Source organism: Bacillus rossius, chromosome 7 (assembly GCF_032445375.1).
Source record: "Bacillus rossius redtenbacheri isolate Brsri chromosome 7, Brsri_v3, whole genome shotgun sequence".
In the NCBI taxonomy this organism is placed as follows: Eukaryota; Metazoa; Arthropoda; class Insecta; order Phasmatodea; family Bacillidae; genus Bacillus; species Bacillus rossius.
The window spans coordinates 56535560-56600705 of record NC_086335.1 but is presented as its reverse complement, the minus strand read 5'-3'; the positions used below and the strand labels follow the sequence as shown (position 1 = coordinate 56600705).

Here is a 65146-nt window from a genome sequence, read left to right as displayed (position 1 = left end):
GACCCCCGGACCCCCCGTCTTAGTAAGAGGGGAATGGGTTTACATGACATCAAAATCATTATTTGTCCCCCCCAACTTTATGAGCACAGCTACGCCAATGCCTCGCTGACGAGCAAATTCACGCGTGCTCTCGTGCTGCAAACACACCTATAACACGAAACTTAACGTTAGTTTAAAGTAGTGCCGAGCGCGATAAGTATACGCAAACTGTGTTTTCAAATACATTTATTGACGTGAATCACACGTAGTTCCCGCACCCGCCGCTAGAATTCGTTACCGGAGGAGCTACGTCGGCTACCGAATCATTCGATTTGCAGAGCGAAATGTATAAACTATAGGTATAATGAAACTGCTCCGATTAAAAGCGAAAAAGAACTTGAAAAAATACTAAACCACGGCTTTGGAGCTTATCTTTCGACAAGGAGTTTTATTGAAATACTGTCCGCCCATCTTTTATGAACTCACTAAACAGTTGATACTGTCCCTTTTGCTAACTGGACTTTGGCTCGCGCCATCCGCCACAGAAGGCAGCGCCGTGGTTACACATTTCCGTCCCATGTGACTTCCGTCCCATTCACGAAATTACTTCTACCAAATGCCGTATACCGAGAGCTAAGATGTTACACATCAGAAACAGAATTCGTGTGTTCGGATATATATATATATATATATATATATATATATATAGTTATTGGTATTATTTTTTTTATCAAATCTGTCTTTTTTTTTTAAAAAAAGAGAGTAACTAATAACAGTTAAAAGATCAAAAAAAGTAAACTTTTTCCGATTTTTTTTTTTTGCATAAAATGTGGTACAAACTTTACGTTAAATAAATTTTCATTGAATTTGATATTTAAAAGATCATACGTATTTGTCGTTAGAGTTAAGTTCTGATAGAAAATGCTGGATTAGTTTCATGATTTTAATTGTGTTTCTGTGCATTGTGGTGTGCTGACATGTTTGTTGTCGCCTGCGGACGACGGGCTGCGCAGTTCCCCTCCGTCACGTACACCTGCCCCCTCCCCGCGAGCGCGCGCACCACGCCACTGCATGCCGCGATCAATTCGTGCTTGACCCCGCGCGCTGTTCCCATGGGGCGCCGCTAGCCTGCGCTGCCGGCCCTGCGGCGCAGTTGCCCGGGGTAACCTTGTTGCCTCTCGCGCGCTCTCGACACACGGTACCCGCCCTTGTAGACGAGTACAAATTTTGGTTGTCTGTAAAGTCGGTTTACGGACGATAGTTTAACGTGACGACGTCATAACAAAACATTGATGAAATGATTGCACACTTTCATGAATAAAATTGAATCATGTTTTATTTCAATAATGAAAGAATAAATACTTGAAATTATGCCAGTAATCAGATTTTTAAAATGCAAGAATAATTAACCTTTATTGCCGAAATTGTTGTTTGTAATAAGCAATGAAAACCACATTAACTTTTCACTTCACTTTATAAACAGTCGACGAAACAGTTCACGTGTAGATGACAATATGTAATTAATTTTAAAAAACTGGCGTTTAGCTATAAAGTGTAAATATAATTATGAACAAGTTTTCATATAAATAAACTGTAATCAAATATCTAACATAACCTATTATTACTGCACTCGCCGACAGATGCTACTTTTTTTTAATAATAAAAGAATAAATACTTGAAATTATACTAGTAATCAGATTCATTTTCTTACGTACTTTTGACCTAGAAATTATTTCATATTACACATTTATAAACAAAGTTTTAAGTTTTCATTTCTGTCGGTGAGGCGCAAGCGTACAATGAGCGTAACGGGACACAGCGTATCGGAACAATGAGTGTAACGGGACACAGCGCAACGGAACAATGTGCGTAACGGGACACTTTTTCGTGCGTGCAGCCGGCGTTCATCGATTTATTGGACGTTGTCACGTCAAAAAGCGAAGACAGAATAATACAATTCCAGCAATTTAGCTGTTTATAAGAATTATTGTTAATTCTTATTGGTCGACGTGCCTCGTAAACAGAAGCAACAGGTGACGTGTTTCCTGTTACTGCAAGCACGTCTTTCCGTACATTGACAATATTGTTTCGTGTATTTAAGAAATCATCAAATAATAGACTTAAGAACAAAGCATTAAACTTGATTAAATTAACACCAAGATATGAATTTTCCAGTCTCTTCAAGCAAGACCATTACTTAAATTTCTACTTGTAAATGTTGGACTTCTAAAAGTTTGCTATTTAAGTGTGATAGAAAATTTTCTTTTAAAATTCACTTATAGACCAAGATTATAAAAAATATCTGTATATAATGGTTGTACTGGACCCTCATACAGACATCCGACTTCGTAATACGCCTCGAAATGCACCACCAAATCTATTTTCAGAGTCCCGAAAATTTCGGGGGCAATTAACCCCTCCCCCAAAATCCGAGGACCACCTGAGGCCCCACCGGGGGGTGCAATGGTGCCCGAAGACCTAGGGAGCACTTCAAATCAACTTACTCCAATTCTCCTGACTTTCGAAAAATCGGGGGCAAATGAACATCCCCTTGAGAGAGAAGGAGGGGTGGCAGTCGAACACCGGGCACATTTTACATCATGCCCCGGCCTTTTGGATCGGAAACCCTCCAAATCGAAAGAGAACTGAATTTCGAAACTACATAAATTTTAGGGGTTGACCTCCTAAGGAAGAGGGGGGAGCTGTCAACCTCCGAACAAATTTCCCACCATGCACCAGCCTCATGCACATAGCTCGAAAGGGAGGACTCGGAATACTACCATAATGGAAAACTACCATAATGACAGAATTCCGCCTGGCCTCTTCCAAAAAGGCGGAAAAGTACCGTACCATAACGGAAAAATGCCATATTTATTTATACCCTCCATGGAATGGGTAAAACTGCTTTGCTCTCGAAGTAGCGTATAGAATACGTCGCTAGGTAGCGCTGTTAACCCCCTAGCCGTTTCTTAGGTTAACTTTTTTGGCTACGGATAGCACTTCTGGCGGTGATTTTCTGTAGTTCGTCATAAATCAACTCAACAGATCGCGCATTAGTAGAAACAAATGTTTCCAAAAATAGGTTATAAGAAGCAGCACTGTATAGTACTTATAAAAACGACCTTAAATTAAATATGGTAGTTTTCCTTTATGGCACCATTCCTCCTGTTTTGACGGAGGCTACGAAAAAGTACCATAATGGAAAACTGCCATAACAATGTGGACGAAGGGGAATATTGCCAAAATTTCTTATACATTCCACGGAATGAGAAAAACAGCCTTACTCGTAAAATTGTTGTGTAACTAGCTTCATAGAATTTAAATTTTTTCACACTGGAATAATTGAAGTAATTGTATATCATTATTAAATGAGTGCAAATATTCAAGGGTTTTCTTATGTAATGTAATGTGATAGAACACAGAAAGTTTTTAATGTCCATATTAAATTATTTAAAGGCTACAAAATGTATTTTTAAGATGCTGAAATGCTAGGGAAATATTTTTGTGTAGTGTAGTTTGTTGGTGCAGGGCAAGCAGCACAGGTGCTCTAGGGGAGACATAGGCTCGTACATCGGATGTTGGTGGGCTTTGCACAGACTTGCAGTCTTTCAAATATAAACTCTGCTAAAATTTAAGTATTTTTTATTTTAGGAAAACATATTACTATGCATAGCCTATTATTCTGCTTCATTAAAACTATCAGATCAAATTTAAATTCAGTTTTTTGTCCCTTACAGCACCTATAAACGAATTATGACACATAAAATAACAGCAAAAAACATTAACACAAGACATACAATGATACATATCAATAACTTTGCGACAAAACACGAAACAAAACACACAGATAGATAAAGATTGATAAAGTTCATGTTAACTAATTGGTTCTTAAATAGAAACTAAAATGGTGTATACAAAATAAAAATATAGATTACAAAAGTTTAAAATAACTTTTTGCTTAAGTTTTTTACCATTGAATGTTTCTAGATTATTCAAAAATAGTTAAAAATTTTACACATTTTATAGTTACTAATGGTTTTAAAAGTGTCACTAATTCTGTAATTGCAAGTTTAAATTCTTAATCCAAGCCGAGGTATTATGTCTGAACCAACAAAAATGGTAGTAAAATGTATATAATTAAAAGTGCTGATTGAACGTCTAATAAAGAGTTTATATAGGAATGTAGCATATTAAAATTAATTTAAATGCCTAAAATTTTAAAATAATAATTTCATTTCTTTTCTAATTAAAATGAGTTGACGCAGAGAAAGTTATAAAAAATTTAATAAAACCTAAAGATATTAATGTGTTGATAATAAATAGTATTATCTACATGTTGGTGGGGAAAAAAGCTTGGCATCCAATATACGTAAATTGAATGTCTTAAAAGAGGACACCACGTTTAATATCATTACTTACTATGTGATAATTCTGATTAATTGAATTACTTTTTTTACTAAAGGTTATACAATAAATGCTATCATAATTAAGAGACATTTGTTAACTTGATTTGACATTTGTTAACAGATTCGGACAAACATATTTCACAATTATATTTTTTTTTTCATTTATTAAATATTAAAGAGTAGTTGAGATAAACAATTACTTTGCGGAACATCTAATAACATGAAATTGCATTTGCAAATTTGACTGAAAAGTGTTTATTTGTAATATAATTAAAACGACGGCATTGCTTGACGAGGCCTAAAATTGATAATATTTTAATCATAAATAGAATTTTTTTATTTATATCGGTACACACACACGTATATATATATATATATATATATATATATATATATATATATAATACGCGTGTGTTAAAGACGATCTTCCTGATTGAAAACTATGTGGTTTTTCAGAAATAATATTTTTAGGAATAAAATTCATGTACCTATAAATATTTTTTTCGTCGAAAACTTCTGAAATACAACTGTCTTACTTTAACTGTCAATAATACTTCAAGAAAATATGTACCGATAGATGGTTGAACACACAACCACTCACTGACTGATGCACACTTAATTAAAATATTTTTTTACAAAAGCAAAAATTTTTAAAATGTTTGTTTGAGCTTTATTTATAACATGTTGGAATGATAACGCTACAGTTACTAAAATCTAGAACGCTACAAAAATACAAAAAAAAATATTTTTGCAAAACTCCGTTCTCCCGGAGGAACCCCCGGAATGGCCACCGCATGGGGAGCCCAAGAAAAGGAAGGGGCTCCCCATTTGGAAGCCACCTGGAAGGTTTTTTTCTGTTCCACTCACCGTTTCTTTGGTAGCATGACTTGTTACAAGAGATTGTATTCCTACCAGAGAAAATGCCACCATTTTGTCTGGGCAATCCGCCTTGGAGGAGCCGGGGCGCGAACCCGGGTCCTACAAGTCACAAGGCAGGCGCTCTACCCCAGAACCAGAGTGGTAGAGCGGATACTTGCAGTCTTCTTAACACTGACATGATGTTATTCCACGAGTTTACTGTAGTTTCGTGTGTCATTAACACGTGCAGTACGTGCAGTAACATGTAACCTCGGTAACGAACAAATTTATGTGTTTTTATGTTGTTCTTTCGGCATGAATTATGTAATTTCATAACAGTGAAATATAATTTGTTTAACTAGTCTGGCAATTTTTAGTTGATTTCCTGCAAACAAATTTACAGTCCCGCTGTACAATAATTATATAGAAATACTAGCTGCCCGACCCGGCTTCGCACGGTTGTATTTATGGGGGGGGGGGGGGGGGGGGGAAATGAGACCAAATCTCCTATTTACAGTTATAATAAATGAAATAAAATGAAAATTAATTAATTTTGACAAAAACTTAATACAATGCTTTGTAATGTACCGAAGAAAAAACGAATAGCACCGATGGTTTCCCGACTCTCAAGCACGCAACGTTGTCATGGAAACGAAGTACCCACTGTAAAAAAACTACCCTATCTCTCAAGTTGGAAACAATTACACATAAATGCCAATTTTCATCGAAATCGGTTGACTTGGTAAAGAGTTCACTGGACCTTTTTAGAAATCAGATGTAGTTAGTAATTGTCTTCTTAATTTGAATAATTTATATCACTTTAAAATCCCGACCGACTTTGTTCTACCAGTGTATAGTTATTTACCTGTATATATCTAAAAATTGGTGGTCTGTATTTAATGAGTGATGAGGACTACACTAACAATGAAATAGTCGTTGCCATGGAGACGAATGAAGCATCAACAATGCTACAGCCGTTGCCGTGGTGATTTTCTGCCAACTTATACATACATCACATTAGAAAACTCTAAAATTATCAGATTAAGACCATTAATCGAAATAAAAACTATCCTATCTCTCAAGTTGGAAAAAATTACACATAAATGCCAATTTTCATCGAAATCGGTTAAGTGGTTTAGGAGTCCATTGAGGACAAACATTGTGACACGAGATTTATATATATTAAGATAGACTAGTAAAAAAAAATGTATTGGCTTGCACTGACGATGGTAAAGTTATTATGATTAGATATTAATTTAGTTAAAATATGTACGTGCTAACAAGCATGAAGTTATTGTTTAAACATTTTATTTATTTGGTTTTAAAGCCACAGAAAAGTTAACTTTTTTTATATCACTTTTGGCTTTCTTTTGTTTTACCGTGCTTAACATGCGCAGCTAATAATGGAAATCTATTCGAACAACTGTTTGCAAATAACTTTAAATATTGGAGGTACTGGGGCAACACGAAGCATAAATGGTACCACTATTTTGTAGTGATACAGTTATTTTCATGTAAATGAATAAATTAACAAATATGTAAGTTTACATGAATATTTCTGTTCTATTTACAAAGAAAATTTACGGTGCACAACGGCAAACAATAACTGAACGATGAAACTTAACAGATAAAAAAAAAAAAAAAAAAGCAACGGCTATACAGAGACGCACAGGTGAACCCAGCGATGTGTGTAAACAGTGATGACAGCACAGACGAACACCGGAAGCAACAGTTGAGCGACAAAACAGATATTTTGAAAACCACAACGATGATAGCGCAGACTAACACAGTATATGATTCCTAAGAGAACAGTTGCGTCGTTTCTGGAGAGAGATATATTCCCTTTTTAAGGCACAAACAGACTGAGGTTTCTCATGATATACAGTTTAATGAGTAATAATGTATGTCCGAAACTACATCTTGAATTAATTCACCTATTATTTAAAATGTTGTTTGTCGGTTGAAATTTTATTCAATGAACTACACTGTTTTTTTTTTAATTCACTTAGATACTGACTTTCTTTAAACAGATTTGTATTTTGATTTGTTTTATGTGTATATTTGTTTACACTTCTATTAAAAAGGCACAGGTATAAGTGCAGAGAAGCTTACTCAAAAGAGGAACCCTTTCTGTAATAATAAGTGACAAGAGCGTAGTAAAAAAAAGGGGGGGAGCAGAGTTGCCAGATTAATTTAGACACATAATTTTATTTCACAAAAATTACAATGGCAGGAATTTCAAAAAGCACTTCAGGGATCGTCAACTAGCCTAAAAATGTGTTTTCAAGCATTATCTTTGTAAAAGAGTTTCCGGAGGAGGGACTGACTTCTGCCCTCCCCTTCCACAAATTACTGGCTACACCCATGGTAAATGTGTAAACAAAATCACATGTAGTTACACGCACTAGTAGGCCCTACAGGATATACTCAAAACACGTGAATTAAAATTTTGGTGACTGTAATTATTGAAAAAAAATAGTAGTTCTAGTTATAATATTAGATGTCAATAATTTTTCAAGACATGTAATGATAGCCTACATGAAGTACTATATAGTCTGAAACTATGTGTTTGTACTGTTATGCAATGATCGTACACTCACGCCTGCAGCATGGGGAATCAATACTTACAAGGCAATCTGAAGATGAGAAAATATACACTATCGAAGTTTATGGAGCGAGTCGTAAGACACTTGATTCATATTCCAGAGAACACAGGTTCAAATCCCGGCTGGCCATTGTCATATCGTCTTAAAGTCTTAAAACAAAAAATACATTAATGTTGATGTTATGCCTTCAATATCTCACTTCGCATATCTCAGGTCTATGTTAAACAAAATTTTCGTCGAATATTAATTGAAATGAATAGTAAGCGACCATTTAGTGTCTGTTTTGAATTAACATTTTTAGTACGTAGCCACTGTCTCGTTTTTATTGTTTTTATTTTAAACCATTACACTAAAAGTGGTTTGCTGACAGACTTTTCACGCGAAACCAACGGCCGCAAGTTCCGATACAGCCCCACCTATTTTTTTCTGCTGATTCTTGAAATAATTTTAGATAATTGGTAGGATGCTTCCTTACTGTAGATCATGGCTAATTCCTTTCACATTGTCACACTACTGTGGCGTTGTGTTTGGCCATCTGCATTGACCTCGCTATTAATCTGTTCACGGACAAGCAAGCATTTCAGAATAAGAAGAAATATAATATCGGAAAAAGGCTATTTTTCTAGTAAAAATACATAAAAATGATTTCAAGGCTTCCATAAATTAATATTCTGAAAGGTTTGCACTTAACCAGCTCATTTGTGTGTTTCTAAATGATTTCGTGGTCATTGACGCAGTTAAAATATAGGCCTAATTTCACAACTACTGAATAAATAAAATTTAAACAGTAAACGTGAATCGTTCTCAAGTAAAGTATAACAAATATATCGTATTCACAGTTATCAGGTTGGACGTATTCTATACGCTACTTCGAGAGCAAAGCAGTTGTACTCATTCCATGGAGTGTATAAATAAATACGGCAGAATTCCGTTTCGTTATGGCAGTTTTCCGTTATGGTACTTTTCCACCTTTTTGGAAGAGGCCAGTCGGAATATTTCCATTATGGTAGTTTTCCATTATGGTAGTCTTCCGTCGCCCCCTCGAAAGTAGTGTTTTATTCTTTGCCCCTGTGACCCTTCCCCCTTTTCTCTTCCTTGTCATAGTCATTAAATTATTGTATTGTCATCCGGATTACATATTACAAATCAATACAAGTTATTAGAAATATATTAAAATATACTTCTTAGATTTTATTGGTTACAAGTGAAGCTAATAAAAGCGTGTTATAAAAGACTTTACGGATTGGAACTGTTTTTTCATAATTAACTGCTATATTCGCTGTAGCTTAGACCACAGAGTAATGACGAAAACTGATGTTCGTCTTCTGTGTATACATCCATCATCGGCTTAAAATTTTCCAATAGAAATGTCACAATCATGTAACGTAAACAATGACGCACGCGTTGGTTAACATTTGGTGCTACAATTTTTTTTTTTAATTTAAAGCAGTACAAATGTTAATGTAATAGACACTAAATAAACACTTTCTGTGTTAAATTTCGCTCATAAAAAAATCGTGTATGATTTCATAACCTCAAAAAGTGTGCCAACTGCATACGCTGGGGGCCTTGACAGTTCTATCGATAAACAAGCCGATCTGTGTTGGCATCAGGCATCATTGATTATTGTTACTGCGCAGTCTGTGGGCGCATATTATAATCGCACTACGGTGTGGAGAAGCCTATGATGTACATTATGTATTGCACAGACCCAAACAAGCCCGAATATCTACCTTCGGCCAACTTCGTCAGTTTTTTTGTTTATTACTTTACAAAATTGTGGATGGTTGGTTATGTTAGGTTAGTATAGCTACATTAAAAATACTTTAAAATTGACGAAGTTGGCCGAAGGTAGATATTCGGGCTTGTTCGGGTCTGTGCAATACAGAATGTACATCATAGGCTTCCCTACGGTGTGTACCTGAAAAAAGCTGTTACCTACAAAGGGAGACCTACACATCACGAGGAACGGAGCCACGCCCGAATAGTTGCCGAATTCGTTGCTCGCTCGTGCAACTTCGGGATGCACAATTTGGTGTATAAAACCACGCAGATTTAAATTACTTGCTGCAATTTTTAAATCAATACTTTTCTTATTTTTTTTTTACTGAATAGGATTCTGATTTGAAAATTGCAGTAAAGTATCTTTGTTACGTCACGTGATGCCTGTCGTGAAGCGACAGGTTCTGATTTTAATGTCCCTGTCATTCATTACATATGTAGAAGCAAAGTTGTTTGCAAGCACAGTAGCGACCTGCGCATGACAGCGAACGCGTTACTGCGCAGGCGAGCGTGCTTGTGTTCAGTTACGTATGTATCTGTTTTCCCCTAACAAAATATTCAACCACCATTGAGTGTTTTCCTCGAGAACTTTTCATAGTCTAATAATAAAACAACACATCGTCTGATTTTCTTCTTCTAACAATACCGCCATGTTTGTTTAGCGACAACAGTGAAAAAATAAAAATAAAACAATCGAAGATGCACGAACGCGGAACATTCGGGAGTGTGGCCCCGTTTACCGTGAACTGTATGCTTCCGCCTACACAAAAAAATATATTTTTTGGAGGCTAGTTAAAAAAAAAAAATCTATATTAAGCACGAAATTCCCTTTTAGTGATAGTCTGCGCAAATTTATTTTTCAAATTATACTTCTTTAGGCACGTTATGAAAAAATTATAAGAGTGCATTTTTACGATGCGCGCGCAACATGCAACAAAAACTGACACGATGTAAAAATGCTACATACAAATAAAAATTAAATATGTGCTTTTAAATCAAATACTGTAGTGATTGATATTGATTACTAGTCCATATAATTAAAAAAATGTATATTGTTGTCAATATTAGTGATATAAATCGTGTTTCTAAACTTTTTCGAGCATATATTTATAAGTGAGGTTATGTTCCCGTATGTATAATTTATTTGCATTATACTCGTAAATTATAAATTACAGCATTATTATTTGATAAATAATTAAAATTAACAAATTAGAATAAACATTCAGAATATTTATTGATATTCATTATTAAAATTTATCTCGATTAGTTTACGAAATTGAATAATTAATTTTCTACACGTGTTTATATTAGAACTGAATACTGAATATCTAAAACAATTAATATGATTTAATTTATTCTTTACCGACCGTGTTTATGATATCACTGCAGTCCTTTTATTATTTTATTTCTATTAATTATTTCCATTCAAAATTAAAGTTGGTTTTTAATTACGCCAAGAACGTATAACTTACACGTGCGTAAGTATTCGCACCCTTATTTTTTTTTTCTTTCGTGTTCGGGAGGCAGCTGTCCGGGTTGTTTGTCTGATCGCGACGCTGACGTGGGTTAGGTTTAGTGTGTCAAGTCAGACACGAAGATGTAGCAATAGGGCCTATGTCGACGCGTGGTTGACGTGAATTTCGCAAGAAGAGCTGTGTAGTGTAGTAACGTACACTCGTTTATGTTCATGATGAGGGGGGGGGGAGGGGGGGAACTAGATACGCAGCGGCCATTCACAAAAAAAAAAAAACAAAGCATAAACACGTTTTCGACGAAAAAAAACGGGCGCGTCAGGTAGCCTTGAACAGAGACCAATCCCCGCCGCGACGGAAGCCGATCACGTCACGCGCACGAGTTGCCCAACATTCCGCACGTTCATTGACCGTTTCCGAGAAGAAGACGTCTCTCCGCGCGCGCTCCGACTTGACGCTCCCCTCCCCTCAAGGGGCGCCTAATTACTGCTTCCCCTCCCATCCCTACTCCCGGGCACGCCCCCAGACCCCCCTCCCTCAACCCCCCACGCGGCGCGCGGCTAACCAGCTCCATGAATGACACTGTCGGTCTCTCGGGATCACGGCCAGGTGACGTCACCGCCCCTCCACCGCGGCCTCTGGCGCCGCGCGCAAGACGGGGCCAAGTACCTACTACGACAGCGTTCACGACGACGCAACATCCATTCAATATCGTCTCACTGTCTGAATCACCCGAACCCAAGTAATCACGGGGAAAATAAAATAAAATTATGCTCAGTGACATCCGCAAGGGGGGGGGGGGGGGGGGGAGTGGAATTTTATTTTTTGGTTTAAGAAAGGGCGAAAAATAACGTTAATGCAATTGGTAGTATCACCGGTAAGAAAAATAGGTGGCAAACCCTGTGGTTATTAATTGTTAAAGCGCAACTTAAGTCTGACCAAAAAGATTTCCTTGGTGTAGCACTAGCCAGGGGTGTATCTGAGTTAGTGAAGCGGGATGATAAGTACGACGCTCGCTAGTTTTTCTAGCGCGGAATCGCCTCTAAGGGCAAGGCTCTGAACTTGCGCGCAGTTTTCTCGTCGTCCATAGGGCAACAATGAAATTTTGAGTAGAAACCATAACTTAGATAGCGGGAAAATGAAGATAAAGGTGTAATGTAAGGTCCTTGAAAGCTTCAACTATCTATACATAGTGTTTTATGCCTAAAATTTATTCTTAAAACACACGTTTAAACTATTTTAATTCTAATAAAAATAGAGTTAAAAATCGAAGTCCGGAAACATAACCACTCATACACTCTCATAGCATTTTTTTAATATTTTTCGTAAACAGACGCCTCTCGCATATCTCGAGCAGTTTTCAAGTCGCGTGGTTTTTTCGGAAGCTCTGCACACGTGTGTGCATGGGTATGCGCTCTAGTTTCAGATGCGTGTAGTAAAGCCTGCTGAATATGCAGCCAGTAACACTGGGGTGCAGGAAGGCGTAGTTTACGTCTAAGGGGTAGCATTAAGAAACGAAGCACCTTTGAAGAAGATGTTTGACATGGTTTATTTATTTTGTGGTCTCTGGAGGGGAATATACCTAAAAATTAAGAATTCGTTTGGCAATATTTGGCCGAACGTTTATAAAAAAATATATTTAAAAACATATAAAACAACGATGTTCTGAAATTCTTACCAAAAGCTGGTAAGCGGTTTTAGCGTTGGTTGTAGAACTTTTTCAACTAAACGTTATCCAGACGCTATGTGTGGTACATTAAATACTTACCTATTACTTGCAGTAAGACAGAAGAATGTAAGGAGAATATGTAATGAGTATCCTTAGGGTTTTTAAAACTTTGAAATTACTCTGCTATAACTATTTTAGTTTACCAAATATATTCCAGGGTAGCTTCTCTATCACAAAGATTCATTTGGCACACCAATACGTTTGGTTATGTCCCCTAATTTTTATTAACGTGACTGCATATGGGTTTATGTTCATAGACGTGGGTCCGCCATCTTCCTGTAAAAATGTCGTTGCATGGTGCGCGCGCATCGTAAAAATTCATTCTTATCATTTTTCCATTACGCGCCTAAATAAGTATAACTTCAAAAATCATGTTTTATATAAATGAGTATGAGATGCAGAATTTCTGTTATGCCACACTACAAAATATGAGGCTATCAAAATAATGTGAATATGTGCACCTTTAGTTACTTGGAAACACTGCTAGACACTGCTAGACAATTGAGAACCTGTAGGAATTATCGTGTGAAAGGTTCTTGCAAGGCAACATGTCTGTGCCTGATGACGGGAGCAGATGCCAGTTCCCGAAACGTCGCAACTGTTTCTTTATATGCAGATAGTCTACTGTCATTGAGTTGTCCGGAATACCTGTTTAGTTTCATTGCTGGGTCCGTCTGTTCTGTTTTCACTGTTATTATTGCAATCGTCTCGTCGTTGTCAGCCCATCGTGTTTCGTCCGTGCTGTAGTTTTTTTTTTCCGACTACATTCCTTATGCGTAGAGACCGGAAAAATTCGCGGATTAATTTCGTGATAGGCTGAAATCCAAACACGTGTACAATTCTGCTGGTTTTGCTATTGGCTCGATGGGCCAATGAGAGATTATCGACCAAAGAATCATCGAATCACAAGCTACCTAGTGGAGACGCCTCACAAGTTAGCACCCAATGAACACACGTGTTTGCTTGAAAAATTCAGAGGTTAATGGAGGCTATCCTAGAGGTAATTGAATCCGCGAATTTTTCCGGTCTCTACTTATGCGGAATTCTCTGTTCTGTCTATGCATGTAACATTTTACATCAGCTGATTTTGGCTTGTTCTGCTGCGTTTGTGTATTCATCTTTGTTGCCAACCTCCAGAGTTTTATTTTACCATGACAACCAGTGCAAATCAGAAGTGGCGTATGTCCAAGGAAGTTATATTTTTATCAAACTTCTCCGACGCAGGAATCATTCAAAGAACCACAGGGCACCAAAGCAGGACTCTCATGAGCCATTCGCCAATGGCGGCTCCAGCAAGACTGCTTGGAAAGGCTGTAGCAAAAAGAAAGGAAGCAGTTGCAAAAAAAAATGGCATTACATAAGTCAGAGACAGGCCTCGGGACATTCATAAATGTATGATCTCAAACAGTGAACTTGAATAGTTCCGTAAAATCTTTTATAAGAAAAGGGTAAAAGTTCCGCATCACATGTCCAAGTTTATACCTTGATCCTGTGGTACACGATGCTTGCTGTTTAGTTATGTACTTATGTGTACGTCGAAAGATCCTGAACACAACAAAAAATTGTCATACAACAGTGAATTGAGATCGTAAGTAGAATACAAATGAAACAAATATATATCCAAAAGACCTGACATAATTTGTTTTTTATTGTTATATTTTTTTTTTTTTGTGAGGCCAGGACCTTCCACGTACTAAAACTCAATATATGCAGGATATTGTCATCAGGATCAAGGGATAAACTTGTATGTATATATTTACCGAAAAAAAGAAAGTAATAACATCGAAGTTCGGGAGGGGATAAACCCCTTCCCCCTCCTTCCTGGAAAGGTTGTCCAACCCGGGGAGGATTGTTTTGTTCTTCGGGCTGGGACCCGGTGCCGATAACCCGCGTTCAACACATGCCTTCGTGTCTTCAGGTCAACATGTTTACTGGTGCCGGCCGCGTCGTCATTCTCTCCCCCTCCCTCTCCAATGGTTCAGTGTGTGTTACGTCACAGCGGGCTCGCCTCACGCCCTCCACCCCACCTCCCTTCTGACATTCCTCCAGCTCTCAATTACAACACAGGCGAGGGAAACGTGCCTACACAATTCCAGGGAGGCGTAGAAAGGAGGGTTTTTGAGTTTAATCATGGAGCTGGAAATTGTCATCAGACTTCATGTTGTAGCGTAGTTGAAGTCAAGGGCGCAACAACTACATTTCCAAAAGGAAGGGGGGGGGGGGGGGTTGGCAATATACCTTTTTATAAAGAATCATCGATCCCCCCTATTGAAGCGGGCGGTCCGGGGGTTCTCCCCCGGGAAAATTTGTATTTCAAGATGGAAAATGGTGCTATTTAAGCAGTTTTATTATCTAAAAATTGATTACACAGCATTTTCTTTGCCCCCGTTTGCCCCCACTTCAAGGTTTCAGAAAGAGGGGGGGGGGGGGGCAAAATACCCTTGCCCCCCCCCCCCCTGTTGTTGCGGCCCTGGTTGAAGTCACTTTGTAACCTCGCCATCGCCATATTGTTCTGCCCGAAACATAACAGAAATGGCGCTCGACAACGTCTGACGATAGTCAGAAAGTATGCATTAGCATATATATATATATATATCTGTACCTCGGAGGCATAAAACACTTATGACGCTATATATATTTCAAGAGAGCAGTATAAGGATTTGGAATGTCTTGACATATTGCAAGGCTTATTGTTGTGAACCGGCGGCGAGGTCTCGCCCCGAAAGGTGGACGCAGCACGTCGGAGGTACAGATGCGCATCTCGGCCGGGCGGTGCGCAGCGGGGCGGGTTCAACGACTCTGGCCTAGTGCGTCAGTGGCGCGACCTTGAACGCATTTCTCGGGCCGCCGTCGTCCGCCCGACCTCTTGCGCCACCGACGCGCGGCTCGGAGCCGACACCTGCTCAGTGACAATGCCGCTGGCCGCCTCTCATGGCCCCCGCAAGGGTGGGGCAGGGTGGACCCCTGGGTCCAGCCCTGTTCATTTATCTCTGTGTGTGAAATAAATATACATACTCGCTGTAGCAGGGGCGTAGCCGGGGGGGGGGGGGGGGGGGGTGGTTTAGGGGTTCAACCCCCCCCCCCTCCCTATAGCACCAAATCTTTAATTAATTTCTTATTCATCACTCAAACAAATTTCATATTAAAATTAATAAAATTTTTACCATTACAATATTTAAATTTAAGTACCGAAAACTGCTAAAATAGCACTATTTTACACCTTTAAATCCAAATTTTCCCGGGGGGGAGGGGGGGGGGGGCGGCATGCTTCTCAACACCCCCCATACACAAATCCTGGCTACGCCACTGCGCTGTAGTTATTTTCAAGTAAAATAATTTTATAAATAAAGCTTAGTTTGGACTTACAAAATAGTAACCATAATTATACCCTGTATTTACAGGTTAAAATGACATTCTAAAAGAAAAAGAGTGTAGGTAAGAAATAATGTAGCACGTGACTATAAAATTTGGGGAGGGGGGGGGGATGTTCTCTCCGATCCTGGGTCCAGGGCTCGTAATCGAATGTGGGGGCCCACGCACTCATTTGCCAACTTTCAGTCAGATATGCACAGCTCAGTTTTGTTTTTAGGTAATTGAATATGGTAGCCATGTGATTAACAGGGAGGTAAGTAGACTAGTGTCCACCTTGTGCAATAATTCATCTTGATGCCCCACCCCCTCTTTTTTTTTCCTTCTTTAAAATCAAACCAAAACTTCTCCCCACAACACATCACATCACCACCGCATATTAATTATACTATTCCAAATATTTCTGATTAATTTGCAGTCATTTAATTTTTAATACAACACAAGTTGCATAATATGTGAAAAATACTTTTTTAAATAGTTGACTATATACATGTATGTATATTTCAATACAAATGATTCAGTTCATCTGCCCTCCATTTTTTTAAAATGTTTTACGACTACAATATTTAAGTAACTATCTATAGTAAGAATCGCTCTGCCAGTTTAGCGGCCGGGGCTCCGTCTGCCCTCCCTACAGTTACATCCCTGGCTCATGAAGTGCACCCAAGTTAAAATTTTAATATGGAAGCGGGGGAAAAAGAAGGGGGGGGGGAGAGAATTATAAATATCTATCATTCCCACCCACAAAAGGAAAGAATTGGAAAGCAAACAGCAGGCAAAGTGGTTCTCTCTCCCAGAAATGAAATTCTTCATACATTCCTGGGTGTGACAAACATTATAATTTTTTTTGCAGTCTCTTAGTATGTTTTAGAACTGTAACCACCTAAAAAATATTCAGATTCACGAGAAAGTGGTGTTTGATTATATAGTCACCAAATTTATCAATTGGCCAGATCCAAATTTCGTTAAATAACTTGATGGCGGCACCACACAAGAGTAGGGTAGGATGAGCCCTAACATTTTTGTCGTCATATGGAAGGCTCCTACATCCAAGCCATGCACAATGAGGAGACCAGTAGTGGCAACCTGTCTCAAAATAGACTCACACTTTGAGAACAGTGTTGCCAGATTGGTGAAGAGAACAGACCGCTGTTCAAAAATCTCTGATGTGCAACAAATTGAGCCTTACGGAAATTATTTTACTGTTATCTCGTGGCTGAAATTCATATTGAGTACTCCATTCAATTGGATGGCTTATAAATAGGGGCAAGATTTTGTGGTGAATTGCAACAAAACCAACACACCAAAAACCACATAAATACAACAAATAAAACCAAAATCCAAGCTAATGCACCAAAATGTGAGTTAAATCATGAAATTAAGCAACAAGTTCAAACTACAAATCTTTCAGTGCAAGAAATTCAATGACTATCATTATATTAGCTTGCAGGTTGTACCAAAATATTCAAACCAAAGGGATGGATTAGTTTAGTTTTTTGATTTTGCATCTCTTATTAGATAATACATTTGCAATGTTTTTCAAAAACAAATATTTGCAGATTTGTTTTTAATGTTATGAGTAAATCTGTTCTAAAATTGTTTAGTAATTTTTTTTTTTAATTTTTTTTTTCTTTACAAAAATGTGACACGTATCACAGTCTAATCACACTATTTGATGAAATAAGTTTTAAGAATCATTATAAAGGCATTTTTGTTCTAACATTAATTTAATAGAATAAAAAAAATGACAATGAAATCACCATTTTCAAAAACAAAATTGATATAAAAATTAAAATAATTAAATCTTGTCTAATATTAAATCATTTAGTTGAATACTTGGTCAGAATGAAAAGACTATTCTACGTAATATTAAAATTTAACTAGTAATCCACCAGCTTGTTAGATCTAAAAGCATAAGAACATTTCCAAATATTACTCAATTAACTAACATTAAAATATTTAACAACTTGCACATATAGTTTTTTTTTTTTTTTCCTTTGCAAGAAAATCACATATGTTGATTTACTGAAGCAAAAAATTTAGGTGTACTAGAGTTTCTTTTATGAGACTTTTTGACGATTTATGGCAAAATTTCATTAAACATATTCTGCATCTATGTTTGTGATATAAACAAAATTTGAACCGCATAAAAAAAATGAGCTCTCTGAATTATAAACTATTACGTAATCATGTTTCACAAGTAAAATATCAAAAACCTTTCCTTTTTTTTTTAGCTTTATTACAATAAGAGAATATTTGCCTTTAAAAGCATTTCAACAATTTACATTTATCACTACAATTACAGTACAAAATAAAAATTGTTTTAAAACTAACAACTAAATAATTCATTGTTTTGGCAACATATGCATAATTTAAAAGACATAGTAACATATATAATAAATATTTCAACACCTTTTGATTACATAACAAAGAATAACATCTGCACAGTACTCTTTGGGTAAAACATGTAACATAGACACAGCATAGTGAGGTACCTCCATGGGTTGGAAATACAATGTGTGCTCAAGACAAGTAAATCCAAGAAACACATACATATTTTATATTTCTGCAACTTTGGTGTACAGATGCTACCTCCCTTAATGGTGGATCCAAGGAGGGGTTTTATAATGCTGAAAGAAACCCTTTTTATTTTCTGGTCAAAATTACATTTTCTGATGAAAATTGAGAAAAAACAAATCTAGATCTGCCTTTCATTTCATCCATTCATTAAACTGCTTAAAAAAAAATCCTAGCCAGCAAAGGCAAAATATGCCACTTAAAAATATCTGAACACAGTGAAGTCTTTAAAGTTATTTCTGGAAGGGCTGAAAATAATCTTGGCTCATTAACCAAGAATACTTCTTAATAGATAACTTGGCATGAATACGTCACTGAACATTCAGCCAGAAATTACACTGTTAAATAAAGAATATATGAGCCAAAAGAAAAAAAGAAGTCCCCGATTTACAGACAGGTTACGTTCCCAGAAATTGACAATCAAGCAAAAGTCCGTTAATTAACTCAACTTTTCCCCACAAGGAACAATAGTAATGTCCCGGGTGATGTTCCTGGACCTTCCAAAAATTCCTACCGTGCAATGTAAAATATTTACTGTCGGCTCATGACATGCCATGCGGCGCCTAACACTTTGCAGCACAGCACAAAAAAAAAAAAATCTTACGAGGCTGGATAAAGCAAGAGTGAAGGTTGTAAACAGATTAATCTGGTGACCGTGTCAAGAACTAGGATGAGATAAAGAACGACACAAGGAAGGAGCGATTTACTCATACAAGTGACCTGACAGTGCGGGGCCGGCTTGTTAACTTCACCAACTGATATTCATATTGATTTCCATTCACAATTAAGTGTTTCATCCACAGTCTGGTGAATACACTCGTAAATATCCACCAGCGCACGGCAGTGAAACGAGAAAACATTGTCCGCAATTACCCTGGCGGTCATGTTGACAGCACTGTTTGCAAGGGCACGTGCATGCGCTGGGCGAGTGTAAAACAAAAACATTTCAAACGCCTAGAAGAATAGTTTCAACCTCATCGGTGGACTCACGGGCCGGCCATGGCACTGTCACGACACTGGAGCGTGTTGTCAGCCTCAAGTGAGAGCGCACATACAAGAAGTGGCTGTTTCCCTTCACATGCTTTTGATGGAGGGGCAGACAGACAATGGAAGGGGTAAAACTCACAGCACACCTTTCTTCTTCCTTTAAGTACAGGTTGATAAATTATGTTCTTTTTACATTCATACTGCTATGAAGAATTAAACACCTACGTAATCAGATTTAACTGAACGGTTGTTGTCTTAAGCCTTTATGTATTACTGTGTGAAATAAATATTTGTAACTTTTTTCCCTACGAGCAAAAAATAATTTGCATAAATAATTTATGCAGCAAAAAAAAAAAACAGCACCAAGTACTAAGCACAGACAAATTAATTTCATACAGCAAAATATCCAAGTAAAAAAAAATTGGGATTTGTAGCGCTGAGAGTAAACCTGAATGTACGAATTAAATGTAAAGGCGATGGAATCTGTACACCAGAATCACAGAGTATTCGGGGGAGTGCAACACTTGCATTTCCTGACCCCAGCACACACGCCAGCGATGCCAGCCCACAGAAAAAACACAAGAGTGCGACAATATGGAATGTTTGCACTCCAGACAACACATGCCAGTAATTAATGAGCTTCACGTAGCAAAAAACTTCTCTACGTCTAAATTCTTAGCGTTTCAGAAGAAAAAAAAACATTCTTTGTTCATTTCCCTTGGGTAACTTGAAAACAGAACGAATTTCAGTTGCAATTGCAATTTTCAGTACTAATGATTGACAACTTAGGAAACTTGACATATTTCCACAGCTTTGAAGGAAAAAGACAGCAAGTTAAGTTGGCAAAATAAAAGATTTGGTCTAACTTGTCTAAAGAATATCCATCGTCATAAAATTAAACAAAGCTTTAGTTTAAATTAAATGCAGTGTATGAATAAAAAAAATAACATCTGCACAATTATTTTTTTTTAACTACACACAAACACCTCATATAATGTATCATTATAAATACCCTTCTTTTGGAATAAATTTTTTAAAATCTATTTACCTATTATTAACAGAAGCTTAATATAAAACATTACAACTTTCAATTACTGACATTACCAGTTTCTTGAGTTTGTAATGTCTGCAGGCTTAATATATTATTAAATTTCTTTAAAACATATTACAAAATATTTAAAATTAAGAATTTATGTTAATGCATTGCTTTAAACAGTACAAAAAATTTATGAAAATCAACAATGTTCCCTGATAAGTCCCCCATTTGTACATTTTTCAGCACATAAACTGTGATGCAAAAACGTTTGTCAAGACCAAAACACCTTGTAATAATATTTTCTACAAATCATATCCGAAGTAAGACCGGTTATTTTTGAATAATTCTTAAGAATCACTAAAACAACTACATTTAGTACCGAGAAATGTTGCAAAGGAACTAAATGAAAGACAAAATCGCCAATAGGAATGATTACGTCATAAAAAACCTATAAAATAAACAGCACATCTAAATTTAAAGAGCTACCTGCCACTTCCGCAAAATACAGGCCTACTAACAAAAATATTCTTGCAGGAAAACTGGCTGAGCCGAGATTCTAATGCCAACGATACTGACACTTCGACTCCTTAACATAATTCTCCACTAAAATTAACTTGATGAGGCACACTTGCAGTTGAGAAAAAACTAACACATGTTTACAACTGCATGCAAAAGGCATGCCTTCCCCCCCCCCCCCCCCCCAAATCAGAAATCAGAAACTTTATAATAAAATACTACAGAAAAACCTTATTAATGAAAGCCAGACAAGACCATAGTTTTAGCACTTTATAAATATTAAATTTCTTAACAGCTAAACTATTTCTAATTTTTTTTTGATATAAAAAAGTTGTTTTTGAATACCAAATATAAATATATTTTTACACAAAACACAACATAAACAGTAACTAATTAAAACTTGCACGTAAATTTACAAAGCTCCTAACATAAACTTTTGTAATAACAAAACACAAGGGTCAGTTCAAAATATGCAGTTTGAAGAAAGTTGAATTAATTTTTCTACCTTTGATCCAGCACAATTTGTTATAAGTTCTTCATGCTAATCTTATGACAGTGGAGTTATTGTGGTGTCCACACTATTTGAGTCACACGCACAAGTATACGTTAGTACATGAAGTGAAACCTAGTATTTGCATCAACAATTATTTCATATGCTTAACTGCTGCCCATTGAATGAAAAATAAATCAATTACATATTAAACATATTTTGTACTAAAACTTCTTAATATATAAAATAAGCCAATGTGAATACATATTCTAAAGTTTAATTACCAAGACCACTAGTTATAACTAGTATTCTAGATTTCAAATACCTAAATTCTGAAATGGCAGATACCTGATTGCTTATAATGTGATGAAACTGTTGTAAATTACCTCGTACAATTATCGATATTAACTCTAAAAGAGTTAAAGAGAAATATTTGGGCATCATACATCTGTACACACCCAGTTCCAACGTATTAACTAGGCCAATATAACCATCCAAATTTTATTTAAACAGGTGCAAAATGAACAGCAGAAAGTTCAGGTGGCCAAATATATTACAAACAAATGAACAATAATCAGTTTGCAAACACTACAAAGAAAAACCCAAAGGTTACTTCTTTTTAAGCTATGTTTCAACATTTATACCATTAATGTAAGTTATCAATTGCTGTTACATGAATGCACATTTAAAAGTTCTTCTTAAAATACGACATTCAAACTGTCATAAAAAAATTTATATAGTATGCAAATTTCCCTCACTCTTATTACTCAATTTAATATTTACATTCGAGAATACTTTGATACATACTCATATTAAAATTAAGCTTTAAAAAAAAGTTAGGGTTAATGAAGCCAAAATGATTTTTTTTTGAGGGATTGTGAAACTAAGTTTTGATTGTTCAGATTTTCCTCTTAAAAAGTTTGTATTAATGAGGTTTCACTGTAGATAGTGATAAAAATTTTCCTGGCACCAATCTTCTGCTTTCAAACCTCAAGTTCTCAATAGATTATTTAAGCAAACATATTTAAACAAAAATTGCATTAAACAAAGACTGCTTCCCACAAATACAAAATCACCAAGTGTATTTGTACAATTATGGCACCAACGCATAACTGAACATCTTTGTAAATATTTATTTAATCTTCTGTAAGGAATTAAAAAAATATTTAATTTTTAAAAAAATTTTTAAACCAAAAATAATTAATTTTACATGCAACTAGGTACAGGATCAACAATCTAAAATATAATAAAAAATTAACAAAAAAGTTTACAGCACTATTAAACTAAACTAGTTCTGTAATACAAAAAAAAATTGAAAATATCTTACACATTGGCACAATTTGAACAAGCCTTATCTTTTATTCCAATGACACTATGAAATATTATATACACAGTTTTGATTACTCAAAACTGATTAACAAATTTTAATTTCACCATTCCAAATAAAATGTTGCGTTTGAATCAGTCTGAGCATTGCAAGTATGTATGCTCTTCCATATGGCCTGAAGTCAAATTGCACCATACTAACTCTACCTAATCCATCTACAACAATTAAGTACAGTATATACAAGAACACAGCTAAGTATTTTATTTATACACAGCACAATGCTCACATATGTAGATTTAAAGATGTGTTACGTATAAAAATACAAAGCTCAATCATAACTATTAACATTTATTTCATCAGTCACGTTGACATGTATTGAGAAACTTTTGCTAAAAGAACAATTGATCCTCAAAAAAATGAAGCTACAAGAAATAATAATAATAATAATAATAATAATAATAATAATAATAATAAAATGCTGTTATGAATAAATGAATCATTTACAAAAATTATGGTGCTAGGAGGTAATGTAGTTTTGCTAACACTAACTTTCACTGGATTACATAATTCTACCAAGTGTAAAATGTCATGATAGTAACAATTGAATTCAACAGTAAACAGGGTAACTATGCATTCTGTTTAAATTCTGATGTCACAAAGGCATGTATGACGACAATATGGTTGTGTGTCCCTAAAAGTACTCCCCATTACATAACTGACTAACTTAGAAGTTATCAACTGGCAAATACTAACAATTTTGTATGGAAATGTATGAAACTGAATGAACAACTTTATTTTTTACAACAAACACGATTAAGAAGGATTTTTTTTTTTGCAGAGACTACTGTAGAAATGACAATTAACTGAAAGGACTTAATTACTGGTTCAGCAACTTGCAGTAATTGAGTATGCAGAGGGCATAGAAAAACTGGTAATATACACGTGATGACAAATCTTTAAATTTGGATGGCGACTACGCAGGAAATGTATATGTTGTAAAATAAGATATTATTTTTTTATCTTAAATAAACATATCTAGAGAAACAAACCTTCACTTTTAAAATAACCCTTGAACTACTTTTGAGTTGAAGATTTGCAATTCCATTCACAATTTATAAAAAAAACACAAACTGACATGTTGAGAGAGTTTTTCACAATGTGATCATTGATTTGATTAGCAAATTAGTAACAAACATTTTTTTGTTAAGAAAACTGTAATAAAAATATGCATAGTGTATGTATGCACTTTCTTCCTAAATATGTCAACATGTTCGTAGTTTACTATAGATTAAATACAGTACACAGTATACTGTATTAATGCTTACTCTGATCTGCATTAACAATACATTGTTTAGATTATCATCATTTGAGGATCAACTGTAGATTATTTCATACATGCCCCTGGGAATGTTAGGATACCCTAAAAAGATAACGCTGTTAATTAATAAAAATTTCACACATTGTATAAAGGAACTGCCAAAGTCACTGTTACGGCTTTGAATATATATACTGTATAGAAGTCGCCAGCCCAGGTTAAAATTTCTAATACGGTTTTGAGGTAGTTGGTTAATTCACCGCCGCAATCGCCACCATCTCTAGGGCATCGACTTGTGGTGGTCCCTAGCGGACAAGTTTCGAACTCTTCAAACACCCTTTCCCCCTCCCGTTGAACGACCTTGAGCTGCAGTGAATGATAGATGGGGGGTGCGGGGAATGACAGCGGGCGACAGTTCTGCGCTCTAACGTGTAAATAACAACTAAGACGATACAGGGCGTACGGCAGCGCACTGCAGCGGTGAAGTTCCCAAGCTGCTCATCATACGCTTCTGAAAAACGTAGAGTAAATCCTATCCACTCGTGACTTCTATACAGTATATATATTCAAAGGTTACGGTGATTCACAAACGCTCATTTCAAAAATATTATAAAAAAATATAAATATAAAAAAAAAAATCTGAAATTACTAATTAAATTTGCAATTTACACTGTTTAGGTAACTTTTCAATATTTATGATATTGCATGTCAGCATTCAAAAATTTATTTTTTGAACTACACTTCTTACTCTCAACCGGATACCAAAAAGAAATAATGCAACCCACCACTAATTTATTTGTAAAATGTATAACTATATCTGGAAGTAGTTCAGTATTTTTATTTTCTTCAAACAGCAGAATAATTCAGAAACTGAAGTCAAATGTTTTGTCATAGTTAAACAGTAACTATAGAATAGTAAATAAACAAGGTTTAACCATAAAAATTGCTAGCAGTCACAAAAGCATCAAGACTTTCATTGTAACACATTAGGTAGTCATAACATGTTAAGTGACATACAACACATTTTTACCCATGTCAAATGGTTTCCTAAAATATGGCAAGAAAACCAGCAAGGATGTCATTAAACATATGTCTAGCATGTAATAATATATATTTCTTACAATAATAATTATAACTTTCACCCGATAATGACTCAAAAAAGACACAAAACCAACTGTGCTGCTGTATATTTTATCTGTATAAAAAAAATTTACATAGTGGTGTAAATACACTCCATATTTTATAATACAATAAGCAAATGTGTAAAATTTCCAAATAAAATATCAAAACACTTTTTTAATAATCCTAAAAATAAAAAAAAATCCAGTTAATTTCCATTTGTATGCAGACAAAGAAAGATCCTTAAGATCAAAGTTAACATAGTACATACATAGTTGTCACTAGACACAGCCTTAAAAGTGATGCACGATGCTGCTGACGTGAAGTCAGTAATAGGTGACTACGCATGACAGCCGAGGGCGCTCTACCATCACAACTTCCATCCCAACGCAGTAGGCACTAGGCGTAACAAGGCAACTCTTCTGACCTTCCAAAGATGCCACAAAAACTAAATGTGCTTTATCTAAAGCCATTGACAGCTTTGCAAGCCATGGGCAGTTTGACCAACAGGTCACAAGACCCTCATGTGTTTCTAATTTTACACCACGTGGAAGGTACGCCAAGGCCTAGGAAGAGATAAGAGATGGTCAAACTCAAGGATGGCAAACAAATCAAAATGAGAAATTTAAAAAAATATATATAGCTAATTGCTCACAGAGATACAAACAACAGCTTCCAATCCCACTCATTTCAGGTTTGCTAGCAATTTAAAATTAATACTTTTAATTCTAATCCATCAGCCTGCTAGACATGAGTGCAAACTTTTTTTTTTTTTTTAAGAATGAAAATTAAATCACTGTGACCTTTAAGTGCACACGAACCTAGAATAGGGGTACATCGTTCAATCGACTCGAGATTCCAAGAGCCAATCACGCGAGACATGTTACCACCGGCCTCGAGTTGACTCTACGAAAGAGACGGCAACCGATCATATTTCACGTGTGTTTGAGTACTACACACATCAAATAAGCAATGAACACAACAGTTCGTTGTAATGGCAGCCATATATGAGCCATTCTCAAATCACAATGCAATTAGTGCAAAAATTCTGCATAGTAGCTGAATATAAACGAACAATTTAAACATTGACTGTGTAATTTACAAGCCTACTGTCATTTTAAATCACACAGCTAAATACATACATAGTATTATAGTAAAAGGTTTATTTAATGATGAAAACATTCATTCAATACATGACCTAGTTTTCTCATATTACAGCATTATGAAAATTTAAAAAATAAAAGTTTATTTATTATTTTCCTACATTAATAAACATTTGTAAATACTTAAATTAAAAATGCTTTTTAAGAATATTGAGATTCCATCAATAGGAACACGTAAATAGGCATGACATTAAGCGAGGAACATAGCCACATGGGCAATATACCAAAAATCTTTTGACACGTATGTTTATAAAGGAGCCAGACTTTAAGAACTACAAAATCCTAACCTTGCTACAAGTCATGCATACCTCATATTTTTGTTGTTTTCATTTTGAAGGTGTTACCTCACCGCCTATCCACAAAGCTCAACAAATTACAAATTTACTGTATGATGCACTGATGCAGTTACGATAAAAGCTGGTAAATTATTGGCATTATATAAATGCTGACGTTTGTAATTCTTTAGTTCTATTTGTTAAAAGTTTGAAGTGACAAAACCTGCTAAAATGATGACTACTGCCTATGAATAATCAAGATTAACCAACAAATACACTCATGTGAAGATACCCTTTTCTTGGAACGGTGTTGGTAGTTTCACCTCAAGACTATAAATAGCAAACCTGTTTCACTGGAGCAACAGCTCAACAAAACTGATTTCTATAAACAAATAATTTCCTTCAACCACAACCATCAACACCACCAATCCACTCTCCCCTTAAGGCCCCTCGTCCAATATAATTTAACTTGTCAACACATCTACTCTTAGCCTAATTCCTTAAATCCTAGTACAGTATACACTATATATATTACAAAAAATTGTGAGATATAACCAGTGAACTTCAATATTATACAATGTAACAAATCAACACTAGCATTGTATTAAATAATATTTGTACCTATATAAATTACAAAATTCGAAAGTAATGTTGCCTAAAGTATACAAAATGTTTCAGTTGTGTGCAACTATGAACCACTAATAAATGCAAAAAGAAAATTGTGTTTTCAAAAAAATATATATACATGTAATTTCATGATTTCCATCTGGAATCGCTGAATTCCTGGATCAGTATGTGACCGAACACTTTTAAATCAGATTTAATTCCAAATAAAAGAATAATACAGTGACTTTTAAGTTATCACAGAAATTTAACCATGCCCAAGTGCAATTAATTGATAAATATATTATTCTAGAAAAAGAAATAACACAAGGTCGCTCTAACAGCACCTGAAAAATCAGTCGGTAAATACTTGCAGATATGCATTTCATTAAGCACCATGAATTACAAAGTTTATTAATCTTTAATACATGTGAATAATTCATCTCAAAACAAAAAATTTATAGCACTGATGAAATGTGAAGCTTGAAAACACTTAAGGCACATTTCCAATCCATAGCATGGAAACATGTTGCACAAACAGTTCATTAGGCCCAACATTCGACGAAACTACAATGCATACATAAATCTCGAGGTCAAGACATCAATAATTATGTCCCCATTTATTCGAAGAAGTCTTGAATACTTGTTCTCGTTGAAACTTGGCAATTTCAGGAGGAAGAAAGAGAGTTTCTAATTTGCTACTGCAGCTTCTTTGTTTTCTTGCCGCCCCTGGGGAAGAGCCTGCGCGCGGACGAGCGCACGAAGGAGGGCAGCGCTCGGTGTGACGACGACGAGGGTCTCGTGGCCGCCACCCCCCACCCTCACTCCGGCCCCTGGCGCTCGCTCTTGCCCCGCACCAGGCGCTCCGGGTGGGAGTAGGCCAGCTGCGAGAAGTCCCGCACCACGTCGTTGAAGGTGTCGTCTCCCAGAGAGCCCATCTCCGAGGCCTTGATCTCCTCGTTCAGGATGGACAGCCGCAGCCTGCCGAGGAACAGTGCACTTTTAAGGGCGCCCGCCTGGTCAGGGAGTGTATCTGCGTCAGCGGAGCAGAATGATTAAGTGCGACGCTCGCCGGTGCTTCTAGCGTGCAATCGCTTTCAAGCGCAAAGCTAAGTGGTCTCTTGAGTAATTTTAAGAATCTGTAATGGGTGTTCAATGCTTAAACAATATGCTAAATACAAGGGTTTTAGCCCTTTTCAATCTTCTAACAATACAGTTTAAAAACAAAATATGGAAAAAGAACTGTACTCATCTGCCCTCAGCGTATTCCTGAATGCCTTTCGTAAACAGATCCCCACCACCACGCAGTATGTAGTTCTCTTATTCCTCCCACTGAAGATGACGTTAAACCCTACTTACAAGGTAACAATATCCGCGTTTGCTTCCCGAACTGCGATGCTCAACGGCTCTGTGCCGCTGTTGTCCTTCACGTGCTGATCAGCTCTGTGCTTGAGGAGAAGACACACCTGTGCAGTGTGGCCTGCGAACGTCACAAAAACAAAAAAGAAATAAAAAAAAACAAAACTACAACCACGACAAGTATAACACTGCACAATTACCTGACGTTCAAGACGTTCTTTATAAAAAAAAAAACAGGAAATGTGTGAATTGCCTACATACAGCAATAAGTGTCCTCTGCTTAACGACCAATTGAGGACAACTAAATGATTTTTATTTGGCAAACTTTTATCTCTGCTGAGTGTACTGACTTTTGCAGTGTTATAAGTGTTATAACGTGAGAATTTAAATTCATGCTTATCCCCAAAAAAAAAATGTTTAAACAAAACCAAGCCCTAAAAAATTGATTTACATAATTTTTATAGCTTTATTTTTATAAAATAAAAAAACTTATGAGCAATATATTAAATCTCCCTTTTATGTATTTAAGGTGACGTTATTGATCTAACTTTTTTCAATACCAGAATCAACCAAAATTTTTGAGCAATACAAAACTTTTAATTACATACCTGTGATTCAATTCACATCCACAGTACTCACCCATTTCTGTTGCCAAGTGCAATGGCGTTTTCCCTTCACAGTCTTGGGCATTTATTTTGGCACCATTGAGGAGGAGGTATTCGCAAGACATTACAGAGCCCTGAAAACATGTTATCAATTTATATTAACATTAACCATCATAAATTAAGTCATTTCTCTATACATTAATTAATTTACTTAAGGTTTGGATTTTGATTATCAATGTTACGTCAGATAATTTAAAGTAACACATATTAAACCCTAGTAACATACATTTATTTATATTTGATGTAACATGCCCACCGACAGTTTTATATGGTGGGCACACATACAAACATATATAAAACTATCACAGTTACAGAAATAAAAATAAATAACACAAAAAATATTAAATATAAAATGTAGATAAAATAAATAAAATAAAATAATACACGAGCAGGCACTATGGGCGGCCAGGTACCGCCATGTTCACTAGGATTTACGTGTAAGTGGGCACTACCTGAATGGAACCTACCATGTACATAAGCACCACATGTAAGCAGTACAGCAAACAGCAAGCACCGCACACTCAACAGAACATAGATGAGAAATTTGGGAATACTGCATTACAAAAATATTAACTTTTTCGTAAAATATATGGCAATGGATTTCACTGTATTTAGCGGTTCACAAAAATTTTCTGGATCAATATGCAGAGTAGCAGGTTGTGGAAAATAAGGCGTATAGGAACTAGAATGAAAGGTAGGTTGGTTGGTTATCTTGTTAGGTTAGCTGCATGATTAAAAAAAAATTTATTTTGTAATTTAAATACTTTTATTAACATTTTTCTTATAATTATTGTAGCTAACTTAACCAACCGTTCACTTTAGTAATATATGTCTAATTTCCTGAATGTTGTTACATGGAGTGAAAAAATATTTTTAATGGGATTCTAATTCTCATTCTTAATATTCGAATTTGATAATCGTATTTGTGAATAATTTAATATTCATATTTAATTTGAACTAAAAAACCGACATTCGCACATGCCTAGTTATAAAGCACTTAAATAAATATAGGTTGAATAGGGTTAGAATACGAAATTTTCATTACATTTATTAAAGTTAGAAATAAATCTATAAACTAAATCATTTTTGAAGTGCAAATTACATAATGTAGATTTTAGGCGGCTATTAAACTGGGGGCTCGAAGACCAGTATTATCAAGTACTAAATGATTTAATGATTGCAATTTAGTTTTGTACTATAGCAATTGTATACAATTAGAGCAATAACATAGGTTCTACGATTGGAAAGAAAATATGATTTAGGTATCTGATAGTGTCTTAGGCATATTATTATGAAAAATTTATTTTGAATGAATTCTATTTTTTTCACTATCATAATTTATGTTATTCCAGATATTTACTGAACAATTTTCAAGCTTGCATCCTACTAAAGCTAGGTAAAGTGTAAGAACAGAATCAATACTAGAGGGGTATGAAGTTATATAATATAATATAATAAATTAATACTAAGGTTCTACAGGCAATGGAGTTAACATGAGGGTGAAAAAAAAAAAATTATGGAGTCCAAAAGACACCAAGATCTTTTTGATACTAGAGGATACTGAAATTTGTGTTTTATCAGTAATGTGAACATGTATAACTGGTTTTATTTTCCCAGCGAAGAAAATAATTTTAGTTTTATCTTTATTAAGGGAGACTAGAGTGAAACATCAAAATTTCAACGTTTATGATTGGCACAATACATGATGTGACGCACCCTCATAAGGTCACTGAATATTACCAACCCACAGAAGCGGTATGTGTGAATTTTCACAGAGAAAACTACATATTTACAATAAAAAATACTATAGGAAATGGCTAATAAGGTATATTATTGCCTAGAACTTAAATCAATTAGTTTTATAAGATATTTGCAAACTTATCCATTTGAGCAACACTTAAAACTACTGAATGGAACATGGATTTTCGACAAATATGTTTCAGTTGGAAAGATCTATACCTAATTTAACACTAGGCCATTTGATATCACAAAAATTCCACCACTGAAACGGTCCTGGGCGCACGGTAATGAACAATCAAGCGATTCAGACTAAAATGTACTGGCGTTATCTTTGAAAGATTTGTGCAATGGGAGTGCATGACTTGATGAAAGTTTTTGGACATAAGCCATTGCTGAGCACTTTTTCTTCTACAGAAAAAGTGCTTAGCAATGGACATAAAAAGTGCCTAGCAATGGCGTACGTCCAAAAACTTACATCAAGTAATGTGCTGGGCGGGCACACTCACGCTGATGATGGCCTGGTGGATGGGAGAGCGCGCGCGGTCCTCTACGTTCACCCACAGCTTGTCCGCTCCGAGCGCCAGGGCCTCACACATGACGGGCAGGTTGTGTGCCAGCGCTGCCTTGTACAGCAGGAGGTCTGGGTGCAGCTTGGCTATGTCCTCCTCGCCTGCACACGTCACAGCGTCGCCAGCGTGCTTCTGCCGATACCCTTTCATTCTAACCCAGTATCACTGCGTCGCCAGCGTGCTTCTGCCGATACCCCCTTACATTCTAACCCAGCACCAAACCATTAACGAACATTGAATATTTCTTCTAATCCAATATTAACATACGGTTTGCAGGAGTCCAAGAAGTTATAATAGTTATAATATAGAGGCGTGGAATGAAAGGAAATAATTTCTGGCAATGCATTTTCTTAAAACCCATGTTCAGTTTTTAAATTTTTTTTTTTGTTGAGCCAACTGATTATACTCATAAATATGAAGTATTAATGCTAATTTTAAATCATGATCATAGATTAATAGTTGAATATAATAACGTATCCTATAAACTGTAGAACTAAGATGGTATCTTTCAGTCCCTTTGTCATTGTAAACTATACTCTATGACTATGACATACATGTTTTGTGCATAATTACATCGCAAGATGTTGGTCACATTGAAATAATGCGTTTACTTTCCCTGCATGATAAACGTATCGCTATGTGAGGTAACAGAAACGTATAAAAAAAATTCCTGGAACTGAAACAGAAGATTCTAAAAGTCGGTGTCAGGTCGGGTAATTCCAAGGAACCAACAAAACCGGAACCGAAAAATCGGGGGACAGCACGGGTCTAAGTAATGAATAAACCTGGTCACTCGATGCACTACACGCAATACTGACTTTCACTGCAGCACTAATTGGCTAATCCGACACTTGGTTGGTGAGATGTGATCACTCACCGGTGAACTCCTCATCCTCCCCTCCCGTGGAGTCCTGGTCGCTGCTTATCTCGATGGGGCCCTCCAGGGGCTCCGTGGCGAGGCTAGTGCCAAACACCAGCACCTCCGGGTCGGCGAGGCCGTCTTCCGCGGGGGCGGACTCCGGGGCCTCGGGGCTCGGGGCGGCGACCCCGTCCGACAGGTAGAAGGTGGACGACGCGGGTGCACCTTCCTCGCCCGCCGGCGCGGGGGGCGAGCCCTTGTGCCTCGACGACCGGCTGTCCCGGCTGCGGGGCCGACGCCGCAGCTTCCGCACGCTCCACTTGCTGAAGGACAGCCGCGTGGGCCGCAGCGCCCTCGCGTCCTGGGGCGACGGCGGGGACTGGTCGCTCTGTACGACGGCCAGCGGCTTCACGAACTTGCGCTCCACGTACTTGGCTTTTATCCACGCCTCGCGAATGTTTCTGGAGTTGGAACGAGAAACAGATGATGATGTTACTTTTTAACTCACAGCTCAATAAATTATAAATTCTATTACTTTTTTACACTAGCCTCTGCATGCACTAATTTTTTTAAAATTCAGTGTACAGAGCCAAGATTTTAAAGATTTACATATATCTGACCAAATGTGTTATAATTGTGTGTGATTTAAGTGTATTTCTGGTGCCAACTTATTTTCAAGTTTAATTTTTTCTTTTTATCACTGCCTTCTTATTTCAATATACTATTAATATGCTATATACTGCTTTTCTTTACTTTAATTTTAAAAACCATACATAGGAACTAAATATTTTGAAACTTTTTCGGGCTGTGTAATTTTTTAAAATTAACCGTTCTTGTATAACACTACACAAATATGTACTTTATCAGATTATGTTGGGAAGTGTTTGCAAAATAATGCTAAAGTAGTTTTATGATTGTTGCACATGCAAAATATGTATGGAGTTAAAAAAAAAAAAAAACTCTGTCAAGTCTTGAGTACAGTAAGTCCTCTATTTACGTCGTACCGATTTACGTCGTTTCGGATTAACGTCGCTAATGTTTGAGTACTCATGTTTCAATTTAAGTTGTCGCCGATTCACATTAACGTCGTTTACAATGACCGTAAATCTTTATTTTAACCAAAATTCCGTATATAATTTGTTTATAATTCTTTGTTTCCTTCGATAGTTAATTTATGCTATGTAGCGTAAGCTAAACGTTCACCGCTTTATCTTATCATACATCATGAGGGACGCTTCCTGCTCTCCGCGCTGTGATGCAATACTACCAGCCCGCCCGCTCGGCCACCCACGTATCTCGCACGTAGAAGTGTTATCTACTTCCCGCAACGACACAGCATTTTCTCCTACCCCTTTTCGTCCAACTCCTTGGCACTTCAGTAGAGGTGTAAAAGTAACTAAAAAAAGTGTACCCGTATGTATTCGTTACTATAACAATTAGTACTCGTTACTTTCGTATCGTTACTCGTTACTTCTGATACCGCATAACATGCTATGTTATGTAACAGCAACAAATCGAGTCGTATTTCGTACGCGTACAGTATGACGTCGCATAAATAATAATAAATCGAATATAAACAATTAAAAGTATTTGATAATTAACAGCTTTTGTTAACCAAAAAACAATAAAATCTCATTAGAGCAGCTTTATTATAATATCTCTTTTGAGATTAGAACAAAAAACGTGAAAATACGCGATAATAAAAAACAAAAACATACATATTTATAATTTGTAAAAAATACTTTCTTACGTTGTTTCTGTTCCAATCTCAAACTTTGTCTACACACACAATACCTTTAATAAACAGTAAAAAACTTGGACGACGAATTTCCAAATTATACTTTTCTTAATAAACAAACATCATTCTTTGTAACGAATAAGCGCGCACATGCTTAAAACATACGAAAAATGCGAGTAATGAAATGCATTCGTGTGTAACGTTTCGTTACTCGTTACTAGATGCCGCACCCGTTATTCAGTAACGAATACATACGGTTTGCTACAGGACAGCTCTACACTTCAGTTGCTATGATATCATTGAGTTGGCCGGAGTTTTAAACGTGCCGTTGTTAACTTTATCGTGATTAAATGCGTTTGTAGTAGGCCTACAGTATCAGCTCACTGCAATTTATGATTTTTTCTTCATAAGATGTCTTCCAAACGACTATATATCTGTTTTTATATTTCAATCAATAAAGGTAATAAAGCAGCTGGTTAAATAACCATTCTATAAAGCTGAGAAGTACTAGTTGGACTTGTTTCCCACGCTGTCGGTTGTAATTTGCTGATAAAATTGCCCGTTGTCACGTCTGTATGCCAGCGCTTCCGGCCGACCTTGGGCCGTGGTCGGCCGGTGGCATGAAACATGGCTCATTTTGCGTCGTTTCTATTTACGTCGCGGTTTTCAGGAACGTAACCCCGACGTAAACCGAGGACTTACTGTATAATGAATTTTAATTTCAAGTTGAGTCGAACTTTAGCTACTCGGTTGATCCACAATTGTTACACATATTACTAAAACGTCTCTAAAATGTTTAAACGTACTTACTCTTTATTTACACCACTTATAAACAGTGTAATGTAGTTAAATTTCAGTGTCTCTGCTTAAGTTTAAATATTTTGAACATGACATAAAGAAATTTCTATATTTTAACACTTTTATTAAAACGTTTTCCTTGTTTATAACTTATAAGTCAAATTGTTTTTAAAACCTTTGAGAAACGTCGAACAATGTTTAAATGCAGGAAGCAGATTTATTTCCTGCTCAATTTATAAAGAAGATATGTATTTAGGAAGAACAAAAAAATTTTTATGGGAGTTGTCTTGCTGAAAACTTTATAAAGAAATAACACCAATCGAAAGAACACTCAATTTTTTGAACACTGGAAGTACAATTTTATTAAACTATTTAAATAAAACTACTTTTTGCACACAGTTAAGTTTACCAGTCATCCAAAACTAACCAACAAACCCCAATCCCACACTAAAATTAAATTTAAATTTCCTTTATACAACAATACAATTTTGTTTTTTTTTTGCTAAATTTCCATTAAAAAGAACCAAAATTGGGAGTATATGTATTTATTTCACTAACATAATGTCATACAAAAAATACAAATTTGAAAATTTCCAACGTACCCACTGCAGCTTGGGGTTGCTCTATCAAATTCTGAGGAGACATTCGCTGCATAAACCTTATTCACAATCCTGTTTCCCAGCTCTGCCATGACCTTCAATATCTCCGGCTCCCAAGCGTCCAGAGTGAGAGATCGGACCTTGCTATAGTGGACACCGAGACTTCTGTGGACTCCAGAGCATTCTGGAAGCAAACAGAAGAAAGTTCAGAGTACCACTCGCTACAGATGGCCAAGCACTGCATTATAACCAACCAGCAAAATAGTTAAACATGAAAGACAGCAACTTAAGGACTGTACTACCTTATTAAATAAACACTGCCCAAGTAGTAATGCCACATTGGCCACAATGGCAATACTATGCAATCCACAGGAGTATTAATTTTTTGAGTAGCTCAAGTTGACTCATTATGTAGACCAGGAGTCTCCAAGGCCACACTGGCTCTTCCATGAAGAGCCATGACCTAGCCAGCTCATCATACCAACATACGGTATGGGTAACTATGGTGGGCTGTATACTGTGCATGTCCAGCCGGATTGGTGGTGCTTATGGCCCGTAGTTTGGAGATTCCTGATATAGACTAACAATAATTCTACCATGAAAATGTATTAAAGTACCCACGGCAGCACACCTGAATGAGATAAAAATGTCTAGTTTATAAAACCTTGAATTAATTCATAATTTAAGGGTCAGAATGAATTGGAAAGGCGTTAATATGACCAGGAGGGCACATATTTTGGAACAGAGTTTCAAATTACAAGAGAGGTCTAAGAATTGTGACTGTGTGTCTGGTTTATGATAGCCATATTTTGCGAATCCATAACGTTGCATATTAACAAGGTAACTGCTAAATTTTATTCTATGTTTAATTACAGTAAATTCTCATTTATTCGACATAAACAGGCCGGCAGAACACTTGATAAGCGAAAATGTTAGATGGCATTGTGATAATTCAATACCATTTGATCAAATGGTTAAGTTAGGTATAAATACGTATGTGATAATGTAAAATGGGTTTGGTTAGAATAGGTTAACCAACATTTAAAAATACTGTAAAATCATTAGGAATTACCAATTTAAAATGTAGCTAACAATATCAGCAACAAACAAGTGCTATGAAGAAGCATTTTATATATGTTAAAATTTTTATTTCTTGTACATTATTTCAATTTTGATCTTGAAACTTAGATTTGGATTCGAGAAGATTAGGATTTGATCCATCACTAGTAAAAACATAATTATAAACTATTATAATGATTTTGATCCCATGCTGTAAACAATTACAAATACCAAAAAAGATAAAAATTCATTTATTAAACAACCGTAAACAACATTCACCTATTGATTAAAAAATATACAAAAAAAAATGCACGGATACTAGCTCACCAATGCACAAAGTGATGCCCAAATTTATGCTGGCCCAACGAGGATTTGGATTTTCACAATCACAACAAACATCATTTCCAGGAATCTTTAGCAGCTGTTCCCATACTCTGGAAACAAAAACCATCGTTAATTAGATACTTGAACCCATTCATCAAAAATAGAATAAATCTGCAAAACAGCTAAAAACATAATTTTGTATATTACTGTAGTATAGTTACAACTGTACTGACTTGAATGTACCTTAAACAAAAACAAAACTTTTTTCTCGAGTGAGCCACCAGATAAACAAAGAAGTTTTAATCAGAATGAATTGGGATTTAATGTCTCATTGACATCAAGATCATTAAAGATGTGGAGTGATGAATTGATAATGGAACCTTGACAAAAGGAATGGTAGGGAGGGAATGGAAGACACTCAAGAAAACTCAACAATTCATAACAATGTCCACCATCATCACCACCATCACCAAGACATTCCCCACTTGTGAAAAAAAATCCATGTTCGGTCCTGCCCGGAATCAAACCTGGATCGCATTGGCGGGAAACTACGCCCATCTTTCAAACTTTCTGCCTACTATGGTGTGCATAAGGCACTGGGCAATACTCATATCAGATTATATGCATCTTCAAGATGGGATTTCTTTCAAAGGCTGATACTGCAAGAAAGTACAATACAGTGAAAGGTCTTTCCAATCCGGCATTCTACAGTTCGGCACATTCCGCAATCCGGCACCAATCAAGCTGCTCGTGTACAGATTCCTTCGGGTGGGTTCCGGCTGTTGACCTGGCCGCCAGTCATATTACTGCGCTGCCGGCGTCTTTAGTTCGCTCAGCGTTTATTGTTAACTGTCGATTTCCATTTCAGTGCAGCGTTTCCTGTTTTCTAACGTTTTGACACTTGGGTGTTCCCGTCAAAACTGAATCGACGTTCTGTAACCCGGCACGGCCGTGGTCTCGAAGGTGCCGGGTCGAACCTGGACTTGCGCGGCTTGTCCGGCGACGGCCGGTCCGGAGGATCGCTGATGGAGCTGCTGGGCGAGTGCGAGCTGCTGGAGTCCCTCCCCGCGGGGTTGCCCGCGTGGTTGGCGGCGGAGCCCCCCATCATGCCGTCCCCGCCGATGCTGAGCTGGATGGCCGCGCCGATGCCGTGCTGCATGGCCGAGAACCACAGGCCGTACATCTCCTCCGAGTCCGCCTGCAGCATGTGGCTCCTGCGGGGCAACGCGCTACCTGCGTCCGGCACTCTCTCCTCCATCAGCAGCGGGGAGTGTTCGAGTGGCTTAGTACCAGCTTTGAATATATATATACTGTATAGAAGTCGCGAGTGGATAGGATTTACTCTACGTTTTTCAATAGCGTATGATGAGCAGCTTGGGAACTTCACCGCTGCAGTGCGCTGCCGTAACGCCCTGTATCGTCTTAGGTTGTTATTTGCACCTTAGAGCGCAGCACTGTCGCCCGCTGTCATTCCCCGCACCCCCCCCCCCCCCCACCCACATCATTCACTGCAGCTCAAGGTCGTTCAACGGGAGGGGGAAGGGGTGTTTGAAGAGTTCGACACTTGTCCGCTAGGGACCACCACAAGTCGATGCCCTAGAGATGGGTGGCGATTGCGGCGGTGAATTGACCAACTACCTCAAAACCGTATTAGAAATTTTAACCTGGGCTGGCGACTTCTATACAGTATATATATTCAAAGGTACTAGTGAGTGTGGGTGGCAAACAGAAAGACTAACAAGTACTGACTGAAAACCCTAATAAAGTGTAAAAATAAAAATATTATTTTTAAATCAAGCTGCTGGATTTAATAACACAAACTAGACTATACAAAACATTTTATTTTACAGAACAACACTAGTGTGCCTTTCTTAAGGCTCTGCCATGTTGGGCTATTGCATTTTCAAGCCATTATTTATTATATCTGGGACAATTTCCACAAATGTTCGACTATACGGTTTGTTTCTGAACAACGCCTGCGACACCCTGCAGGTAATTTTACGAGAAAATATGATGAAAACTGAAAAGGTATTTACAACTGTTTCCCTAAATTGAACATTAAGAGAACCATACACCATTAAAAATTAAATTTTACCTTTTATTATTAAATATCATAAACTATGTACAGCTAAGCAAGAAACTGTGAATTATTTCTTACGACAGGTACATATATCACACCTGTGGAAACATGAACAACACTATAATTCTCTTTATTAATAAAATGGGAAGGGCCAACCATTTTTTTTGAGTGTAATTTTATTACATTTCACCAATTTTTCTTTGTAAAATTTTTAACTGACAAAACACTGAAAATCCAAAACGGAAGGTGAGGCGGAGCCCTAATTTTCCAGTAATAAAGAAACTTTACAAGCATTCATTAGCATCACATTACAGCAAACAAACACAATTTTTATTACATCCAAACATGCTGCAGGACTAGGATAATCTGAAAGTGTTTCTTTAGCAAATAATGTGCATACAGAAACACTTAAATTTAAGCCTATGTCAAATTTAAGCATTAAAAACAGATTCAGTATGAATGAGTATTATTTTTTTAATCTCGAACACTATTATTCCAAAGACACATCTTGTTTCATTCTAAATCAAATCCCTTAATTTCTTGTGCAGTGTCATTAAATATCCCAATTACTGGAAATCCTTACTTGATTCAAAGTTTTCCAGGTCTCATACTAGGTACAAGCACATGACTTGTAACAACCCAGATTACAGCCTTCCTCATGCAATCCAGTAATAATCATTTGTTATAAATTTTGGTCATATTTCAGGTTAGATGTAAAATTTTTTCCTTTCGAAGTTATTGAGAACGTAATTATCCGGGCTTATTGTTTTTATTTTTAAAATTCACAAGTTTATTTTTCTCGTAATTTTTTGCTGGCTTCTTTGTGTGGGAAGGCATAGTGTTAAATATATTTTTGAGGAACAGTTTTTTTTTGTGCGCTGGAATATAGTTAGTGTAAATTTTACATAAATAAATAAAACAGGCAATACATTGAACTTTATGCATAAATTTCTTGTTTCTTCGTGACCTGCAACCTGTATGTTCCACACACCACCAAATTAGAGCTAGCCAGAGGTGGTGGGTGGTAACAGACTAAACTAGTACTTTGCAATTATTCAGAACTCACTTTAACATATAACTGGTGACAGAATGTCACGTTCAATACAAAAATAACAACACTCCCAAAATGATAACGCAGCATACAAACTCACTTTGTTGGAGAAAGCACCTCGAAACAGAACCTCCTCTCTCCCTCAACCACTGGCTTCACGGTGCACAGCCTCAAATCTTCTTCCATCACTGTGACAGAGTCCTCTCCTGAAAACAACAAGCAAAAACAACACATCAATAGAGTTAGTTTTAAAGATATATGAATAATTTTAATATATTAAAAAATTTAACTTTGCAAAACAAATTCCTTTTCTCGCTAACTATTTAACTGCTAGAATAAAATGTATACTGTCTCTAAAATCCTAAATATCTCCATTAGATTTAGTATGGCAACTGTGTGTCTGGCACTTAAATTTTTCAACACTAAATGCTTTTTGAAAAATTGATTTAAAAAAAAAATCAAGTATGTGAATTCATTTACTAATCAGTAAATTACCACTGGTTATTGAATTATTCACAAAGAATTTTTAACTAGTACACAATGTCATTACCAAATATATCATCAAAAGTATTACACATACGTAATATACATTTACAGTACAGTGAAGGGTCAGAGCCACATCCATGCATGCAGGATAAGTATTTATGCCAGATTATTTAATGTAAATAGAATTTTAGCTGGAATACCAATGTAACCCCTAGACTTATTTTATAAGATACAGGATCTAAGAAAAAAATAATCCTTAAATTTTTCACATTCAAAAAAATTATAAGATAACCATGCTTTATATTAATATTGAACATTCACAAAAGCACGCGGAGGACCTTCTTTCGACATTTTAAGTTACCATCTCTATTCAAGCAAAACATATACAAAACAAAAACAACTAATATATTCATGAGCAAATCTTAAGCTTCTAATATTTTAAAGCTTATCAACAAATGTGAAGCTTTATATCAGAAGCGAAGCTTTGCATCACAACCAAAGCTTCAAATAACACGAATAGCAAATTTCCTGGCGAAGTGAAATTGAATATTAAAAAGAGCTTCGATTGATTTGCTTAGTCGAAGCTTCGCACAGGCCTAGTTAGCAATAAACTCTGAGCGAACTAAAATGCTGGCAGTGCAGTAATGAGCCCTGGTGACCAAGGTAAACAGACGGAATACGGAATGCCCGTAAAAATCTGAACGAGAGCATCTCGTGAGGATAACAGAACATGCTGAACACAGAATAAGGGATTGAAGACCTTTCACTGTTAACCACGAGCCGGCACAGAACTCGGCAGCCAAGGACTCACCCGTCCTCTTGCGGTACACCAGCTGGTTGTTCTGCAGCGTGAACCATCGCCTGTTCCACGTCTTGAAGGCGTTGGACGTCCTCTTGAACAGGTAGCCCTCCATGCCAGGAGCCCCTTCCCGCACGGGCGGCGTCACCATGTCGCTGGCAGTCACGTACAGATGCCTGTTCTCCATTTCCTTCTCCATCTTGACGCACTGCCTTCGCATGTCGTTCACCTGCGGAACGGCAACGTACAAGGACACTTCGTTTGAATCATTAATTGCATAACTGATTCAAAGTTTTATAAATCATTTTTTTTTTTACTTCTGTAACATACCAACACACTAATTTAATTATTTTGGATGGTACACTAGAGAAATCTGTTCATTCGCTCCTTATCTTTAATAACACAGCACTCTTTATATCGCCTAAAAGGGAATTAGTAATTATAATAAACAAACTGAGGCAATAACAAAATAAAGAATCAGTAAAATTTTAACTTCCCTTTTTTAAACGTTATTTTCAATAAGCATGGCGGCAGCCTTGTGTTAACTGAAAGAGAGAGAATAGGCACCAAAGTGCTTGAAAAAAAATTCACCTATAAAAAACTGAACTTCCTGCTGTGCAGAGTTAACTGTGTGAACAGTAATGACTGTACTGTACTCTGGATAGGAAATATATCAATTCTTCAAGAATAAATGCATCAATATTCATAGATTCTGTCAATGAATACCACAGAACACACCATACTGCAATGATACACTTTCAAAGAGACACTAAAACAAAGAAAGCAATCTGCACGGTTTGCTGTAAAATTTACCATGCAATGATGGAAGTTACATGCAAAGATCAAAGAAAAATCTTTGAACCGTTGACTTTAAAATGCTGGGTTAGTGGCGAACCAACTGTAAGAGCAAACAGCAAGAACAAGAATTATTCATAATTATTACGGATGGACCAATCAAATACTCGAATACCAACAAATCCTTAATATTCAGAGGATTTGATATTCGAGGAAAAATATTTGAAGAAAAATATTAGAGGAAATAAAGTAAATTAAAAAATTCAACACCAATAACCTCTGAAGTTTACTATGTAGGTCAATTTTTGTCTTCATACCTATCTCTTTACTATTCCACAAGATAGTGTACTTTTAACATGTAATTATATAAATAAAATAAAAATATATATTGATTCTGGAAACTTAGTTTGTGAAACAAACATTTAAAGGGTTGAATGCTTCAATACCACTGCAAACATTTTTCACTTCTTGTACATTATTTTATTTTTGACTTGAGACCTAGATTCGGATTCGAGGAGTATATTCGAGATACTCTTGGGGATTCGAATTCGCGATGATTGGGATTTGACCTGTCACTAATAATATTCATTACCTCATCACTGAGTTGTTTGAAGAATGGCTCCAGGTCCTGACACAGGTCTGTTCCCTGGTGGAAGAACGTGCTGTAGGCATGCATGTATGACAGAAGCTAGAGACATAAATCACACAAAAAAAATCTGAGCACTTAGTATTGATTCCTTGGTCACACACAGTTACAATAATACAATATTTCACAAACAGTTCAACTATGACAACATTTAAGACAGTTTATATTAGGCTTCTGCGAGCAGAAGATTTTCACTTCGAGTCGAGCTCGAGCGAGTTTGCTAAAATACTCGCGAGTATCGAGTCGAGTTCGAGTTTTTTTTTAAAGTTTATTGCACATAAATTTACTGTGATGGAGTAATAAAATGTGAGAACTTTTGAGAAAAATATGGAAATAAAAAAAGAAACCATTATCATTGTTAGCCTACTAAATAGATAGACCTACATTAGAGGTCTGCAAGCCTAAGAATTTTACTTTGAGCCAAGCTCGAGCGAGCTTACTTGAAAGTTCTCGAAGCTTGAGCTTTTGTGATACAGTTACACTTTTGGGAAATTATTTTTACCTTAAACTTAGTAGGTATAATGTTTGAATAAAGTATTAAAATGAAGTGGGCTTATTAATTTTGGGTAACTATTTACAGAGTGCTTTTATAATTTGCACTGCTAGGAAAAAAAACATGTTTTCCATTGAATCTAACCTGTTTCCATTGGTTCATTAGCAACTGATATCATCCAACTAACATAACCACAGTTTACAAGTACGTATATGTTTGTGTAAATGTAACATATCTTTGGAATAATTTCATCTTTGTCAATTTTTCTGGAGTCCTTACTGAGCTTCAACTAACTGGGCACCAAAAATCATGTTGTTTGAAAAGTACATTCACATTGTTTCAACATTTCCACTTTTCGGCACAAAAATTCTGAGAGAGATTGTCACAGAGTATTAAATTCTGTTCTTCAATCTATCATGCAGAAAAATAATTTGTTCTGCACGTTCAGGAGTTAAATTAGCTCTACGATTGGAGATGGTGTTTACAGCAGATGAGAAGCATTTCTCGCTGGCAACCTGTGTGGCTGGAATGCTTTAGTAAAATTGTTGGTAAATATGTAGAGTCGCGGTATATGCGGAAAAAAAAATGCTAAAATTCCGAAAATACTTTTATTCTATGCTCTTTCACTTCCTCTTTTCAAATCAACCGGCGGAGATAAGAAATTCCAAATACTTTAGGAATATCGAATTTTTTAATTTTCATCACAATACCTGGGTATTCATGTGGCTATCACCATTGTTTCTGGTTTACGAGTATCTATTATGTTTCTTATTGGACAATTTTGTCACGTGACAGTTCCGTGATTGGCCAGTATTCAAATGAACCAATACGTGATTATTTATTTATTTATTAATGTTCCGTCGGAGGTATCGCGACGTAGGTGAACGACTACATCATTTCCTTCTAATGGCAAAGGAAATGTACCGGCCTCCAACTTAGGTGGGTTTTTAACGTTTCTAATTTTAAAGTCTTATTTTTTATTTGGATATTGTTGCGCAAGTAATAAGTAACAAAAATATTTTACGTGAGTTGTTAATGTTCATCATTTGTCCGGGTTTGTTAGGTCAGGTCAGTTACATTATAAATACTTTAAAACTAAAGAACCATTGAAATTAATTCACATTATTTTTTATGTCCGCTTAGTTTGAAAGTATTAATAATGTAACTGACCTGACCTAATCGACCATTTTATTTATTAAGCATTCACGAACATACGGCAAAATAACAAAAATGGCGTCGGTCTAATGGTTGTACAGGTGTTGTATTGCAAAATTAAAAAATTCTATATCTCCTAAAGTATTTGGAATTTCTTATCTCCGCCGGTTGATTTGAAAAGAGGAAGTGAAAGAGCATAGATTTTTAGCATTTTTTTTCGCATATACCGTTACTCTACATATTTACCAAATTGTTTAACCTCAAAATTAGTGTCAAATATCTGTAACTTGTCATTAAGTTTAATCAATTTAAAGTAATAAAAATAGAAGCATTTTACTTAATTCAATTTACACTTGCAAAAAAAACTTACGCACAATAAACCTACATGGAAATTAAAGTCTTTTTCAATGTCCTGTAGTCTGAAATATGTTTACTCATGTCATCAAATGTAGAGCTGTACTGAAGAAGCCGATTTTGCCAATATTTAGTTGAATCGGCATTTCTGCCAACTTCCAATACTCTTGTTAATTTTCGGCCGATATTACTGAAAAACGAAAGAGAGACTGCCATAACCTAAAAATCCACGAGTACCCTTTTCACTTTTCGTAGTAGTACTGCATTCTTTCAGATCACATTATTTCTTAGCAACATGTGCCAACCGTACATATCAAGATTTAACATCCTTTTTTTTTCAATAATGTTCTTTAATTTTAATATGTCCTAAATAAATACATTACCATCACGGTAAATACACATCTCGGTTATTACGGCAACTATAGTGCAAATGTGGTAACTATCATGCTTCTGCAGTAGTTATGGTATCTACAAAGAATCTTTAGTTCTTTTTATGGTAATTATCTTAAGATAACTATTGGAATTGTACTGTAGTTATGGTACATCATCCATATTTCTTCGTAAGTTGTTGTTCATTTGTCTTTTCTTCATATTTATATTTACGTGCGCCATTACTGGCAGGAACTTTCATAAAAAATTTTAAACGGGACTTTATATCACACATTTAATGGCGTAAATGATGAGACCCCGGACAATTTAAACACTTTTTACAGTAAAATGCGGGAAATGTTTCCGCATAAAGCGGGAAATACTTCCGCATAAAGCAGGAAAGTGATACATTAATGCTATGCGGAAAATTATAGAAGTAAAAAAAAATTAATCACGGAAATTCGTAAATCCCGGGTACGTAAAAATGATGTGTTCATGTATACGGTCGATCATGTTACATTATAAAGTAAAGGATAATAGTGTTGTAAGACTTTTATTCCGATATAATGAGAGTTTTTTTTTCTATAGGTAGAGTGCAAGAAAAGCTCGCTCGAATTTCGAGTTGTTGAAAAGCCACGAGCTCGAGTTCGAGTATTACTAAAAAACTCGACTCGAAACGCGAATTTCGAGTACTCGCAGGTGTCTAGTTTATATATTAGTGCTGGGTCAGTTCCAAAAAATATGCTGATTCAGATTCCAGTTTCGTCTCTCATATTTCAGATTTGATACTTTGATTTTGATTCCAATTCCATCAAATTCTATATTCTTTACAATAATGCTTTAATGCTTGTCAAATTATTCCAATTTGCATACTCAGATACATAAACCTGTTTGTTACTCACAAATGTAATTAAAATTAAATAATGACATTTATTGTTTTCTTACAATTATTAAAATTAATGTACATTTAATGAAATGAAGGGAATATAATTAAACATAAATTTTTTCTGTAATTTTTTAACTGTGACAAAATTGTGTTTAATCAATGAATTAAAATATATAATAATACTTGTTGAAACATCAATAAAATTATGGAATTGTGTGATGACACTTTTAATAATATATTTAAATAACACAACAAAATTTGGCCATTATTAAGAGGGGGGGGGGGGGGGGGGGAACAATGTTATCCTGATAATTTAACAAAACTTCTAGTAAATAAAACAAGACTTCTGATAAATTGGCTCAATTCCCTAACTAATCTGTGAAAAAACTGATGAATAAAAAACACAAATGTAGAATCCATATTAATCAAACTAGCCTAATTAGAAATTTGCTGACAGAAAGATCATTAGTCAGAACTACTAAACATAGCCTGATAAACAAGGTTTCCCTAGATTAATGGGAGATTGGTCAATTAATTGGTTGTTGGCCCACTAGTGGGAAATCTGCCAACTAGTGGGGTATCGGCTGATTAACGAAAATCTTTATCTGAAGTATCAACAAAAAGAGTTTTATTCATCTATTAAAAATAAAATGAATAAAAATAAAAATTCAAATTTCAAGAGTGTGCAATAGGGTAAGAACTGACCAGCTTCGATTCCAAAACCATTGGACTCTGAATCCTTCAATACCATTGGAATCAGTGTAATCAGCTGATTCCAGAATCAGAATTTACCCAAAACTTGTTACAATGCATTCTCAAAAAATAGTTATGAACATAGGCTAGACATTAATGTCAAGATATATTTTTACACACTTGACTGAGTAAGCATTCTTAATCACTACTACTCAGCCCAAACATACAGTAAACATGCTAATTGGTGTATTTATAAACTAATAACTCCTATAAAAGCTTTAGTACAAGACCATCTTTTTTTTAAAGTGAAGTAATATCACATTGCATTAGTGATTCAGGTCACTTAACTCACTTAATCAAGAAATCATCTTGAAAATGTACTCGTGAAATGTGGATTGTAACTCATCAGAAAACAAATAATATTTGTAAGATAGACAGAACCCTGTAAGAATAAAAGATTTTATCTTGAGAAAACCTTTAGGTGCTGAGGAAATTGTGCAGTCTTGCATATGAGGACATGGGCATAGACAGCAACACTCAAACATACTGACCCTGATAGTGGGAGTTAATTGGCTTTAACGATTTATGTGTATTTGTAAGTGCTGTCTTTAAAGCAGCTTGCTGCAACTTGTTTTTAGATACCAATGAACTAAATATTGATTATATTTTTTCTGGTACTCTTTTAAGTATATTGAGGTTAAATAATCAGGCAAAAACTGCTAATCCGGCGTAGCGATGGTCCCGAATGCGCTGGAATACTGTACCAGGGGCGTAGCCAGAAGGGGGGGGGTTTAGGGGTTAAACCCCCCCCTCCCCCCTTAGCACCAAATCTTTAATTAATTTCTTATTCATCACTCAAACAAATTTCATATTAAAATTAATAAAATTTTTACCATTACAATATTTAAATTTAAGTACCGAAAACTGCTAAAATAGCACTATTTTACACATTAAAATCCAAATTTTCCCGGGGGAGGACCCCAGGACCCATTGCTTTAATACGGGGAGAAGGGGGGGGGGGGGGGAGGGGCATGCTTCTTAACACCCCCCATACACAAATCCTGGCCTACGCCACTGTACTGCACAAAAGGAAAAAAGTGCTTGGACATCGGTGGCAGTAAACAAGGAGAGAGACACACGCACTCACCGTGCCGAGAACCTCGTGCTTCTTCCTGGCGCGCAGGATGCTGAGGGCGTGCACGTAGTCGAGGGCCGTGTGCCGGAAGCAGGATCGCGTCGCGCACAGCAGGTTCTGGGTCTCCTCCGCCTCCTGGGGCCGGCTCCTGGGCACCTGCGAGTTGCGCGACAGCGCGGCGTCCAGGTCGCCGGAGATCTTCTCGAAGTAGTGGCGGGATTCCTTCACCCCCTTGATGTCCCTGCCGACACACGGGTCCCGACACCCACTCTCGAGTGTCCCTCAGGAGCTCCCCTTACGTCGCTCCGCCCACGCACAGAGCAGCTCACAACCAGTGGCGTAGCCAGGATTTGTGTATGGGTGGTGTTAAGAAGCATGCCCCCCCCCACCACCACCCACCCCGTATTAAAGCGGTGGGTCCGGGGGTCCTCCCCCGGGAAAAATTAGGATTTTAAGGTGTAAAATAGTGTTATTTTTAGCAGTTTTCAGTACTTAAATTTAAATATTGTAATGGTAAAATTTTTTTATTAATTTTAATACTAAATTTGTCTGAGTGATGAATAAGAAATTAGTTAAAGATTTGGTGCTAAAGGGGGGGGGGGGGGGGGTGTTGAACCCCTAACCCCCCCCCCCCCTGGCTACGCCCCTGCTCGCAACACAAGGGGCTACTGACCTGATGCTCATTAGTTATAAATTGTTTAAGATGTCAGGTGATAACCATCACCAGACTCTCTCTACTTCACATTCGAACCATTTTAGGTAGAATTCACATGCTACAAGTTGTTCCTCCTTCGGTTCCCAAATTCTATCATAATGTACGAGAACCACGTCTTTGGTTAAAGAGTAGATATCTGTGCTTAAATATTTGAGCTGAAATACTACTTGCATCAAGGGTAACTAAAGGCACGACCAAATAATCGGACATACTTTAATGAGATCAGCAAATGTTATCCAAATTGTTGATTACATTAATGGGCTCGACCACAGCACATGAAACATTATCCCCATTCTGCAAAAAAAAAAAAAAATATATTTCTTTTATTCCTGTAAAATTATTACTTCTATCAACCATTTGTAGTTATATGTTTTAACTAAATTTGGGTATTTAGAGCTTGTCACTAGAAAGCTTACTGTTGTGAGACGAATCTGGGGTTCTCCAAAACAGTAAAAATAAGTCGTCGTTCTTAAGAGACTTTATTTTCATCATGAATCATTCAAAACATTTTTACAAAATAGGAACAGTATTTCTGAAACCAAACAATTCTTCAAGTGTTTTATGTACGTGAAATTCAGACCAAAGTTAGCCAGTAAGGTCTGGAGTGTGTTACAACCTGTACCCTAACCATATTCCTAGTGCACAATAGGACAATCCCTTATTTTTAGAGAATGGATTTAAGTTCCTATCTGTTGCCCGAATTCTGCGCATGCGCAGAGCACAATTTTTCATTTATTTCATTCAGATGGCAGACCCACGTCTGGCGCCATTAACTCATATATAGTCATTTTGTTATCGTCAGGGGACATAACAAGCATGTTGGTGAGCCAAATTAAACTTTATGATAGCAAAACGATTCTGGAATACACTTTGTACACTTAAATAGTAATAATAAATAATCAAAACTTAAAAAGTACTTGAGAAAACTAAAAATGTGGTAATGTTTTTCGTGATGGTGCTGCTATCTCCAGTATTTTTGCAGTAACAAACCTAACATTATTTCCTTGTGTCATACTGTCAAATACTTATTGAAACACATTTCAACCACACCTAAACTGTCAAAATGTCTGATAAATCTTTTCTCGCACAATACATACACAGTTTGCTGTTATCATTTTCATTCATGTATGATCAAACTTTGAAACAATACATTTGTAATTAAGAGAAGGTGAATGACAACTGACATTTCAATGTGCTTTAAATCATTAAATTAATACACACTTGATTCTCTGATTTATCTTACAAAACGAGGGATTTCCAACTCTACCCATGATGTTGTGAATAAAATACAGTCTGCTTTTAAGATGTTAAATGAACACACCTGTTTCATTTGCAACTTACTACTTCATCTGAAAGTTCCACAGCAGCAAATTGCACACAATTTAAGAGTTCTTCTAACCATATCCTAACATAGAAAGGGGTAAAGCTGCGAAAAGAAGCACTGATGCACTTCTCAGCCTAATCATAGCGCCATGTTGATTTTCTACCGACACAAAGGTTACACACCGCAGGTCCTAATGATACAACAACACTAGTATTCAAAAATAATAATCCAGTTTGTTAGTAACTAACATTTGATCAATTTCCCTGTTTTTTTTTTCTTCCCATGATTTGAAGATACCTTTATAATTTTCACTGAATTTTCCCAGTTTTATAGATTCTCTCTACCTCCGGGAACCCTGATTAAAAAAAGCTTTCTTTCCTAACATTCCTAATTCAGTTGCTCACCGTCAGTCACCGCCTACTCACCCTTTAATGAAGGCCGTGAGATTCTTGAGTACAGTTCGGGAAGCCTGGTCCAGCAGGATGGAGTGGAACTTGTTCATCTCCTGCAAGGCGTGTATCAGCTTGTTCAGGCAGACTACGACGTCCGAGTCGTCTCTGAAGTACACGCTCAGGTCCCACAGGCTGTTGGCGAATTGGCTGCAAACGAAACAACAACGTAATCAGTCTTTCATCCGATGCACAATATCCGCTCACACCCGCCAAACATTCCATGAAATTAGGAGCAAAAAAGGGAGAGGGGGAGGTATAATCACTTTGCCTGCTATTCGCTTTCAAATTCTTTCCTTTTTTTTTTGGTGGGAATGATAGATCTTTTAGAATTTTGTGGGATATATTCCCCCCCTCTTTTTTTATGTACATCGCTGCAAGAAACAGACCAACTCTAAAAACCACCATTTTTAGACAGCTAAAATAACGAAATTAAATAGTTATGAGATGGTTTACCTTACTTACAGGACAAAGTGAATCAGAAAAAATTCAGCCAGCAGTTAAAACAGACCTAAAATCTGCATAAAAGTAACATGAGTGTCTTGGTTTAATGTGATTGTAGCATGAATACATGATTCACACATGCCATGAAATTTAAATACTGAATTTTACTACACACCAACACGCTTTGTGTTAAACAAATAATTTAAAATAAATTAGGTAATACAAAAAATAAATAAATAGGCCTACCTCTGTTGTGCAACATAGTTCTTCCCCACGTCAACCATCAGACCACACATTTTTAGAACCTAAAACACACAAAACAGTTTATCAACGCACTTTACTGTCAAGCTATGCTGCAAAGGAATACTAAAAGCCACTCAACAATCCACATCAACATAGCAAGGCACTAAACACAACCATTGTTTAGTGCTAACTTACATTAGTTTATTTCCCTGATTATCTCCAAATACATACAATATGATTCAATTTGGAAAAAAAAAAGTTTGTGTACATTTTGAAATACAACAGAACTGCAGTTCATAACTATTGAAAGAAAATATCAAACATAATGTAAAATCACTCCCTAGACTAAAATGTTTTACTTTTCACCACCTATCAACAGACAAGAAAATTTACCTAATGAGATACATAGTTCACCTATTTCAAAAAACATTTTTGGTAAACATTTATGTTTTCATAGCAGATACATTGCACGAAGGGGAAAAAAATACCAGCAAACACAGTGTACAAAATTTTATTTAGGATACTGAAAAATTCCGAGGAAGATATTGATCAGATTTCCAAAAGATTTTCATGTTTTAAAACTAATGCAACAGTCAGGGTTCACATATTTTACGAACAAATCAGAACTTCAACGTTTTCGGGTAGATGTTAGAATTAATGGGTGCCACGTGCAAAAATGGCACGCACCCCGTAGAGACTCAATCTGAGGTTGTGATGCCCATCTATGAGGCGTGGCTTGTAACCTCCTTGAAACTGCCCAAATCCCCTCTCAGAGTCAGGCACACTTTAATCAGTAATGCAGTGAACTCTTAGGGCATCCCACACGCAGACAGACATCCTCAACACATATGTGATCAGGTGAATGAGGTGAACATGAGGTAGATGAAGCTGAGATTTATTATACGCTGTTCGACAAATGTACCTTGTACAATGTTTACAATATGAAATTAAACTGTGAAAAGCCTTGCGGCACGGCCCGTTTACGGAGGTCGAACCACCTCATGGTAGAACAAAATATTTGCGGTGATGACAAATTCTGGCGAGCTGATTTAAATACAAATTAATTATTCAGTTGTGCCCCTGAGGTAGGCTCCAAGGATAAACGTAAACAATTGAGATAAATTACAGCAGACAGAATTACTTAGCTCAGATATTACCAAAGGTGAAGCCCTCGGCATGCTGGAAGCGTCCTACTTAGGGTGACGATGCGAAGCGACTGGAGCAAGACACTGCTGCCGAGGTGGGTCGTCAGTACTATCACGCCAAAACTCAAGTACCATTATTTGATCTCGGATCGTGCCACTAATATATGCCAATTAAACATGAATATATTTATTATTAAAAATTACAATACAATTAAAGAAATCATAAAACATTTATTTTTTATAATTTCCGTAACAATTACAATCAAATACTAAAATATAGAATGGCGTTCAGCAGTCTGGGTCCGTTGTAGTTGAATGCTATTTAAATAATAAAATGTCTGATTGTTTATAGTAACTGAAAAACAAAAGAACTTACGACATAAAAAAAAGGTTTACAATATATCATTAATTACCTTAACAAAACAAACTTACACCATTGGTTATAATATGTTATTGGCTTGAATGCGCCCTCTGGCAGATGTTAACAGCACACATGTACACACACACGTCGCTGGCGAGGCGTTCAAAACTACATTAAGGAGAGGTATTAGGAGTGATGGCATATTGGGTTCAGGTGGGCATAACTACAGACATCAACTTAAAAAAAATTAATTTTTCTTCAAAAACTTACATTATATTTCTGCGATACCTTAACCTTCCAGAACACAACACATCTATTTGTTTCCTAAATATTTTTCTCAGCCTCTAGGATTTACCAGAAAGTAATACAAATCCTAAATTAAAACCAAATACATAAATAAAACTAACTAATGCACAGGCAACGTGATATTTTAGCTGCAATTTTAAAATAAGACTGGTCTATATGATGATTGTAGAACCTATAAAGTTGCTAGAGAAAACTTTAAGGACTAAGATATGAAATAGGATACATAAATTTAAAATATGTTGCAGTCATGAATTAATATATTCTTGACTCTGCGAAATATAGGATGTTTGGACTTTAAGCTGGGCATATATTTAATGGGTGGCAAGGCAATGTCTAAACAAGTCATTTTTGTAGAGAAACAAATGTCAGGAAACGCAACCCCGCAAAGTTGCAGGCACAAACAGTAGCAAGCAATTTGGAATTTTGCACGCAGTGTAAGCCACTCCAATGGCTGAAAAGACGAATGAAAACAGCGCCAAGAAGTTAAAATGCTCCATACAAAGAAGGGTGACTGCATTTAAAGTTATCCATTCACTAGCAACCAGGAGTCTAGTGTACAGCAGTATGGTAAGTTCAAAAGTTTGGCTTTGGGTGATAGTGTCGGCGGTTTAGTGATTACAGATTTGACAAACAGCAATAGCATGATAGACTTAAGTTCGCAGAGATAGCCGATATGCACATGGTGTACAGGGAGGTAAGAGGAATTACAGCAAAAGCAGTGTGCATTTGCAGATGGTGCTTTCACAACAGAAGTTTACTGAACAGGAAGACCTACATTATTTGTCTTAATGAACGACAGCCTAAAACTGGGAGTTTCAAACCACGTACGGCTAACTCTGTTGTCTGCTTCTCGCAGTGTGTTTGAATGTCAGTGCTATGATCACACATCTTCTAAGCCAACGTTCATAATGTGCGCAAAATTCAACTTTCCATTTTACTGTTTGCACCTGTACCTTTGTAATGTTGTGACAAAACTAGCTTACTTTGGCATGCCCTGCCACCCACTAAATTCATGCCACCCAATTTCCAAATAATCTGTAGTGATAGGTATCTGCTAATCAATTTCATGAAGTTTAATTACTTTTAAAAGCTGCATTTTACATTTTTTTTAACCTTTTTGTTACTAAACTTGGATTTTTATCATTAACATATTCTATTTAGATACCTATAGTTTATTCAGATATTGATATAATATTTTTATTGATATATGTTTTGTACGTATCTGAATAAACCCCACACTTATTTTACATTGACGAGGAAATTTTTTTTAAATGCACTTTTTTTTTAATTTCATTGAAAAACAAATAAAAACTATATTTAGCAACAGATTTCTCAAGAACATTTTTTGCCAACCTCTTTAAACAATATTTGTAAACAAAAGAAACTGCTACTTTTGGCAGAGTATCATGTTTTGTTTTTCATTGCCAGTAAAAATTGATTTAAAAAAAAATTAACCAATTGACTGTAAATTCTGGAATACATCAAGAGAAGCATTCATTGTGATACATAGGTAATGGTTGACGAACTCTGTGAACTATGTACAGAAACCAATTATTTATATAGGTGGTTGGAAAAGCAAAACCCATAATTATTATTTTATTTGAGTTACAATGGTGAACATTTTATGAAAGTAGCTATATTTAAATGCTAAGAATATAACAATACCTACTCTTATAAAAAATTATTTTAATAAGTAAGTACTCAAACTCAAAATTCTATTTAGCTTTGTTACACAGTAACATATATTAACTACTTCAAATAAAATTTAATAACTAGCATCTTGTCTGACCAAAGTTTTCCCAAAACACTTCTAAAATTTTATTCAGTATCAAAATAAAAATCTCAGTGAGGAAAGAATAGGTGTGTAAATATTTCTACCTTCAAACAAAGTAAACAGATAATGATATAAGTATACTTACTTTTTCTAACTTTTGTTCTAACTGGTCTATATCAGCCTCTTGTTCCTCAATTGTAGCCCTGAAAAGAAAAAATACAATTTAAATGTTTTTAAAAATGACTGTACTGTAATGTAACATAATACAGAATAAATTCTGCTTCAATTTTTAAAAAAAATTGAAAAGGGTAATTTTCTTACTTCCTATTAATATGCCAGATGATTCTGTAAAAGGGCATTGTACTATCCGTAGTAGTTTACTGGCTGATGCAGATATTTTTCAGTACAATAGTAGTGTTGCTGACTGATTTGTAACATATTATAGAATGGTTTGTGACAAGTGCTTATTTTAATGTAAGCAATTTTGCCAACTACAGGACCAAATATTAATGAAATTGTTTCTGGTTTTGCATAGCGATTATGTGCTTTTAGGTTACATATTTTATTAAGTGATTATTTAAGTTTTTTTTTGTCATTGTTGCTGTTAGTTCAGTTGTGTTTTTGGCTTTCATAAAAATGGATTAGAATTGTTTAACTGTTTCTCGATGTGTAATTGCAGTTTTAGCAGCCATTTTGTAAATGTCTGCCCCTTTAAAAGGTTAGGAGATTTTGTGTTATGCAATAAAGCATGAATTTAATGATGTAACTGATTTTGTCATCTAATTATTATATGTGCAACAGTAATAGTACTCATTGACAATTACTGTGATAAAGGCAAGTTATTTAGGTGTTTTTGTGTATTTTTACATCATTTTATATTGGCATGGATTGTGTTAAATTTCTGTGAAGGGTGTAGCATTTCACAACACCATGCTTCCTAATTTTTATAAGTATTTTTGGTGGTTTTTTTTTAATAGTAATTTAGGTGAATCAGCTGGTTATGAAGGTTCAAGGTCATGGTGACCTAGTTTTTAATTTTAATTTTATTATCATTATTATTTTTTGCAAAAGTTTATGATACTCAACTATTTTTATTATGAAAAGCCTTTTAACATTTTACCTATTTTCACAAGGTTGACTATGTTACTATTTATATAAATGTGTTTTTTAGTATTGGGTTTCATTTTATTAATGCTTTTATAAATATTTGTATTATAACATTTGTATTCATTTGTATTCATTTGTAGATTTTTCTTGCAGTGTTTTGGCAGAAAGACAGGTGTGATGCCAAGTTTCCAGACAGATTATCAGTTGCTGAGACATTCTGGTGTTTCGTATATTTTTTTATATATGGGAAAATTGACTTGGGAATTCCCAACGACCTAGAGATATATAGACTGCTAGTGGGAGGCCATCTTTGATTACAATTGAATTTGACAGAATGGTGGGCAAACAGTGCTTTGTTAGCAGACGACGTATGTTGACAGCAGAATCACAGAGGCAGAATTATGTTCATTATGTAAAATTACGTGATGAATGAACAGATGATGTGTTGAATTGAATTTACTTTCAAAATATAATTTTTGAAGTGTATTTTCTTTTAGGAGTTATCTTAATTTTTAAATATTTGTTTACTTTAAAAATCCGACAAATGTAATCTCAGCTTTTAAATAATAAAAAAAAATGATAAGTCAAAAGTAATCAATACAATAATGATTGATTTCAGCTTCTTATACATAAATTAGCTTTATTTAAATATTGATGTGTATGTTAAAAATGTAGGATTTGTGTTACGAATATAATGAGAAGTGCGAGTTTTGGGTGGTCATAAGGTTATGTACTCACACCAGTATTCAGCATATGTGCTGTAAATTTTGTTATACATAACTAAAATTTGTGCTTGACAATAACTGTTAAACATTTACACCTACCTAGGCAATAATTTTCTTTTTGAAGTTGTCAGTCTACTGTTACTTTTTCCTGTATTACATTTCTTGTATTTATTAATGTACCTAATTCTAGAGAGTAAATAAAAATTTCAAACTTTGGTGACAGTGTTATAAATCGTATCAACAGTGTTTACTTATGTGAATTGTATTTTAAGGCAACAAGTATACATCAAAATAGTCCACACATAAATTCTGTTACAATTACTTCAAATTGAGTCATTTATCATCCTGGTCCAATTTAGTCCCATTGGGCAATATCTCTTAACAGTCAAAATTTGGAACAGAGTTTCTTTGCTTACAATTTAGTATACTTCAAGGTTCTAACAAGGACTTGGTTGTAATCATGACATAGTATGTAGTTACAGACATCCAGAAACTACACAGGCTACGGAGTAGTAGTAGTTAGATAATTAAATAGCATGGTATAATAGGCCTCTTGGAGAAACTCACCGTGTAAAATGAGTTAATGTATTGTGCATTACACTGCTTCCACTCAGTACATTTCTCCAGAAGTATGATTTTCAATAGTCAAACAATTATGGTATGTACCATTGATTTTTCTTACGCATGTACATTGCACATCTTTGATTGACTTTACTAAATTGCATCCATTGGAGTTTTCCTGTGGGGCAGATCAAGTCTGCAGGAAAGCCTCTAAATTAAAAAAAAAAAAAAAAAATCAAATTTTTTTTTTCTGCATCCTAACATGTTTTCCATTCAGCAGAAGCTCCAGGAAGACTCTTTGAGAGGAACTATCATACAAAGAAACATGATGTTAAGGCTTCCTTTACAGTGGGCCACTGCAAATGTGCCAAAAGAAACACGCAACGCCATGGTCACATAAAACCAAATACTGAGTGGTGCTGTCATGCCAGCATTTGTCGGGGGTCAAGCACACTTCTGGAGCCACGCTTGTTTCCAATCATACTATAAGAGGGTGGTGTTCAAATAGTTCACCATTTTAACAAGTGGTTAGATTAGGTACCTATACTAAATATATGAAATTACTGTATGTACCAGTTAATCTTTTTAGCCCATGTATACTGCACATCTAATAATTTTAAAAGTAATTACAGAAATGAGCAGCTTCACAGAAATGTGTATATTAAATAATTAAAATTTAAAAAAAATGTTGTGTAGGTAAAGTCAGCAACATTACACGTAAATTACTATTTCTACAAGAGTTTACGCAATAACAAATTAAAGTTATTTTTAAAAGTAGGTTTTCCTGGGAAATAGGCAAATAATGAATGTGAAAGGTTTTAATAGGCCTATTGGGGGAAACACCACGTAAAACAATGAGTAGGCTAAACACATTGAGCACTGTAGGCTTGAGACAAGGTTCATAGTTTCTCCAGACACACAAGTTTCGATAAGTCACCAGCTAAGATAGTATGAACCTGTAATTATTTTCCTTGTGTAAATTGAACGTCTTTGATTTAAGTACATCCGGTGGACTTTTTATACATAAAGGCAGGATAGGTTTGAAGGAAAGCAATTTTTTTTTGTCCTGAATAAAATATATATATATATTTGTGTATTAATCTTTTTACCCATTCCATAGGAGGGAATTGTGATACCTTAAATAGTTTACCATTTCAAAAAGTGGTTAGGTTAGGTACATTAAAAATACTCTGAAATTGTGTGCATAGTAGGTTCGGTTATGTCAGCCATATTAAGTGAAAAGATTGAGAGGTTAGGTAAGCAAAGTTAATCATACTTTAATTACCATTTCAACAAGATATTATGCATTATTAAGGTAGCTGAACCAACCAATCATTTACTTAACAATTATTTTCTAAAATCTGCTAATCTCCAGTATTACTGGTTCAGCAATTTATTTAGGGTTGGTTTTTCAAGGTAGAGAGTCAAAAATGTTTATTTTTTTACTGCTATAAATGCTAATTTTCTCGAAAAATGGGTAAGTATAAATATGTTACTTAAATTTCTATATAGAGAAGGGTCTGGGGAGAGAGCACCTGAAGACAATACAGTAAATTTAGAAAGTAGAGGCTCCTGGGGAAATGGCAAATAATAACAAAACTGAAAGGTTTTAAAGTGATAAATAAATTACATTTTCTCAAAAAATAATGTAACCCAGATTATACGTATTAATGTAGCTGACTCACAAGTTTTTACTTCAGCTATTACGTATGCACTTTATTTTCTAGAGCCACTACTTTAAAGATTAAAAAAAAATAGGACGACACACTGTTATAATTGTACATAATATTATCATGAGGTAGAGCAGTTTGTGATGACAATTTTATTTGTATTTAAAACATCAACACACAGTCTAGGTTTGCACTCGTCCAATGATTTCCTCTTAAAATATATCCTAGCAATAGGTTTGTTTTATCTTGCTACGTAATTTAGATTATCCTGTTTAAAAAATTGCATTGAATCTGAAATATTAACATTAAAGACACAACTAAAACTCGTAATGAACGAATACGACTACAATAACAAACCCACACAAATCATTTAAAAGTGGTCATTATTCCATTGCAGTCGATTATTTTAAATTAATAGTACTTAGTGATGAGATAAATTCCATGTACTGTATCAAATTACCTACCCGAAATACATAGGTATATAATAGGTTCAATAACTGATCTACAAATTGGTCACAAGCGTTGGGTCGAAGAAGGGTTAGGTATTTTCTAGCGCATTTAATGTCGTACTTACACACCGCACTACAATGAAACTGTATTTAAAATTATATTTCACTCGTTCCATCTTTAAGTATTACCCCCAAAAACTGTAAAATTGCGAAAAACCTACATTTTTAAGGAATTTACTAGCAACCTGCATCTTTCTCCCATAAGAACCAATGCTTTTACAGCTATGTTTTGCCCACCATTCTGTCAAAACAGCTGTCTGTCTCTCTCGCTCGGATTGTAGTTCCCCAGTATGCCGTCGACAGCAGCAATTGGCGCTGAAAGCAGTGTGATAAGCAGTCTATATATCTCTAGGTCGTTGGGAATTCCCCACAGTGTGTATCAGTTTGCTAGAAAGAGAAAGTAAAACAGAAAAACATGCAAGGAATTCTGGAAGTTTTTCTGTAAAAATCAGTGTGCATATTAGGTACTGCTGATAATATTAAGTTAGATGGTTTCGTGATTTAAGGTTAAAAATATATCTTACACAGCTTTTTTTTTTTTTTTTTAACTTCCAAAGTCACTTGGCAAGTTTGACTTTTATTGGTAGATTGTGAAAGTCGCTGTTTTCCATTTAAAAAAAAATAATTCAGAGTGATGTTTTTTTAAATTTTACTGACCCTCCTCTACTTACCCTGGAACCAATGTTTTCAAATTCCTACTGGATTCTAAACAACTACAGTTAAAAGGTTCAATGGTGTGGTTTGTTTGGCCTCACTTTCAATAGCAAATGTTCCATCTTAAATCTTTTAATGCCTAAATTTTTTGCAAAACAGAATTTTCAGTTTCAAAAATGTTTACCTTTATTTATCCTACACCAATAAAGGCACAGTACTCATTCCTACAAAGCCAACGCCCACTCACAGCAATCTGCAACAAGGCATACAACGTAGCCTCAACCCAGAAGCGGTTAACTTGATATATTAACTACCGGTATCTTTATTTCCACTAAGTCATGATTCTGTGAAGATTATTTCACTGTCTCAAGTTACATTTAATACATTTTAAACACACATTATAGTCAGCTGAACACACACCACTTAAACTGTAATAAAATTTATATTTGCAATATTCCCAATTCCTCCCCCTAATACTTATTTTAACACTCTTTTAATTTAAATAATAAATTATGAAATTTAAAGTTATCCATAATTACCTTCAATTTTAAACAATAAGAAACTTCATAACAGCTTGATATTGATATTTATTTATATATATTTATTTTTATTTTATATCCTTTCACTCACAACTTGTAACCATTAGACTACTAGTATAGAATCTTTATGTATACACGAGTTTAGTTTTTTTTATTCCAAAAAAATTATAACAACTTAATTAGCATACCTGTCATCTTTTCTTCTGCATTTTTTGAAAACACTGTCAACTCTAAATACTAAATTCGATTTACGCCAAGGCCTGAAAGTCCTGCGATTCATTGTATTCGCACACGCTAAACGCTTTTCAAACATACGCCCACGCTTATACCCATGCGAAAATGAATTAACCAGTAATGTCAGCTGATAAGATAAGGGCACGATGCCACACGTTTCCAATGGCAATGACAGTTTGACAGCAAAGTATTCTCGCGAAAAACTTACCGAAACTTAGGCGAGTCCCTCAGACACTCTTCGAATTCTATAACAGGCTCCATTTTTCAATTAGAAAAGGCAAATTCAATCCCAGGAAAACTTTTGAATCATTCACTCATGATACAATACACAGTAACAACCATTTTAGAAAACAATTTTATGTTATCATCTTGTCATCGTGGCCAAACAAACATGCTGCACATAAATTATTCAGGTTTAAAAAAAAAAAAAAAAGTAATGTTAAATTGAAACATAATTTCACAGAAATATTAAGGTTTAAAACTTAAGTTCATTAGAACTTATTCAAACTTGGTTTAAAATTGTTCTTTCTAAAACATTTAAAATATTTTTTTATTTACGAAAAAACACCATTATCTGGCAAAAATCATGAATTATTAAAAAGAAAAATATTTTTTTGGTAAAAAAATAGCAAGAACTCTTAAGAGTCCTAAGTTGTCTAAGGACTATGACAATTTACAATCGGGATTACTTGTTTCAATTTTTATGTTTCATTAATTCGAAAAATGTTTATAATCCTGTTACTCAAAAGAAAAAAGATCAATATCAATCAATCAAATTACTGTTTGGTTCAAAGTGGGCACATATCGAAGGAAATTTAGCTAAGACATGCGCAGAAATTATATCAGTGCACTCGTTCGAACGAATCTCCTAAATCCTTGTTCAGCTGATTCCGAGTCGCATCTCAGTATTGCTGCAGAGGTGGAACGCTGCAAAAATTTCACCATATAAGACTAATGTGAAACTTCCAGAGCCTTTAAGTTAGGTTTGAGGCCATTATGTCACGTCTCCACCTAAACACCATGAGCTTGTGTATCAAACATTGTATACATTAAGATTTTAGACAGCCCTTTACAATCACATTATTCATGTACATTTTGCATTCCATTTATTTTTATTTCAGCACTGATTGATCATATCTTAATTATGTATCATTAATTGTCACAATTTGCAACACATTTTAAATTATGTGCACTAATTAGGAGCAATTTGCTAATCAGCATTTAGAAAAAAATAGGTAACGAAGTAACAAATTGACGCCGACCGCCAATGCTCCTCTGTCGCATAGACCGCTATGCCTCGTCAACGTCTCGTAAAAACGTGTGCACCGAACGCGCTCGTGCGCGCAGCAAAGTGTAGTGCGTGCGACGAGGCGAACGCCATGCAACGAGAGCTGCGCCGGCGGAAGGATCCGGCCGGGTGTGGCATATCCCTCCGCCGCACTACAACAAATTATTTTTATTATGTTTTCCACAGGTTTTTATTAAACATTATTTTTCATTAATTAATAATTCAGTCTTTGCAAAATCATGTTTCACTGTGCGATTTGTCCCGAACCTGGCCGGTTCAGTTTCCCGCGAAATTCACATGTTTCCGCGGGAGGACTGGCGGGGGAGAGGGGTCGCGCACGGCGACAACGGCAGTGTCCTTCGAGAGCTCAACCAGGCCGGCAGCCTGCGCGCAACGCGGAACCTTCAACCTTTGCTTTCACCGACATGTAGTTTCCAATAGTGTAATTTATTTTCAACCTTTCACGTACAGTTCCGCGGTCGGCCTAAATTTACCATGAGGTACTTAACTTAATTAAATCAGTGCTCCGAGATGAGTGTTCTACGTCATACGTAAGTACTGTGGGGAGTTTATGTGAATTTACGTCGGCGCTTTACACCCCAACCTAGCCTACCGGCTACATAGTTTTGGCCCGCACGGGCAGCCAGCAGGCAACGCGTGCCATCGAACTTTATAACGAGTCAGTCCCTGGGACACACCTAGACACCACGTAGAGTCGCCGGAGACATGGGCCTACGTGTCGCTAGCCCAGTTTATTAAGTGTAATGTATCAATGAATTAGTTGTTCGTCCAAGTGTTATCTGTCACGTCAGGGTTTATGTATCATCGTCGTACGGCATTGCCAGTGGCGAGGCGTGAGGTTTACATGAGGGGAAGCAACAACTCCGTTCACCCCAAAACATGTCGGGGGGGGGGGGGGGGGGGCTCTCCCCCGGGAAAATATGGATTTCAAGGTACAAAAGGGTGCTATTTATGTAGTTTTCTTACTGAACATTGACTATTCCACAGGTAGAAAAACTGACATTTTTTTAATTATAAATTATTTTTGAAAAATAATAATTTTTGACTTACATTATTCTGATAATAAAATACCTACTCTACATTATTTATATACTAATTGGGAGTGTAGTATCATCGATATCTGGTACAAAATATATAAACAGACAACACATGGCAAAGTAAGTACTTAAAATAAAGAGAAGAACCTCATAAAAATGTACTTCTTACCTTAAATTTTATATTTCAGCTCAATTCTGCGGTTTTTAGTTGCGAAGATATCGATCACATCATCATTAAAAGATGATCCACGACGTAGTTTCTGCAGAAGTTTTTTTTCAATGCTGAGTAGTGCAAGGGCAGACAATCTTTCCTGACGCTGGCTGTTCCGCAAGTAGTCTTTAATTCGCTTCAAAGCTGAGAATGATCTCTCAGCTGAAGCACTTGTAGCTGGCATTGTCAAGATAAGCTTTGACAGTTTTAGTGTTTCTGGAAATACGTCACTTAGTTCGGATGCTACCAAATACAATTGGAAATCTGACACAGTACATTTGTGCATGTCACTGTCCGTGAATAAAACGTACAACTCACTTCTTAAGCTTGGTAAATCAAAGAATTTCCCGTAGTTTTTCTTCAGAGATACGAAAGCTTCTTCTGGGAAGTTTTGTGAATGCTGAAGGAAAAGTTTGCTATCCAACAAGCTTACGAATTTTAGCTTGGGTACTTCTGAAAATCTTTGATTTACATGCACAATAATGGCATCCACAATTTGAAAAAAAAGTCTTCTGTAAATAACTTTTCTATCCTCACCCGAGGAAAAATCTACACGAGCGCGTTTTGCTGTTGGGAGAGTATTTTCACACTCTGAGCAAACATTTCCCCACACTCGGTCAAAATCATTTCTCAAATCGTTTAGAAAGGTTTTAAAGTTTTCAATCTTCTTCATACAGAAATTTATGTCACTGATTTTAGTTTGAAGTATTTGGAAAATTGAATCAGAATGCGGGAAAATGTACGAAAATATGACAAGAAAGAAATTAAAATCGAAATCATTCAAATGTGATAAAAGACCACGGGCAGAACATAATGTTTCGGAATCCCACTTGTCAGCATTTTCTATCATAGCTCTTAGAAGATCTGCTATATTTTCCTTGTGTTCGTTCACAGTTTCTACAAGCTTACTATTGTAATTCCAGCGAGTTGGAGCAAGCGCGGGAAACCTCTTTTTCACCTCTGCATCTAGAGCCTGCATCCTCTTCGTTGATTTTCCAAAAAAACTGCCAAACGCTGTTAGAGAGATGAAAAATACCTTGCACTGTTTGATGTAACTTACAGACTGCGAAAGAACAAGATTTAACTTGTGGGCGTAACAGTGAACAAAAATAGCTTGATCACAGACTGCTCTAAGTTTTGTTTGTAGTCCACCATGCTCTCCAGCCATCACTGCAGCTCCATCATATGTCTGCGCTACTAATTTATCGACACATTTAAAGTCTTCTAAAATTTGTATGGCATGTTGGTAAAGTCCATTAGCTGTTCTATCATCACTGACATCCACGAACTTTAAAAATCTTTCCTCAACATCCCCATTTCTTGTAACATATCGTAGTACTGAGGATAATTGAGATTTGACTGATATGTCGGTTGTCTCATCCAAAATCAGTGCCACAAAAGGTGACTCCGATATTTCTTTTTTTACTTCACGTATCAGTAAGTCAGACAGAGAAAACAGAATATCATTCTGGATGTCACTCGATAAACCTGTGAAAACTGTTGAGTTCTCAAGGTGAGCTTTGAGCTCATTGTCATATTCAGCCAATTCATTAAGAAATTCTATATAA

At 35.9% G+C, this 65146-nt stretch overlaps 1 protein-coding gene across 2 annotated transcripts; it reads right to left on the bottom strand.

The window, feature by feature from the left end:
• Positions 1-27976: 27976 nt before the first annotated feature.
• Positions 27977-61462, bottom strand: LOC134534085 (arf-GAP with coiled-coil, ANK repeat and PH domain-containing protein 2). Of its 2 annotated transcripts, none has more exons than XM_063372116.1 (16): positions 61230-61462; positions 55168-55225; positions 51440-51498; positions 50726-50899; positions 48274-48502; positions 43123-43218; positions 41748-41964; positions 40551-40656; positions 38297-38533; positions 37323-37429; positions 35940-36120; positions 32820-33262; positions 31880-32043; positions 29608-29707; positions 28969-29089; positions 27977-28590 (listed from the first exon to the last, which is right to left on the bottom strand). In XM_063372116.1, the coding sequence occupies exons 1-16, from the start codon at positions 61280-61282 to the stop codon at positions 28431-28433; spliced, it is 2505 nt and encodes an 834-aa protein (XP_063228186.1). In that variant the 5' UTR covers positions 61283-61462; the 3' UTR covers positions 27977-28430. The 2 variants fall into 2 exon arrangements, with proteins under 2 accessions (XP_063228186.1, XP_063228185.1); XM_063372115.1 differs by lacking the exon at positions 61230-61462 and adding an exon at positions 60976-61219.
• Positions 61463-65146: the final 3684 nt, after the last annotated feature.

Coding starts and splice junctions, on each gene's coding strand:
- LOC134534085 (XM_063372115.1), bottom strand. CDS start 61,100: ATGTTTGAAAAGCGTTTAGCGTGTGCGAATACAATGAATCGCAGGACT. Junction 48,503..50,725: donor CTCACGGCCTTCATTAAAGG/GTGAGTAGGCGG, acceptor GTGTGTCGGCAG/GGACATCAAGGGGGTGAAGG. Junction 29,708..31,879: donor TCCACCAGGCCATCATCAGC/GTGAGTGTGCCC, acceptor ACATGTTTTCAG/GGCTCTGTAATGTCTTGCGA.